Genomic DNA, 72,089 nt, shown 5'->3' with positions numbered 1-72,089 from the left:
TTATTATTTATATTGTATTTATATTATTAAAATAAAAATAATTTTATAATAATTATTAAATTATCATAATTAAATATTTTAAAAAATTTTATATGGTATATTGTTTAGTTAATTAGGTATCATAATAAAAAATTAAAAATTAAAATAATTTTTATCTATTTATATTAAATTAAAATAAATATAAAAATATGTTAAACGTATTTTTGTGTTATATCACGTATTAAACATATTTTCCTTTGACATATTTTTTTAAATGTATTTTTTGTGTTTAGATGTGTCTACACGTATAAAATAAAAATTGTATTGTATCAAAATTCATATCAACATGAATAAATATGAAACACTTTTTTTAATATATATATATATAATATATATGATTTTTTTCATATCATTTTTATATAATATCACTATGTCATATTTAAAATTATCGAGTTTAGTTGCAAGGATCCCTTTTCAACCTTTCTTAGGATTTATTGATCTCAACAAGTCAATGCAAATTTAGATCCAGCAATCCAGATCTCAAATGCTCTAGATCCATGGAAACAATGTGGAAAAACAAAGCTTGAAAGCATAGTTTGTGTTTTTTTTTTTTTTTTACATCATTGGGTCTTTTATTCCTTGACAATGAAGATAAATTCTTAGTACATGTAAGGATTTAACCAAACTGGATAGGAAACTTCTGATTTCTTCATGTTTAACGCTTTGTACGAGCATTCTTTGATACAATGACTAATGCGTATTCCATGCTAGAAGAGAAGGTTTGAATATTTTCTATAAAAAAAATAAAAAAACAATGGACAAATTCAAAAATACTACTAAAAATTTGCCCAAATTCATAAGTTCAGTTTAATTTCTCAGCCAACCCAATTTAACCCACAATTACTACTCAATAGCATGCTCCAAGAGGCAAACATATATGAATGATGGCACCATGTTCCATATTCCAAGCCTATGAATAAATCTAGACTTTAATTCAGGGCAAAAGTAAGACAGAGAGTTCAGAAACCTTTTGCTTTCTGTCTATCCAAAGCTGTAAGATTTTTTTCATTTTTGTTTGGTCTTCGTTCAAAAACTGCAAAGTTATCCAGCGTGGAAAGCCTGCAACACCAGTTACCCCCACCAATCTCGGGTCTGTTGGCATGTGTTTGACAGTTTTTTTTTCACATACTTTGCCTCAGTGACCATGACTGGCATTTTTTTGTGTTGTACCTCAGTAAATGAATAAATGCTGAGCCAGATTTAAGATATTTGATTGATTGGCTTTACACTAAAACACATAAGTAATCCACTCTTCAATTTTACTTCAAAGAAAGAACGAAAAGATATATATCTTAGATTAGTTAAATAAAACCTTCATTAACAAATAAAAACAAGTATTAGCCACTCTCATTTACAGGGGTGGGTACCTCCATGAAGTGAAAAAGTGGTACAAAATCCAGCACATTTCCAAAACACATAAATAGGGTAACAATATAAATATAGTTAGTTTAATTATGATTTAGGAACTTGGTTTTTATGTTGGAAATAGGGATATGTAAAGGAAGGAAAATGGGGAAAAGATTCTTCTAAGTTTAAGGGCACTTGGGTCCTCCTTCCTTGGTCTTCCAGTTGTTGTAGCAAGGGCACACAGCTTTGTTTCCGTAATAACCTGGGGGCACACACAGGCATTTTTTGCAGCATTTCTGACAGAAGAACATGCAGGGCTTATGGTATTGGGTCTTGCTGCACCTCCTCGTGCACTGTGATGGGCATTCTGATAATTTCATTCAACCAAAAATAAAAAGTTGAGAAAACAACATTATCATTATGCTTTTTTGGAGCATTTGTCAAGTTCGAGAAAGGGAAAAGATATATTTATGCAATTAGTTGAACAAAATATTGGTAGTTCTAAAGAGTTTAACCATTGTTCAACTGGTTATAGCAGGATTCAGATTTAGCAGTCATTGTCAAATTCTTAGAAGGAATAAACAATTACACCCATTTCCAAGCTAACTTTTCATTTCTCCAACATGGGTATTTTCTTATTTTTCAATGTTCAGATCTTAAAATGTGAGAGTTGAAGTTTGCTTACGGTAGCTCTTGAGGCTTCCCGGACCATAATGGTTCTGGAGATAGAAATTGACCAGAGAAAAGAAACCAGAATGTAAGAACTCATCTTTTTGTCGAAAGCTTAAAAAAAAAAAAAAAAAAAACTCATTTCAAATCTTTAACAAGAGATAAATGATGTATCATTTACTTGATCATAGTGTTGACCTCCATTTCCATTTGATGCCATGACCTAAAATGAAAATAAACCAAAGGAAAAATGTCAGTTCCTGGATATTGCAATTCTGTTTTTTGTTTTTTTGGGTCCTTCTTTTCCGTGCAATTTACTTTTTGAACATTTCATGTAAGAAAGTAAGGTACCCACCATAGTTTGAAGCATAGAGATGGCAATGAGAGCCAAGAAGAAGGCAGCCACAAGTTTAGCCATGGCCTTTTGCTACAAATTAAACCTTCTCCAAGAATGTTGAAAACAAGAAAAAGAAAATTGCAGAAGAAAGCAAAATAAGAGTACAATGTTAACGAAAGGAAAGGGGTTTGATTGAAGAAGCTGGTATGGGTGTTGTGGAGTATAAATAGAGAATTTCATGTGAAGAAGTTTGGGACCTTGGGAAGGGAAATTTCATCTGTACTTGCTCATGCAGATTAGAATATGGCTTTTTTCCATGATCTGAATGACACCTATCCATGAAGGTTAAATTTGTACTGATGATCAAACTGATTTGTTGTCTTTCACTGTATATTAATATTACTATGCAAATAAAATTTACCCACTTTCCTACAAGAAAAATGAACAAGAATAATGTTTCTTTTATTCTCAAATATGAAATCTCACCCTCTTCTGGTCCAATTGCAGACTTTCAGTTGAGAATAATGCAATTGCTGAATTCCATATAAAATAATGATAATTACTCAAACCTTATCTATTTTGAAAATGATCTCAATTCGATCCTACAAAATATGATCTGTTTAATTATGTCTAATTTTATTAGTATATTTTTAGATCTAAATAGCAAAATGATTTTTCTTTCATCAAAGATTATCTCCTCTCCTTCTATTTATAAATAAAATCATCTAAATATTATCTAATTATTTGGTTTTCTTTTATTTTATCTTTATTTTACTTTTTTTTATGACTTCATATTTATAATCAACTTTTAATTTAAATGTCGGAATGCAAATGCATAAAACATTCTTTACTTATATTTTTAATTAATTTCTTTCTCTTTTGTGATATCAAATTTTACATTTTAGTCCAAAATTTGACATAAACAAATTTTATGAAAAAAAAAAAAGCTATCCCCCTTTCTATTTTGAACTAATGTTAAATGTTAATCACTCTTGAAGTTATCGGGGAAAAAGAAAAGTCGGATGAAAAAGAATTTCTCATTTCATATATAGTAAAAAGAAAATTAAAACTAAAATATCAGGACTAATAACAAACAAGAATGGCATTCAATTCTTTTTTTTTTCTCATTTTACTTGGAAAATTTTCTTTGAAATTTTCACAAATTGATAAAAATTAGGAAACAAATTTTTTAGTACTTTATTAAGAGATTATTAATTATAATTATTTATGAAAAAAAATAAATAATTTAGTAGTTGCTATTTGTTTTTAAAGGCGGTGCCGGTGCACTGCATTGAAGAGTTAGTTCAGTCGTGGCAGGTAAAGGGGCCCAATTTTGACTGAGATGTCACGAATAATAATTTTTCTTATATAATGGGAAAAAGAACATATATTTTTGTCCCCTTGCAGATACATAGACTGAGCAAAGCACGTGACTCAAAGCTGCGCCGCGTTGTCAAAAGCGACCACCGTGCGCTGTAATTTGTTAGACAAACACTACAAAGAAAGTTGTGAACATGACGAAAGACCCCATTGTAAACTTGCAATGTTTCACCGACGTATCTAGTTTTCTTCTTACATGGTTTTGGTCATTTCAATCATAAATTGGGCCAAGCAAATCCCCCATCGAAACTTTGATAGCATTGGGACTAATCTTTTGTACAAAGAAAAGCCTTATACATCTTCCAATTTCATTTATTTGACAATAATCTTTATTGATAGTAAATTAATTTATTTATACTTCATTTAGATGATTAATGATAAATCATCTAATGAAATTTATGATAAAATGATATGATGTTACAATGCGAATTATTTTCATTGATCATCCTAATAAAACATTAATTTGATAAAGATTTTTTTGGTTGGCACTATTGCTCGAGCTCGACTTGGCAAAATCCATGTCTAATTGTAAGGTTGACGCAATTGAGGTCTACGGTATGTAATTTTTGTATTGGAACTTATGTATTGCTTTTCTTGAGGGTTTAATAAAAAACAAAATGTGCTAATTAAAGTGTAGTATAGGAAAGGTATTCTCGTTGCAGTGAATCATCTATTTAAATATAACCTCAAGCAGTCACGGATTTATTTATAATATCTATAAAATTATCGATAAATTTATTATTTTTTTAGATGAAAAGAATATGCAAACAATTTTTTTTTGAGGTATCTAAAAGAAATCTTAGTCTTTAAATATTTTTATTTTTAAAATTTTCCAAGGTATTCATAAATATCATAATTTTAAATATATAGATCCGCCCTTGATCTCAAGGTAAATATCCATTATAAATATAAATTTAGGAGAAGGATTAAGTTATATAAAAAAAAGTTTTATATTTTTTTACACATTTTTTAAAAAAAATTGATTTTAATAAATCTAAAAAATTAGAGAGACAAATTAAAAAAAAATATTTTTATCTTTTGAATTATTGAAATTAATGATTAAAAAAAATATAAAACTAAAAAGTTTTATACTCATATAAATTGATCCCTCCCCTTAAACTAATTACTTGGAAATTTGCATTAATGGATTTGAAAGGATCAAATTAGAGAAAAATGAAATTAGGGTGTGTATCATTAATTTCCATTCTAACTCTTGCACAAACATTAGTTGAAGGCTTCAAATTGAAAACACAAACAAATTCAGGATTTAACTTAATATATTCATACAATTACCTTGAAAAAGTAACAACCATAAATTCAAATTTTAACACTCATAATTTTTTTTTATTCCAAAACAGTGATTTGCTTTACATTACAAAAAATTAAATCACAAATGAAGAACATTAAACATATATATTTTTTTTTTGAGCAATTCAAGGTTTTTTTTTTATTATTTTTTAAGTTAGAGACGCTTTTTAATAATAGAATATACAAGGCTAAAGCCATGTGCAATTCAAGTTATTAACAGTAACAAGTTTTCAGATACGTAATTATGAATAATAGATTACTACTAAAGTTATAGATAAAATCGTACTCATTATATATGAATCTTTTAACAACTTTTGAAAGTATTAAAGCATAAGTAAGTTGCATGAAGAAAAATATATAGCACAAGTATTATAAAACAAGTGCATCAATATTGGTTTAGTGAGTGAGATGAGAGATTGATGGATATAATTGATAGCACTAATCAACATGGGAATATTTTCTTAAATGAAAACATATTATCATGCCATCTATGCCACGAATCGAAGCTAATATCATTTTGATCACTTGGTTTAGGCTAAATTTGGAACATTGAAAATTGCTTCTTAATCAAAATTCCCCATGGTGATTTGCTACCTCAATTTCCCTCCATTTTCACTTTCATTTATAAACTGAAAAAAATAGAATAAAAATAATAAAAAAAACTCTTTTAATTGCCTTTCTCACTTTATTTTCCATCCTTTTTCTTTCGGATAAATAGAAGATAGACCTTTTTTTAACCTAGTAGTAAAAAAAAAGTTACGGATTGGTGTGAAAATGCATGGTTAGATAACTTATTTCACATGTGCAAAGTCATAAACAAATTCACATGCCTGATAGTTACAGCAATCTTGGTCATTGTCTAATCTTGAATTTTCATCAACAAAATGAATATCTTTAAGTATAATAGTACGAACAAAATGTTTCTCAAATCTTAACCATGTAATATTATACGTATGATCACCGACACGATGCCAATATCTTACAGACATAAGCATTTTTATTCATAAAAGCTCTTAACCCATGATATTATATTCTCAAAACAACAACAATGATCCTTGATTCCAAGCTAATTATAAATGCTTCTATGAAAGGATCAAAACTTAACACGATGATGTGATCTCTAGCACTTGAATTACCCCAATAGTTAAAATTTGAGATTCTAATTGTAGAGATTATGAAACAAGTTGAGATTTAAAATACGAAAAAGTTACACGTTGCATACCTTAAAATCATTATAAGACAAAGGTAATATATATATATATATATATATATGTAAATAACATGGAAAATTAGTATTTTACATGTTTAAATTTTAAATTTTAATATATTTTTTTTATTTTCAATATGCGATTTATTTATCTAAAAAAATAATGCATGTTAAACATCGTGATTAACTAGAAAATTAGAATTTAAAATAAAATGGTTGGTTATTTTAAAAATGAAAGTCCATAAATGAGGCAAGGTATAGCACGGAAAAGACTATATATGGCTACTCTCTCAGTCGCATGTTCTAGCATGTGGGCACATGGGAGCAATTTTCTTTAATGTATATCCGGCATTTAGGATCTTGATTCATGCCCTGCTTCCTTACCGGATTTCCTGCTTCGTTTTTAATTTTTCTCCGTTTTTGGAAAGGAGCAATTGCTACTATATATTACAATATATACAGACCACATGAATGTTACTATATAATCATATATTTCTTCATAGTGGTAGGTCCATTATTTTTTTTTTTTGGAGATGTTCATTTATAATATATGAAAAATTATAAATAAAAATTTGAAATAATATATTGTTATATTATTACAATTGTCCACAATAAATTTTCATATCTTAAAACAAAAAAAACATAATTATATTATTGTTAATACTATCAAATACATAGTTCTCAATATACGTAATTAAACAATTATTCAACTAAGAACTATTGAAAGATTATTCTGTTGAGTGTTTAGGAAAATTTTTGAAGTGTCAAAAAATTTTTTTTCCTTCAAAATTTTTTTTTTAAATAAACACATAAGATTTATATATGTGAGACAATCATTGATTAGTAGCTTGATAAAGAAAATAACCTTCCAATCTCAAAATTATTTTTGCAATATTAAACTCCTAAATAGAGATGTGATTGGAGATGTGTTACCTATGGGTGACTGATCATGATTGTAAAACCATGTGCTTGGTGGGAAAAAATTCCAACTTGCTTATAAAACAAATATTATCATTGTACTAGTACTTAGAAGAGGAATTTTTAAGCTTTCTTTAGCAACATAGCATGCAAAACTTTTTTTTTTTTAATTTTTTGCCTATATATTTATTTGTTGACTATTTGTATGAAATAATGTGTGAACATGAGTTCTCTTAATTTTTTTTTTTTATAATTAAAAATCTTAGGGAAAAAATGAAAAATGTTCAACTTGGAACTCTCATGCTTTCATTTGTGAAGAGATAGCTTAATGAAACTTTAGGTTAAAGCTCACATTTTAAACTTTAGCTAAATGAAAATTTTTCTTTTCTTTGACAATTTATTCACAAAAGAAATTGTAAATTGAATCCAAAATTTAATTTAATTAATTTACGTAATTATTTTTAAAAAAATTATTATTCAATAAATTTAATATTCAAATCTCATCACTTTTGCATTTTTTTTCTCCCATTTCCATGTTACCATTTTTTTTATTAAAAAAAGTTTGAATTGCACTTAAATAGGATTTAATTTGTGCCAGCTCGGCCCAATTAAGCAGAATCTGTATTGGACAAAAGCAACCTTTGAAGTGGGTTCGTATAAATTTGTATTGGGCTGAACTGAAAGTTTTGCTTTTACTTGCAGGCTTTGGAGTCAAAAACTATAAAAAAAAGGGATGATTTTATGCACAAAAGCAAACCCATTCTTTTCTATATATTTTTATATATAGAGTCCATAGCCCTCACTCAAAAGGCTAAAGTTATCCTTCGGATATTTGGATTTGATGTCATGAAAATAATAATGGTTTTTAACCAAAATTTATTGTCACTTACTCTTTTTCTTTTTCTTTTCTTTTTAATTTTGTATACATTTGTAGTTCAACAGAGGAAAAGAGAATTCGAAAATTAGAACTCATCTTATTAAAAATAGATAATAATCATTAAAACAAAATTTTTGTCCTATTAGTTTTGTTTATGAAATTAATAAATTCTTATAATAATTAAAAGAATTCATAATATTATTTTAATATATTAATAAAATTTAAAAACTTCAACAGCAATATATAAAATAATAATATTTATAATAGTATGATTTTAATTATAACAAATGAGGTGCATTATGATTTATTGCAAAAAAAAAAAAAAAGCTTTTTAATGTTAGTGAATAAAGCTTGTTGTGCCAGAAACTCATTATTGTTTTTCATGAAATGGGAGTTGACATGATTGTTATGCAAGCTGAAAAAAGGAGTGATGGATGATGTTATTAGCACTTAGCACGTGGAAAAGCATCAGGAAATGGTGTTTTCAGGGTTTCCTTTCTGTTCAATTTTATGTCCTAAGATTGTAGGACAACTTACAATCATATATAATTCAAAAGACATAGCATTTTCTATTTATTACAACCTTAGACTCAAATCCATGGACTCCTCACCATTATTAAGCATTAAGGACAGCTGTAGCAAGAAAAATAATGGTGGAATTGATTATTTTGAAGCTTTGATTATTTGTTTTCCTCATCATTCTTTGTTGTTCTGATAACCTTTCATCAAAGTAAACCCAGATTAGCTACCCAGCATGTGGGCTCATTGCCCTACAACAGTCAATTATTTAGGTGGTTAAGCCACAACAAACAATCGGATCGATGGGTTCTTGCAAGCAACCCTGCACCCTCTGAGAAATCATTGGTACAAGTTTGCTAGCTGCTTCTTTGAACTTAAGCCCTCCTTTTCAATCATTTTTTTTTTTTGAAAAAGCTACAGTAATTAGTGCAATGGCCAGGGGGAAGCAAGTAGGGCCAAGTGCAGATGTTAAGTAGCTATTCCCCCCACAAATCCTCATAATTTGGTTTCTGTTCCGGAAATTTATTAACTGTAGAATATGTGGGGGAGTATTGGGTAGATTTGTCAGAATGCCATTATTAAGGCTTATGATTTTACTTATCTCTGTTCCCATTTGTTTTTCTTGCAATTTTCAAGGTTTCCTCATTCCATTATTATTTATTGCATCACCTCTCTCCTTTGCAATATTATTACACCAGTAGCTTATCTTGTTATTTCTCTGAATTCCGACTTTCCAACCTTTCTATTTAAATTTGTTGTGGGAAAGATGAAGTTATTTATATTCTGTTTGTGAGAATAAGTAAAATTCAAATATAAAATTTTTTAACTACCTATCAGAAATTATTGAATTTTAAAAAAGAAATTGTCAAATTTCAATTATTATGTAAGAGTTGTGGGAAAGATGTGACATTGGAAACAATTTTTAGCTATTTTTTAGTGGCAAATTATTCTTAAGTTTCATCCAATATATTTATTTTTTAATCAATTTAAATAAATTTATTTATATCAATTTAACGAATTTGTGAAAAATTATATTTTTTCTACAAATTCAAACTTGAAGCAGTCAAGAGAAAAACAAACTTTCTTATCATTTGAGTCAAATATTTTTTAGCTATTTTGGTTGTGAAGAAATTATATTTTCTAACCAAGAATTTTCTCTTTTAAAACAGGAAATGCCATGTTCCTTTGGCAGGGGTAGGAGCCATAGCTAGATAGTGAATAGTTCCTACAAGCTCCTTGGAGAAGCTGGAGCCATATTGCTACTTGCAAAGCACACAAACACTGCTGGTGACCCAAAGCAACAACCTTAGGCCAAAACTCCTTAAGTTGTGAATTCTCAGATCTCCAGGGGCCCAAAACCATAAAAGCTTACTATTGGCCCAGGCTGGCATAATTGGTGGCCCTACCCTTGATTTTCATTTGTTATATTTAAGACAAAAAATCCACAATAATTAACAATCATCTATACCCAAATTTAGAAATCAAGAAAATTTTATTACTACAATTTACTAAAAAAAATTTACCCAAGATTGCATAAGAAAAGTGTGGAGGTTTTTTAAAAGTAATATGATAACATAATTAAAACCCAATAGGAAGGCACTTGAGCATTTGCTTTGATGCCAGTGCATAATCATCTTGCTCAAAAGAGCAGAATTCTAATTTTTTTCATTATTAAATTAAAAAACCTCAAAATAAAGTTATAAAATGAAACAAAAAAATTATTAACAGTTGCATGATTTGTTAATAGAATATTAAAATTTTAATTTCGATAATTAAAATTCAAAAATTGATAATTTCGTATACATATATAACCAAAATATAATATTTTTAATTAAAAAGGGATCGATACAAAGAATGTATTTGAACTTCAATTCTCAGTCAACCTTTTCAAGCTAAGAACTAAGATTTCTTTGATGGTAAATGATGATGCTGTTTTCTTTTTTGATTCATGTAGAAGAATAGACATATCCAATAACCCTAAGTTGAAAAGGTAATCCCCCAGGAATGCTCAATGAAAAAATAAATAAAAAACAAAAACAATTGTGTGAGAAGGTTTTTAGAACTTTGTAGTCAATCTTGTCTGCATCAATCTCAAATATAATTGAAGGGTATGTGGCTTTGGTCCAATAATCCAACTCCTCTAATGAAGTAAACTGTTAACCCTACCATCTCCTTTTTTTTTTTTTTTTTTTTTGAGCTTTTAGGTGGGAAGAGAAGAATAGTTTGATGGAGAAAAGAAAAAGGAAAAAGAGAAAGAAAAAAATTCATTTTCAGGCTGGAAATTTGCTTCCAAAGGACAAAGGTATTAATCAAAAGAATTGCCACTAAACTTTTTGTCATTTTAGAGAAAATTATTAGTTTCCGAACAATTAATTCGCAAAAATGTTGCCATTAATGTTTTTCCAAATTACAGATGAGACGGACAGCAGCCACTAACTGTTATTTTCTTCCTTGATTTACAAGCAACTGCTTCTTCTTGTTGACTGCAATTCTTGCTTGAAAGAAATACAAATTAATTAATTAATCACCCTTCTAGGGCCTAGGCCTAGAAAATTCTTTCAGTTTTTACTTCTTATAATTATTGGAATTTTGTTCATACTTTTATTTTTGGTACACCCACATATTGTAATATGCCAATTTCATCATTCATATATATATATATATATATATATATATGTATTCTAGAATGTTAAGTGGAATTTCCAACTTTGATTGGTAATTTCTTTGGATTCTAATTGTATGCAAAACAATAATTTAATCTTGTTTAATAAATTTATTTTGATGGATTTCCTAAATCTTTTTTTTTAATTTAGAATTATTTAAATTACCCAAATTTCAATTTTCTCAAAATTTTAAAATTGAGTGATTTTTTTATTAAAATAATAGATTTAAAATTTTATTCGGTAGGCTAACAAATACCTTCAAATTGAGTCTTTTTCTTTTTCGAAAAGGGGGTTTCATTTTCTCTCAATGTGTAGTGAAATTGCAGGAGACAATTGACCGGAAAAAATAGCTTCCAGCTATGTGCCTTTATAAATCTTCAGATACACAAAGAAGCAAAATAAAAAAAGGAAAACAAAATCATTTGGTGGTAAAAATTTAGTTAAAGAAAATTTATGATGATGATGTATTAGGGAACCTTATCTTCTCTTTCTGATGACTGTCTTTCATTCTCACTGGACCACCCAAAGCCTGCCTGTTGTATGAGTTTAAAGCACCGTTTTCCACTAAAATGACATCCCCAAAACCATTAACCGGTTGGCCTATTTGGATCTCCAATTAGCCCCATGGTAGGCCAATCCACCTTGAAGAAAAAAAAAAAATAACATGCAACTATTGCACTAAAGCTGTGCAGGTGGTTGCCTTGACCATCTCTTTTTATTTCAATTTAGGGGGACAAAAATTTATGATAAATATCTTATCTCTCATGTCTTACAAAAATAAGCTAATAATATGATTAAAAAAGCACCTCCTTTCAATGATTTTTGTTTTTTCTTTAATTTTATGATCCCAAAATTTTTGGGCTGCTAAAGAAAATTAGTTCAACTAAAGGGTTTATGTTTTGATTTCAATAAAACAATATGATTGTTAGAACTTGAGATTTTACTTGAAATATGATTGAAAGGATCTAATCATAAAATATATGTTACCATGAAAATTTTTTATTAGATTCTCAAATAGATTTTTATCTCTAGAGATAGATTGTAAAGGTCAAAACTTTTAGGTAGGGTTGAGAAAAAAATTGAAAAAATTAAAAATCAATTTAAATTTGTAATATTCGATTCAGTTTGTATCGATTTTTTTATTTAATTCAAATCAAGTTCGGATATAAAATTTGTATATTAGATTCGAAGTAGATTTCGGATCAAGAAGTGAAAAATCAAAAAAACTAAATCAAACTTTATATATTTCTTAGTTTTTATATATTTTTTAAATTTTTATAAAATAAAAATAATAATTTTATATCAAAATTTATTTAAATATATGAAAATTTTATATTAAAATAATATATAAAATAAAAAAAATAAAATTTAAAAATCGATAAACCAAACTAAATCAAACCGATAAAATTCGATTCGATTCAATTTGAATCATATAAAAATTTGATTCAAATTTGGATTGAATTTTAAAATTTTATAATATTATACAATATTAAAAAAATTAAACCAAATTCGATATAATCTTAATTATTATTACTCGTATTTTTATGTAAAAAATAAAACAAAAAGAGTTATTTATTATTATTATTATTATGTGACTAGATGAAATAATTGAAATTCATAAATTAATCTCCCAAAGGAAGGAGTAAGGTAAAGGCTAAAGCTAGATAAGTGATAGGTAACTTTTAATTCCACGCACAACACTGCTATTCATGATCTATTATTACCAAAGGGAAGGGAAAAAAGTTTTCATCGTCTATACTTATGCGGATCATAATTGCAATTAATCATAGGTCAACTACTCAGCTATTTATTTATGTTTATCCCTTTCCAACAGATTATTTCATGGAATCAATTGAATTTTAAGTTGAAAGAAAGTACAATAAAACCAATTCATAATTAATAATTAATTAGTTTATGTTTATATTGATAGTTAAAAGCATTAAATCAGAAACCTTTTCCTTTTGCAAAAATTAAAAAAATTTACAATGAGAGAAAAGATATATTAATTAATATCTGAGTTTGATTGGGTTGAATTTCTTTTTATTATTCTTAAGTTGTCAAGGGATATAAATATATAATATCCTTTTTAGGAGAATCAAATCAAATTAAAAAAAACAAGGCAGAAAACTTTCATTCTCATTCAATAATTTTAATGAAGTAGATATTCTATTTAAGTTCCACCTCATTCATTTCTACCATAAAAAAAATTATATAATAAAGAAGATTATCTTTGGGATGGAAAAAAGAAGTGGAATATTATATTATTGCCCAAATGTTGATGTGCCAAAGGAATCTTAAATGGAGATTAAAAAAAAAAAAAGGACTAAATGTGCAGAAGAATCCATATTCTATGGTGACATCTTTGTACTAGCTAGATCTAATTCAAATTCCAACTTCAACATTTGAATCCCATATAAAATCCATTAGCATACATAACTTATTAATTATATATGGTTGACATATGTTTATTTAATAATTAAATAATTATTTTTATAAATAGATCTTAATTGAACTTGTATTAATTCATTTTAAATAATTGCAACATTTAACAATTTTCATGATGAATTAATTGAATATAATAATTTAAAAGTAAAATTTCTCTTTTTTGGAAAAAATAAAAAATAGGGTACTTTTCTTTTGTTGGTCATTAGGCAAATGATAAATTTGTACGGGAACATCACATCAATGACTTAATCTAATACATGCAGTTAATTTTAAAGATACTTTGCTTAATCAATGATTAGATTTGATTAATGTTTTTCACAATGGAAATGGCATTTCATTCCAAAAGGACGGAGATGACTGATCAAGGAATTGATGTGTAGTTTGGAGTCTAGTCATGTTTACTTTTCAAAAGGGTCACTGATAGCCTAGCTTTTCTTTTCTTCAATTGACATAATGACATTAGCTTTCCCTGTGTCATAGCATTCTTTTTTATATAGGTTTATCTTTTCGTTTTTTTTTTTTTTTTTTTTTTTTAACTATGAATATAAGAGAAATTATAATTATAATTAACTATTATATTTATACATAATAAATTATTGAATTATCAATCAATAAATTATAATATAATTAAACAAATTTAACACGAAATTAAATCAAATTCATAAATAACCAAACTTAAATCTAAAATTTTAATATTCTAAAACTTCCTTCTTATTACTAAATTAAGATTTTATTAATCATAATATGATCTTCCTTTATTTCATGAAAGTTTGTTAAAATAGTTATGATAATCTATTAATTCTCTTTTAAGAAAAAAAATTAGGCACTGATTCTATCTTTTAATGCAAATACCAAAGTGTTTGAATGATAAACTATGGCTTATTAATTCATCTACGTAGTATATACCAAAAGGTAAACAATTGTTCGTCTCGATTTAACTCAAGTGATAAAAACTAGATACATCTTAAAATTAAGGAAAATAGATTATTTGATTCATTATGTCTCTTTCTAAACACCAAAATAAATATAAACAATTATATTAAAATAATAATATTTTTTTATTTTATTTAATATTACTAATGGATGATATAGTAAAGATGTATATCAATTCAATTCAAGAGAAAAATTTTTATCTTAAGATATTTTTGAAGCATTGTCCTTTTGGGTTTCCTTCTCTCCTATCAATTCACCCCTAAGTTCCTAAAAAATTAATAAACAAACAAGGGCATTGTTAGTACAAAGTGGTTATCAGCAATAACCAACCTTATCTCACTATTTGAACAAGTTAGGGAATAAAATCATTGAAATTTGAGTATGTTGATATATAATTTGAGGAAAGGAGAGTGTGTACCCTTAATTGCATTGCATTTTCCAAAATCTCATCTCTCGTGGGGCCATGGTGGCCCTAAAGTGAAGAAAACTTCTATTAAGCTCAGCAAATGTTATTGGTAAAGATACGCGTATATGTTGATTGCTCAATATCCTTATTGTTTCCTTCATTGTAGGGTAATGCTATGACCATAAAAACCTCAATTCTCAAAGCACCACATTGAAGAATAAACAACTCAATCTTTGTCATAATGAAAGTAAATTAAAAAAAAAAGGGAGAAACTATTGGTTAACATAATTGTAGGCAGTCTTAATGGTTCAATTTTAATGATTTACACATATCACACACATACACACACATATATATATATATATATATTCGTCTCAATTATTTATCCTATTTGAAGTAGTAAAACATTTTTAATCTAACTTTAAAATCTTAATTATGCGTTTGAATTTTGAATACACACTCATGAATTTGCCGACTTAATTTTTTTATACACATAAAAACTCATTAAGCCATACTATTAATCTCTGCATCCCTTCTTTAGATTTCAAACCTTTAAATTAAATTTTCAAATTTTGAACAATGAAAATTAATAAATTAAATTAGACAAATAAATCAATTAATGATTTATTATATAATTAAATAAATTCAATGTAAAATTATATTAAATCCACGTATGATAATAGTTGAATCTGAAAGCAAACCCACATGATGGCTTCATTATTGAGTTTTAAATCACAGTGTTGTTGATCTTGAATTTTTGGGACAAAGAAGAATGGAATTAGAGAAGGCCACAATCTTGAGAGAAAATAAAGAAAAAGAGAGAGATTGTGGGCTTGGGTGTGAAGGTGGAAGATGGTAAAGATGTTAATTTTATTTAAATTCAATGAGAAATTTGATTTTTTATTTTAATAGGGATCAGAATGGATATTAAAATTTGGGATGGAGATCGGGATGAATATGATTTTAAATTTTTTTATCACATATGGATATAGAGATGGGTAATATAGCACTTGTCTTGTACACACTACAAGAAAATTGTTCTATATTGATGCTCAAAAAATCGTCAGTAAAATTTAAAAATCCATTGATATAGCATAATAAATCTTTTACTGACGGTTAAAACATTTATTTCGACGAATTTATAACCATCAATATATCCCTTATCGGTATAAATCTATACTGACGATTTTTAAGCTGTCGAAATATGTAACAAAGATATATTAACGGTTTTAGTCCATCATTATATGTATAGCTGTTGGTATAACAACTATTGTGTGTTTCGTATTATACCTTTTATCGACGATTATTTTCGTCAGTATAATCTCGTATGTTGTAATTTTTTCAACTTATATTGATGATGTCTCCATCAGTATATCTTTTACCAATGGTTAATGCCGATCAGTATAGCCTTACGCATTTTAACTTTTACTGACAGTCCGTGATGACTGTCAGTATAGCCAAAAATATTTTAATAGTAAAATATTTCGATATAAATTTTAAGATGTTGGTAAAAAAAAATTTTTGAATTATATTTTGAATTATTAATATTAATTTAATTATAATCATAATATGATATGGTTTCATATAAAGTAAAAATATACAAAAAAATAAAAAATTTAATAACATTTAAAATAAAACAATAACCAAATTGTTTTATAATCCATAAATTTAAAATAAATTAAGAACTAACATCATTGTACCAAATCTTGAAAAAAAAAAAAAAGAACATTAATATCTATGATTGAATATCTACTAACATGGTGCTTAAAATAAATAAATAATTTTTCAAAGTAAGATGATGCCATCCTAAATTGGGCTGAATACATGTTTAATTAGTAAAATCTAATAAAGAATTTCATGTCAAATTAAGTTTTTATCAGTCAATTAACATAGGAAATGTTTCCAACGTCAAGTCAAGCATACCAGAAACTATAAATAAATGAATTGCTAACAAGATTTTGACTACTGTTATAGGCTTCCCTTACTTCACCAACCTAAGCAACTACTGAAGTTGCTAAAATTTTCAGAATTATTTAAGGATCTCTAAAGAGTTGCTGCCCATCCTCTAGATAAGATAGATATAAGATTTTGTTCATAAGCTGATTGTCATTACCTACATACAAGAAAAATATGTAATTTAATAACTAAATTCTTAAAAATATTTTTTAAATAATGTAATTTACTATTTTGTTATACCTTCACCAAGATTGTAAATGTGTTGAGTCACTACTTGCAGAGATTTGGGTATTTTTTGTTTAAATTATGTGAACCAGTTTGCATCAAAGAATCATTTTGGTGCTATTACTAATGGCTAAATCTCAAATCCTCTATATATATTTTGAGCCTAGATTCATCCAATACAACAAAAAATACAAACAAAAAAAGGCATGCTCGATGACATAAAATTGAAATGCAGAAAATGAAAAATACTTTTGAGAAATGACAAGAGTCTTAATGCTTCAACTTTAATTCAGCTCTAAAACATAATGGGTGCTGATGGGTATAAAGTTTATAGAGTTGGTAAGAGGTGGAGAGAATTGGTGAGAGGTGGTGATTAGGTTATGGGTATCGATGGGTGGAGAAGTTGGTGAGAGGTGAAGATTAAGTATGTGAGTCGGTGGGAGGTAGAGGTAAAGAAAATGATTTGCTTTCATAAGCCTATCATAATTTTTGGATTATTCAATGTGTTTTTGGCCAGAAACGCTTTGAATAATCCCTTCATAAAAATTAAATGGGATTATTTAATGCATTCTTGACAAAAATACCTTGAATAATTTTTTGCTATTTTTTGATGGATTATTCAAAACGTTTTTGATCAAAAATGCCTAATCCCTTACAAAAATACTAGAGTAGCTTAGTTGGTTAGAGCATATGGCTATTAACCATAAGATCATAGGTTTAATTCCTTCCTCTAACATTTTGAGAATTTTTTAAGGGATTATTTAAGGCGTTTTTGACAAAAAATACTTTCAATAATCCATATAAAAATTTTTATTGAGGGGATTATTGAAACGTTTTTGGTTAAAAATGCTTTCATTAATCCCTTCCAACTTCAATAATCCCCTCAATAAATTTTTATGAATGATGATTGAAAGCGTTTTTAATCCCTTAATAAATTTTTATGAGGGATTATTGAAGGCATTTTTTTGACAAAAATGCCTTTAATAATCCCCTTCAAAAATTTTTATATTAATTATTAAAGGTATTTTTGACCAAAAACGTCTTCAATAATCTCTCTTCAAAATTTTTTAAATGAATTTTTTAAGGCATTTTGGCAAAAAACATATTCAATAATCTCATTCAATTTTTTGTTAGCCAATAGTTTTTTTTTTTTAAGCCTTTACTAACGTTTACATTAATAACCATTAATATATAGCATATTTATATTGACGGATAGTCATATACCGTAAAAAAAATTTATTTATACCAATGATAAAATAAAATATTAGTATAAGTATGGTATATTTTAACAGTATTAAAAATCTGTTAGTAAAAATCTCTTTTATTGATAAAATTTGACCATCAGTAAATAATCCATGTAAAAATTTTTTTGAATAGATTATTGAAGGTATTTTTTGTCGAAAATACCTCAATAATCTCTCCAAAATTTTTTAAATGGATTATTGAAAGTATTTTTTGTCGAAAATACCTTAATAATCTCTCCAAAATTTTTTGAATGGATTATTGAAAGTATTTTTGGTCAAAAACACTTTTAATAATTTCATTTAATTTTTTGTAAGCCGATAATTTTTTTTTGTTTTGAGCCTATACTAACATTTATGTTAATAACCGTCAGTATATAACATATTTATAATGACGGATAGTCATATATCGTCAAAAAAAATATTTATATCAATGGTTAAATAAAATATTGGTATAAATATAGTATATTCTGATTGTATTAAAAATTCGTCAATAAAAATCTTTTTTACTGATAAAATTTGAAAGTCAGTATAACAAAATGTCAGTATATAAAATTTTTTTTAGTGACATGTACTATATATATAATCAATTAATTTTTATTTAACAATATAAGTTTTTTTTAGATTTATTAGAATTAATAAATTTGTATTTAAAAAATACATATTTATAAAAATTACTTAAATATGTAAGATAAAAATAAAAAAAAAACTAAAAAAAATATTTTTTAAAAAAATTCATAATACAAAAATTATCTATACTCATTAAATATATATGATCATCAAAATATAAATAAACTTAAAATATCCATTAAATATAAATATAAAAATATAATATAATATAAAAAAATAAAGATAAAAATATTTTACCAGCAACGTACTTTATCCATTTGCATTTTCAGTAGGCAGCCGTGTATATGAATATTTATATCCGGCAGGCGGCTATGGTTAGACTTTCCCCAAAACAATCGAACCACACCCAACGAGAAACAAACATCAAAGAAGAACAGTAAGTGATTGTCAAAACCAACCCATTCATGTGACTTTTGTCCCTAAGAATGTGATATAGGTCTTTAGGTGTAGTGAGTTCTGTCCTTCTTTGACCGCCTGAATAGGCACCTGCACCTCGAACCTCGAACAACCTAAGGCGATCCAAAAGGAAAATTGATAATTTTATTGCATATATTTTCAATAAAATTTATAAATTTTATAAATGATTAAATTATCTAAAAGATTTATTATTTCGCCAACAAGATTTTATCTCAATATTGAGAAAAAAATTTTAAAATTTTTAGATTTTAAATTCAAATATCATCGTATGTAAAATTAAATTAATTTTAAAGAAATTATTATATTCATTACTAGTGAATTTTTTAAACTCCGACACTAATAAAATGAGACATACATTTTAGGGTATAAAAAAATAATTAAAAAAATATATGATATGTTTTTAATTTTGTTTGTGAAATTATAAATTTATACAGATAATGTTTCAAAACAAATTCTTAATCTTATATTAGATTTATTTAGTTATATTTAGTGATTTTTTTATCAAAATATTCTTTAAAAAATTGAATTAGGTATGAGTTCATCTACAGGGAAAAGCCTATTGTGTTTGGAATATGAGAAAGTGTGCTCTCCCTAAATTCAAGATTGTGACAACTATTCTCTTTCAAATGGGATTTTTTAAAAATTAAACATTTAATTAAACAGTATAATTTTTAAAAGTGTTTTGTCTTTGCCAATCAAATCATGCAATATCCCAACAAACAATCCGTGTATATATTTAGATATATCGGTACAAGATAGAGATGTTTGTGTGTTAGATCATGTAGGTTTGAACCCAACTCATATTTAGTATTAATAATTTATATATTTATTTAGATTTAATTTGATTTAAAATTTTAGGTCTTAAAATATTTTTAAATTCGATCTAAATAAAAAAATAAATTTTAAATCTATCCATTAATTTAATTTATATAATAAAAAATAAAAAATTAAATTAAATTAAGTTTAATGTGATTATATTCAATTCACATATATAAAAATTAAAATAAAAATTAAATTTAATAAAATATATTTATTTTATTTATTTATTTATATATATATGAATTAATTTATATATAATTCACATATAGATAAAAATAAAAAATTTATATATATGTGAATTCAGATTGAATTGGATTGGATCGAGCTCAAGTTTTAAATCTTTTGTCTAAGACACGGCCTAAAATTTAAATGGACTTAAAAGTTGTGCCCAAATCCATTTAATGAGTTTTAATTTTTTTGTTCAAATTCTCTCAAAACTTACATGAACCTTCATATTTGAGCGAGTAGCCTGACATTTTAACAAGTCTAGTACAAAGTTGGTGTCCAAAGAACTTTCTAAGACAATGTTTAAAAATGGGTGAAGAAAAGCCTATAAGCTTGTTAATTTCATCAATTAGACTTATTGAAATGCTTGACAATGTATTTTGAATAATGAAAGGATTATAAATGGCTCAAAAAATTATAATGTTGAAAGTAATTTGATTATCCTTATAATTTTAGATTCTATCTTTTTATATTATTTTCATCAAACAAATACAAAAGAAAATTTTGACTATTTAATTGGAATAAAGTTTATATTTATCCTTTTTTTTTTAATAAAAGAGACAATAATTTAAGGATAGAGCAAAGAATTACAAGTATTATGATTTAAGCCTTAGACTTAAAGTAACCAATTGAGTTAAGCTCATGTTTCATTTATTATTCATATTTAAATAGATGTAATTTATCACTGTACTTTCTATGTTGATAGGAAAATAAAAAAAATATTTTGTAAAATATTCTTTTATCTTAATTTTGACTGTTTTTAAAAGAAGAATGATAAAATTACATTTATTAAAAGATGAATGTTAAAGTAAATAGCTAATTTTCCTTTTGAGTCATTAATCAACCAACCATCGCTTGGGTCACTATTTATGCCTTCAACCATCATGAACAATTGTCGATCGAACTCATTTTCACTCCAAAATTTAGCTAGAACTTTGTTTAATTATAATATTTTCATTTTTCTAAATGGATTTCTCAAAAACATAATATTTTTACCTAGATTTACTTTTTTAGCTACGATTTCCTAACCTTAAAACCCATATTTCTATCACTTCCACCCTACTAAAATTATACTATGTTATTCTCCATTTCTTTTTCCTTTTTTTAATACTTTAGAAACCTTTAAACTTTTGGTGTTGTCGACTGCCACTTATTTCACCCCCGACGATGGATTGGCTTTGCTTTGTCATTCTTTCATCTTTCCTTCATGGTTCAAAACTAAGTTGGAATCCCATTTTCCATATTGTCCTAAAACATTATCAAAAAAAAAGAAAAACTTTACCTTTTTCCAAGCTATTATGCATTTACCAATCTATTATATTTTGCTGTTAAGAGTTAGGTACAATAGGGCTAATTTTGTTCTGATTACTAAACTTTTTAAAAATATGTGTCAAGGGGTTGTTTTTGAGTTAACATAGGTTAATCTAGGATGCTATTTAGGGGCAAGCATGGATAGGTTTTGGGTAGCATTCTACAAGCTAGAGAGATCAGCAACATCAACAATGCAATGCAAACTTTTAGGGTGAAGCTACTTAAATTTTTTTTATTTTACTAATTTCCCTGATTCATGGTATACTGTTCATTTTTTAGAACTATTCAAGTGTTATAATGATTTTTCAATATGTGTATTCCTACTAAACGATATTTTTAAGGTTAAAGATATAAGGTTATTAGTTTTAATAATGCTAATGATATTGATCATTTACTTGTAGCTTTGAATGGTATCTGGATTGGTGGATATAAACTTAGATTTTTCAAAGCTAAAGGAATATCTGGTGCTATAAACCAAGTTCAACATGTAAGGTTTCATATGTTTAGGGAATCTAGTAGTAAGTCTGAAGTCTCTTTTAACAATTGCAAATCTTATGCAGAAGTGGTTAAGAGTATGTAGCAAGAAAATAAAAATGCCTCTATCAACCATAAAAAGAGCTTGTCGAAACCTAGAATAGAGAAAAATGATGATTCTTACATGGTTGGTGAGAAAAAGTTTAATAAGAGCTCGACTTCTTATTCTTATGGTGTCGAGTATAATCATATTCAAGTCTCTTTAGATAAAAGATTTTTAGTTATCAAAATCAATCTAGATGAGATATTAAAAGCTTATGTCTCAAAGAATTCAAAGGGTAATACATAAAATAGTGAGAAGAAGTTATCTTATGAATCATTCAGTAAAGGTGGCTAACCATGTTCAAACCAAAGAGTTAGGGGAAGAACTAGTATAAGCTTACTTTTCGATCGATGATAAGTAATCTTTTAATAGTGTGAGGTTTTTTAATATTCTTAATATAGATTAAGTGTAAGGAAAAAATTAGGGCCTTGATCTTATTGTAAATAGAAAAAGGAATTATAGATTGTAAATCTATTAAAAAAAGTTTTGATGATTGTGATGTGGTTCACAATTCTTATGAAGTAGCAAGGGAGCTTAATAACATTGGTGGTCGTCTAGAAATGGTTGAATATGGGAATGTGAGGGGGTAATTAAGGACAAAGAGTCATTAGAAGATCGATTGAGCTCTAATTCTATAAATTTAGGTGAAAAAATTGAGAAGGAAAAAGATGATAAATTTGTCTAAAATGATGACAAAGACTTAGAAAAGGAAAATGATGAGTGTGGTGTTAATTGTGAAGTTATTGAAGACTGTTTTTATTACTTAGGTAGGAAAAATACGAAATGTCATAAAATTTAAAAAAAATGAAAAAACTACAAATGGAGTAGGAAGAAGGTTTCAAAGATTTCAGTGTGTATTCATAATCCCTTAAAAAAGATAACAGCATTTCGATAATGATATTTGATGGGTAAATTCTTTGCATAGAAAAGAGGTTGTCAAAATTTAAGATCTTGGAAAATGTCTTGAGTTATCGATTGAAGATGATGAAGTATTTATTATTGACAAGTTGATGAAAATAGAATGAATGGACTTAGTTGATAATGCTAATAGTTAGTGTTCAATAGTTGTTATATGGTGGTTTGTGCCTTATAATGGTGTGGTTGATTCTATCATCAACTGGTCGTTGCTTGCTATTTATCTTTGCATCCATGAGCATATCTTTTTTCTTACTTTTTATGATTAATTGTTTATATTATCCTTCAAAAATCAGGTATGTGTTATAATATATTGGTTTAAAGACTCGATTGCCAAACGTAAATGTCACAGAGTCGCCACCAATATTTTTTGTTGAGGTGCAATTGGCCATGAATCTTATTCTTTGGTCTATGAAAAAAAAGTTAGGTTCATGAGTACAGTTACGCGTGAAAAAAGTTATAGTACCCTTACAGTGCTCATCCGAAGATAATGCTAATTAATTTTATAAGATTATAAAACATTATTGTTCAAATAGTCTTTTACCTATTATTTTATCATTTTTTATTATTATTGAAAATTTTTTAAGTTATTTCTAACACTTTCAATATAACTTAATAAATTTTCTCATTTCAAGAATATTTTAAAAAATCAATTATTTTCTTGAAAGAGCTCTGTCATTTTATCTATTTTCATATTTTAGAAGGAAAATAAATTATGATTCTCTTACTTAAGCATTTTTTAAAATTATAGCAACACTTTTGGTACGATTTTAAAAATTTCTTAAAAATTTTGAAGAAATTACCACTTGTGACTTCTTTTTAATTTTATTATCGATGAGAATTTTAATCCACTTTAAAACATTTATTGTTTATATTATTATGGAGGTAAGTAAAAATTCTATTGGTCTAATTCTCAAAATATTTTCAACATGCTTGAAAAAATTTTAAAGAAATTTCTCACTTAACAATTTCAATAAAATCACCATTTGTGACTTTATTTTTGTCCCATCATAAGAAAATTTTACTTACTTTAACAATTTATTATTAAGTGTTTTTATATTTTTTTATCATTTTATAATTTTTATTATTCATTTTTAATATTTTATTGAAAAGATTCTAAAAAATCCTACAAACACTTTTAGCAAAATTTTGAAAATTGCCTCTTTCAGAGATTAAAATTAGCATTTGTAATTTTATTTTAGTTTTTATAATTAGAAAGGATTTCATTTTACTAAAAAAACATTTTACAAAAATTTTATTCGAAAAATTCTAAAAAATATTCCCAACATTTTTGATAAATTTTCAAGAAAATTCTTTGATTTGATATTTTCAATTAAATCGTCACTTGTGACTTTATGTTTATTTTATTTATTATTGTTTGTTCACAATTTTTCTTTTATTATTTCATTTTCATCAATTTTATTTTTTATTTTTGTTTTAAAAGTATTTAAGAGAAAATAATAGTTCAACTTTTCTTAAGTTTTTTTTACAATTATTTTAAATAAATGTTTACTAAAAAATATTTTATTTTTTGTAAATATTCTCCACTATTGTTTAATTTTCCTATTAAAGTTCACACAAAAATAAAATAAAAATCACAAAAAATAGATATAAAAATAATAAATATATATAAAAAATTTAGAAAAAAAAATTATGGAGGAAATACAAAAAAATGTTCTAGGTTAATGCTGGTAAAAGGTCCAAGGGTAGATCGATTCTAAGTAATTCAAAATGGTTTTAAGCGATTTAACATAGTCTAGATTGATTTGGGGCAGTTCAAGCTGGTTTAGCCTGGTTTGGCTCAAATGGGATGGATTTTCAAGGCGATTATATAGATCTTGGGTGGAGCCTCGGGTTGGCACAGGGATCTTTTAACTGAAAAAGTTATCTTTTTTTTTTGTATAAAAGGAAAAAAATTTTTACTTTATTTTTTCTCATATCTCTCTATATCACAAAACTTTTTTCTTTATAAACCTTTTTCTTTATAAACCTAGTTGCTAGCAGCTCCTTATCATCGTTGTTGCAATCACTGCTACCACTTTCATTGTAGGCAACCATTGTCGGTAGTCAAAAAAATTTGCAAAAATTCACCCCTTACTCTTTTTAACCCTTTGAACACCGATATGGCCTTTGTTTCACGAAAAATGGTTTTAAATGGCCTAGATTGAGGCTTGAAGTTTAGGATTTTTTTTGTACATTTTTTTACACTACTTCTCATTTCCCGAGGGATGTGTGTTTATGTTTTTTTTTTTTTTTTGGTAGTGGTAGCTAAAAACTAAGGGATTTGAAAAGCAAGTTTTGGCATCATTTTGATTTTCAAGCAAAATATTTTTTTTGCTTTTTTTTTGTTTGGCAAGGTTTCCTTTTTTTTTTTTTTTTGCCTTATCTTATTTGCAATTGTGTGGCTTTATTTAAAGAGCCACTAGAGGATTACATCTCAGATTTTTTGAGATTTGAAAAAGAAAAAAATGGTTGTCATTGGTGGTTCCATGAAAATTGTGGACTTGGGATGGTTGTTGTCAAGCGACGTAGATGGGCAGTGCATTTAATACACAAAACTTTTGGTAAAAATGAAGCTAAAGAAGATAAAGCAAGAAAAGATAAAAAAAATACAAAATAAAAATAAAGTAAAATAATAAATAAATGAAAATGAAAATGAAAATGAAAATGAAAATAAAAGGAAACAAAAATTATATTTGGGCTAAAATCTAATAGGGTTTAATGAGTAATCTGAGATTGAATTAGAATAAAATCAAGAATCAATTTAGATTTTTTTAAAATAACAATCAATTTTTTATGAACAAAATAGATATTTACAATTACCTTTTTTTACATATTGTTGGGAATTAAGAATAAAATAAAGACAAAAAAGATGACAATTTTGTTAAGGTAAACTTATACAAAAAACTAAACATTGAACACGAGGATTTTTTTTTTGTATGTGTGTTTTTTACCTTTCTTAAACAGAAGCTTGATAATTTTTAAAAATTTTAAATGTCCATCTAAACTAAGGTTTGACAACTTTTAAAATTTTAAAAGGCTCTTCTAAGTAAAACTTGACAATGTTTGAAAATTAGAAAAGCTTCTCTAAAATAGAGACTCGATAACGTTTAAAAATTTGAAATGCTCCTCAAAGTAGAGGGTCGACAACTTTTAAAAAATTTAAAAGGTTCTTCTAAATAAAGGCTCGATAACTTTTAGAAAATTTGAAAAGCTCTTCTAAATAGAGGTTCGATGATTTTAAAAATTTGGAAGGCTTATTTAAATAGAGGTTCAACAACTTTTTAAAATTTTAGAAGGCTTCTCTAAAGATAAACTTGACAACTTTTTAAAAATTTAAATCATTTTACTGGAAAAACTCACGAATCTTGATAATGAAAAGATTTTCAAAAATTCTATCAACACTTTTGGCAAAATTTTGAAAAATACCTCTCCCAGAGATTAAAATCACCACTGATGATTTTATTTTAGTTTTTATAGTTAGAAAAGATTTCCTTTTACTAAAAAACATTTTATAAAAATTTTATTTAAAAATTTCTCAACATATTCCCAGCACTTTTGGTAAATTTTCAAAAAGAATTCCTTGATTTGAGATCGTCAATAAAATCACCACTTGTTACTTTATTTTTATTGTATTTAATATTTTTATTTATTTATTCTTGTTTATTTACAACTTTGTTTTTATTATTTCATTTTCACTTATTTCATTTTTTTGTTTTAAAAGTATTGATGAGAAAATAATAGTTCAACTTTTCCTAATTCTTTTTACAATTTTTTAAATAAATATCCACTAAAAAATATTTTACTTTTCCTAAATATTTTCCATTATTTATTTTATTTTCCTATCAAAATTCACACAAATATAAAATAAAAAATCACAAAAAAGATATAAAGATAATAAAAATATATAAAAACTTAAAAAATAAAAAATTTACAACGTAATATCGAAAATGCCCCTATTCAACATTGGTTCATTGGTTTGACATGGTTTAGTCGATTTGAAAAGATTAGGGGTGATTCAAGTCAGTTTAGCTTGATTTAACTCAAATAAGATGAGTTTTCTTATTGGCTACATGGATCCTGGGTCGGATCTCAGGTCGATGCACGAATCCCCTAACCTAAAACATTGTCATTTCTTTTTTTATATAAAAGGCAAAAATTTTTTACTTCATTTTTTCTCCTTTTTCATTCTCTAATTCTTTCTCTCTCTCATAGCACTCCCTTTATTTCTCTAGAAACCTAGGCGTTGAAAGCCTTTTACCGTCATAACTACTGTCACAGGTAGTTAAAAATATTTCCAAAAATTCTCCCCTTGCTCTCTTTGACCTCATGAATATTGATCTGGCTTTTGCTTTCCGAAAAATGGCTTCAAACAACTTAGATTGGGCTTTGACGTTTAGGTCAAATTTTGTTTGTTTATTTGTTTGTTTTTTTTGCATTACTTTTCCCCTCATAAGATATGTGTGTTTGTGTCATTTTTTCTTTGGTGGTGGGAAGCTAAATATCACAAAGGATTTGAAAAGCAAGTTTTGGTAGTGTTTAGGTTTGCAAGCAAAATATTGTTTTTGCTTTTTTTTTTGTACTTGGCAAGGTTTAGATTTTTTTCGACCTCATCCTATTAGCAACTGTATGGCTCTATTTATAAAGGCACTAAAAGATCAGATCCCATTTTTTCTAGGATTTGAAGAAGAAAAAAAATGGTGGCCGCTGGTGGCTTCACCAAAATTGTGGACTTGGGATGGCTACCTTTAGTGGTGTAGGCGGGCGATGCATTTAATGCACAATGACTTTCAGTAAAAATGAAACTAGATAAGATGAAGCAGAAAAAGACAAGAAAATAATAAAAACCAAAATCAAAATAAATACAAATAAAAATAAAAGGAAAGAAAAATTATACATGGGCTGAAATCTAATTTGGCTTAATAAGTAATCCGAGATTGGATTAGAATAAAATTAGGGATCAATTAGAATTTTTTTGAAATAAAACTATATATTTTTTTGAATAAAATAAGTGTCTATAATGTGATGAGTCTTTCATATGTACGGTTGGATTTTGAATTCTTGTTTGTAATTTTAGTCACTTTTTATAGGTTTTACTAATTGAGAGGATACTTTGATTTACATTTAAGTAATTTAATTCTTAAGTGAGTTTCTATTGGTACTTTGAATCTTATATTTGCTGGTCTTAACTAGCTTTGTAACTTGGTGATTGCTTTAATAAATTTTGGCTTAAAAAAATATATTGAAAGGTCAAAATTCTTTCACTTTCTTCAAAAATTCAATATAATGAAAAATATTGGATTACATATCCCATATTTATTACTTCCTAGTCTTAATTTCTTTGTCAATTTTTGTTGAGATGTCCTAAAACGATGTCATATTTTATTTTTTGAACATCTAAAATTTTTTTTATATTTTAAAATTTTTTTATTTTTTAACATTAAAAATTATGAAACTTTAATTTTATAAAAAAATTTAAATTTTAATATTAAATGCATTAAAATTAAAATTTTTTAAAACTTTATAAAAATTAATATATAATAAATATTTTGAGATGAAAATAGTATTTACTTTTGGTTTCATAATATGCACTCAAATATCAAATGGTACATATGATTTTAATTGGCCACAGTAAAGTACTCAAATGTTCAGTCAAATAACATAATAAGGCTGTTTTGTTTGTACTTTCACCTTTAAAACAAAAAAAAACATTTACTGTCATTTTAGGAATATAAGAAAAAAAAAAAAAACTAAAAGCAGTGGTAAAAAAAATTGTATTGTAATAAATAATAAATTCTGAGGATTCAAGCTTCAATGCAACGGTTGGTTTCACACGCTTGGGTGATTAAACCTCAGCATCTAAATGATTGGTTTGCTTACGTCACATTAATCCTCTTTGTACAAATCTCATTGGCTATCTACCTTTATTTACTAAATTACTGCTGTCAAAATCATTTAGTTTCTCCAAAGTCAGTGCCTCTTAAGTCTTAAACCCTTTTTTAATGAGGGAAAAGAAAGAAAGAAACCTATGCATTTTTTTTTTTTTTTAGGTTTCGTTTGTTTTATAAAAATAATTTTTATATATTTTTAATTTTTAATTGGTTGTTTAATAAAAAATAATTTAGTGATCAATAAAAAATGAAATTATTCAAAAGAAAAAGATGATTTAAAAAAAATATATTTATGAATAAGACTATTTATTAGCTCGCTAGTATAATTTTACTTAAATTAGACTTTAAGCATATTTTTTTAAATTCAAATTTTATTTGATCCAATTTAAAGTATTATTATATTAATAGAAAATTTTTTATTTAATTTTATAAAAAATTAAAAAATTAAAATTTTTTTTAATATTTTAATTAAAAATTCTTTTAATAGTTTAACTCAAGTAAAACTTTAAATATGATATTTTAAGTTTAAGTTTGTTTAATTCGATATGAAATATTGTTATATTAAAAAAGTAATTTTATTTTAAAAATTAAAATATAAACATTAAAAGAATTTAATTTTAAATATTTATATTTTGTATATTATTAGACATAAATATTTTTAATATTTCCATAATAAATAGTATTGTATTGTTATTTTAATAATAAATAGTGATATATTAATTAATATTTTTATTATTTTAATAATTAATATTAAATAATATAATTATATTACTATTTTCATAAAATGAATATCATTAATTATTATTATTTTAAAATTAGATTATATTATTTTTATATTTTATTTATTAATGTATTTACATTATTATTTTAATAATAAATATAAATACTAATTTTTTTACAATTTAATAATAAATATTTTCAACATAAAATATAACTATTTAATAATATAATATTTTTAATGTTTTCATAATAAATATTAATATTAATATTCTTATTATTATATTAATAAAATAATATTTTAAAAATAGTAATATTAAATTAAATATTTTTAAAATATTAATATAAATAAAAAAAATATATTTTTAAGTATTTTATTTAACATAATATTTTAATATTAAATATTATTATTAAAATATAAATTATTAATATGAATAATTTTAATAATAAATAATTTGAATACATTTTATTGATAAATAATTTTTAATATTTTAATAGTTATGTTAATATTATTCAAAAAAAAAATTTTTTTAAAAATAATCAAATAACAAAAATAATTTTCATTAACCCTTTTAAATAACAAAAATTTTTTATTTTTTTCAAAAAATGTAAGTATTTTTAAAAAAATATTTTTTGAAAATTAAATTTTACAAAAGAAACGGAACCTTAATCTCAAAGATGCACTTCTCATAATTTTTTATGTATTTACAATTTTACTTTCGATAGTTTTTCACAATAATCCATATCATAATAATGACAAAAAAAATTCTACTTTTTACCGTTCGGATTAACTTGTGTTGATTGTTAAAGAAAAACGTTAACTGTATTTATTGATATTGGTTAAGTTAATATTTAAAAAAATTTGTAATTTTTTTGGTATGCATATGTTATTGACAAAGAAATTTGTAAAATTTAGAAAAAAAAATTAAAAAAAATCATCACTCTTTTATTTTATAAATCTCAAGATTAAAAATGAGATCTTCGAGATAAAATTTTGCCATTGATATATATTGAATTTGGTGTAAAATAGTCCATTAAATGAAAAATATTTTATTAAACATTTTCACAAGTTTAAAATTAGTTTTGAATTAACTTTAATTAGTATATATAATGAAATACTTTGTCCTTTTTTTCTTTTTTTATGATAGTCATAGATGTTTTGGACTTTTTTTTAGGGAATCAATTTTTTCCCTGAGCTATCTTAAGGGCATAATATTTTCATATAATCTCGTGCATATAACAATTTTCCTTTCGAAGTGCTTAATTTGATTGACGAGAGAAAATTATAAACTAATTTTATCTTGACTTGATAATTTTAAAAATTTGTAGTTGCAATTTTATGAATTTTTTAATCTTAATCAAGATTTTAAAAAAATATATAATCCATGTATACCTTACACACCCGATAATAATAGATTCTTCCATAACTTATTATTGGAATTAAAAAAAAAAGGTTTATCCAATTGATAAAAAATTCCAATTTGGCAAACTTTATTTTTAAATTACTTTTGAGGGTAAGACGTGATTCGGCAAGTACCTAAATTGAAAGAAAATGCATGAAATAATTTATTTCCCTTCTCTTTCATTGTTATTTAATTTAATGCCGATAGTACATTTAATTATTAGTAAATTTATGTGCTATAAAATATTAAAATTTATATATTTATATTTATATAAAAATATAAAATAATTTGTTAATTTATTAAGTTCATAAATATTTATTATTAAAATTTCAACCCATTTCATTTTTATATTATATTATTTTATCATAATTTAAATTATCAATTCTAAAACACAATCCCAATTATTAAAAATTTGGCTTGAAAGGAGTACCTATTATTTCACTTACCACGTGGCACCCGGGGATGTAAAGCAATTGCCCACCTGTCAGATTAATTAACCCGTGTCTCCCAATCAAGGAGTTTCTTTACGTGTTGAATGTGATTACGTGTTAATTATGGGAGTTTTTCATGCACTAAACTCCAAGGATTGGGTTTGTTAATTTTTGACCTTTTTAAAGGTGTTTTGGCTGAAATAAAAGTATGCCCTTACATTAGTATTGGTAATTCATGTATATTTATGTAATAACTGTTTTGTGTTAGAGTTTGTAAATTATTTTTATTATTTTATAGTCCAGAAATACAATTTTAATATTTTATTTTATTATATCATATTTAAAATTATTTTTATCTTTTTTTAAATACTGTTTCAAGACATGGGGGTGTCAATCAATGTTTAATAAACGATGTCGTTTAAAAATTTTTAGCAGAAGAATTGAGATAGTTTTCAGACAAACACCGTTCAAAACGCTCGTAGATTCTGCCAAGCCGACACTGTAGTTACCTAAAAGAAAACCCTGGATTTTGGTAGATTGACACCTTACCTGCGAAAAGACAATTTTGACACTACCAAGCGAAATTACCCATTTACCCATTGAAATGAATGGAGGATAGTTATGCCATTCTAAAAAATTAAACTTAAAATGAAAAAGGTTAGGGGTTGCCAAAAAGCATAAAAATTGAAAATTGAAAGGGTGGGTTACGGTTAAAGCCCATACTGCCACTTGACAAATTTAAGATAGGTTACAGTCAGTGTCTCAGCGATCAGAATTGCAGCTGCCTGCTCCTTCTCAGTCATAATTTTAGCCAAAGTTAACAGCTTGCTTCATTTGGAGTTAATCTCCTCAAACTTTTACATTATTGCACAATTAAGGTTTTTTTTTTTTTTTAACTTTATAGCGAACGAAAAGTTAATACTAATTTCTCTTGGTAATATGTTAATAAAATGTTTGAATTCGATTTCATTGATGATATTTGATTCAATGCAACTAATAAAACTTTTCAAAATGCACATCTTACTTAGCTTAAAATAATTTATTTATCTCAAATTTTCAGTACCAAAAAATCTGAATAATATCATACCAAATTTTACTTTAATTTAATTTCTCCTCCAAAATATGATTAAGAATATATCAAGTTCTATTTGACTAAATAGTAATATATAATTTATTAATAATATATAAAATTTACACATCAATAATATATTAAATATAAATTGTACAACTATATTAACCCTCAAGTGGGGTCAACAACTTAACCATGGATTAGAACTAGGGTTAAAAACAAGTGGTTAAGATGGACAACCACAAAAACATGGATTTTTTATTATTATTATTATCAACGGTCATCACTGCTCATCCTACCTTCATCTTCCGGGATCAAAAACACCAAACTCCCCCAAACAACATAGAAAAGAGAACCCATCTTTTTGCTTTTTTTGTCTTCCTTTATCCATTTCCAAGCTTATTAATTTCTTCCATGGTATCAAATTTCTAATAAAACCCATCTTCAAAACCCTATTTTAAATTTCTTTCTTTTATTTTTTTTCTTTAATCTATAGATTTTTTGTTAACTCTAGATGTTAGCCATGGAGATAGCCCTCACCAGCACCACCCCACTAAGTACCACACCGAAATCACCAGAGCCGGAGAGTGAAACACCAACCCAGATCCAACCGACCAAGCCCATATCTTTCACCAACGGTGTTCTGAAGCGTCACCAGCCTCACCACCACCACCATCATCACCCCCACGCTTCACCCATCGTCATAACCTACAAAGAATGTCTCAAGAACCATGCAGCCACTTTGGGAGGGCTTGCTCTGGATGGGTGTGGTGAATTCATGCCTTCCCCAACAGCCACCCCAACCGACCCAACTTCCCTCAAATGTGCTGCTTGTGGCTGTCACCGCAACTTCCACCGCCGGGAACCTGATGACCCACTCCCCACAACAGCCTCGGCTACGATAGAATACCAGTCTCACCACCGCCACCATCCACCACCTCCTGCAAGTCAGCCACATCGTAGTCCAAACTCAGCTTCCCCACCACCAATCTCATCGTCTTACTACCCTTCAGCTCCTCACATGCTTTTAGCCCTTTCAGGAGCTCTCACTGGTGCATTAGACAATACTCACAATAACTCTTATTTACCAGCTGTTGCTGGAGCCCTTACCCCAAACACCACAAATCTTGGTTCGAACTCGAAGAAAAGATTCAGAACGAAGTTCACTCAGTTGCAGAAAGATAAGATGCTGGAGTTTTCGGAGAGAGTTGGGTGGAAGATGCAGAAAAGAGATGAAGAACTCATTCAAGAGTTATGTAATGAAGTTGGGGTTGATAGAGGGGTGTTAAAAGTTTGGATGCATAACAATAAGAACACTTTTGGGAAGAAAGATCAAGCCAATGGAGGAGGAGGAGGAGGAAGTGGAGGGACAGGAAGTAGGAATAATGGGAGTGGGAATAGCAACAACAATCTTGATAGTGGACTCACCCATGAAGACAAAAACAATGAAACTCATGGGGACCTCAAAAACCATGGTCAGAATCAGAACAATCAGTTTGAAACAGATAGTGTTGCTCATGTTCATATTAATGGCTCTTCTTCTTCCTCCTGATGTTGATGATCAGCTCCATCTTTTCTTTCTCTTGGGGAGATAATAAGCTGTTAGATATTGAGTAAGGACTTGCTTATTAGCGTTTTTTTCCCTTTATTTTTCTTTTTCATTCTGATCATTTTGTTCCTAATTAGTTCAATTAATGATAATCACTTTGTTGAGGATACAGCATGGGAAGATCTGCTTTAATCCAAAAGGGAATTTATCTTCTTTTATAGTGGTAATATTTTCTCTTTCCTTCACCATTCTTTCAAATCAATTATGGTTTTTTGGGATCATAAACTTCCATGGTTTCTGTTTCCAGGGAGTGAAAACAAAAAATTTTAAACCTTTGAATCTGTAATGTTTCCTTAGATAGAGTTAAAGAGTGAGATAAACAGAGGGAAGGAGAGAGAAATAGCTTCCATATTATCTTCTGTCCAAGAGGAAGAAGTAGAAAGTGTTATAAAACTTGTATCAGATTATTTTAACATATCCCATTAGCTTTATACTAATACTTTTTATGCATATAATAAGCTGATATGAGAAGATTTTTATAGTTTATTAGCTTATGGAGAGCATATTATTTTTAGTATCTTCTCAATCATCAGCTGCACTTTTCTTCCTCATCCCAAAAAAGGGGCTTTACTTTATTTTTTAACATTATTTTGCCGAATAATTAACTCATCTTGGATGTTTGTATCTGCGTAATTGCAGTATTTTAGTGGTTGAGATAAACTGATAAGACTATTTTTTTATATAAAAAAACTTATTTAAAGCTTTAATTTATTCTTTTTGAAGTATAAAAAGAACCTTTTTCTATTTGGGAATAAAAAAATAATTAAAATAATTAATATTAAAAATTTAAATTTGTCAAATAATTTTTAATAATAATTATAATTATAATTTTTAATATTAATTACATATATAGATTGGATTAAGAGTTTTGATAGAAAAAAAATGCTTCTTAACTCTTATAGCTTCTTACTTTAGCTTTTTAGTATGATTTTAAGATAATGCAGGATTCTAAGCTTTGATGGGTATAAATTAGTAGTTACTCTCTTGGAATTATGTAAACTTAGGATAATCTAATATTTACTTAATGCAATTTTTTATTTCACTTTCCTTTTAAGGGAAAGGAGAAGAATAGAAGAATCCCATTAATGCTACTAATATTAGTCTAAGTTAGTATTAAAATGGGAGATTATGACTAAAGTAGATTAGAACGTAAAATGTTCTGGTGTCTTGTCTAGAACAACTTTTCTGGGTTGGTTTGGTCTTTGGCCATACGATGAAGTCGAGCAATCTTGGTTTTGTGGGGGCACGTTTCCCGCTATGAGTCTTAGAACTCAGGTGCAAAAGCATGGGTCGGTTCCCTTAAAGTCCACCATAAGACCAGGGTGATGCTAATAGTTTTACTACAATTCTGTGTTTTGGTCTGTTTCCAAGACCGTACTTTAATGCTACTACCATTCTTTTTTTTTTTTTCAACAGTAATGGGCTGATGGCTGCTCATTTAGCTGCTTTGATTAGGAATTTGATGATTTTGAGGGTTAGGGATTTCGGGGATGGTCTTCTCCCCTTATCCTCACGCCTCCAATCTCATAGTTCAAACCCCAACACTTAGCTGAATAAGATGTTATGTCATTATTATTCAAGTTGGGAAAAGAAAGAAAAATATGAAAGTGAGATGGAATAGGTTTCTCTGTTAATTTTTTTAATTATTATTAGATTTAGTATGTTTATAAGCTTATGCTAGATTTTACGATTTGTGTATTCATATTTATTTATTTTTTGTTTAATATCAAAATTTTTATATCATAATTTATGTTGACACGTTAAATATAAAATATAATTTTTTAATCAAATTATATATGATTTTTTAACATTTTAAATTATGTTGCTTTTATATTTTTTTATCCTATTATCAAGTCATATTTGAAATTGTTTAGATTGTATTAACTTTAATTATAATCAAATATACTAATTAAAAGGTTAAACTACCTTTCTCAGTGCCCATTTCTGCTTCTGAAAGAAATTGTTAGGTGTTGTAAACTGACATTACATCAAAAATATGATAATTTTTAGGTCAATAACATTACATCACCGATACTTTATTTCGCCATTTTCTTCCTTAGCTTAAGCTTAACACCTTTTTTTTTTTTTTTAATTTTTTATGGTGCATTTGAGTTTCTGTCCCCATATAACTGCAAACCATAGGAACCATTGACTGAATGTGACACTGCAAAATTTGGTGATTAGAATTTTGAAGTTCGAAAATTGGTGGGTGATTTATGGTTCACCTCACCTTTGCCCATAACTAAAGGTTGTTCATTGCCCATCACCGCTGTTTGAGCTTTTTCGAGTGTTTTTTATTCTTATTATTACTACTAGTTCAATTGAAAATGATTCGAACTCTAATCATTTTTTTCTTATACTATAATATATATATTGAATAAAAAGTATTTATGGGTTAATATATGTGTAAGGGTATTCATTCTTCCATTTATAATAAAAAAACCCAATTTTAAATGTAAGAAATCACATTATATAAAGATTAACAAAATAATTAATGTGATTCAAAATTTTATTTTAATTTTTTTATGTAATTATATTTAAAAAATAGTATTTAATATCTTTAAAATTTAAATTTCAATACATGTAATTATTTTTTTCTCTAAGTTGTAGCATTTTTTGAATATATAATTTCTTTTCTTCCTCTCTTAAAATTTGTTGAATTCAATAGATTTAAAATTGTTTGATATTTATATTTATATATTTATAAATAAAAAATTAAATCAAATACATAAAATGCACTGCATATTTATATATTTGATTTAACAATGTCACCTATATTTTTATACCTTTAGTGATAAATGCATTCGATTTAAATAATAAAATATATACCTTTTTTTCATAATAATAAAATAAGAGAACTTTGCGTGGTATTTACGCAAGACGACGGGCATAAGCTGCTCAGACTGAACTGTTTTTATTTTTATTTTTTTGACTTTTTCTTCAAAATATTTTACTATCAAAATAGGTATGGGGTGTGGGCCAATATCTAAAAGCCCAAGCAAAGTAGCATGTGTTTGCAATAGCAAGTATTGTCCTCAACGTACCCTACCCCAAAAATATACCAAGTGACTGAGATCATAATGCAAAAAACATTCATGCCAAAGGTTCATCATTTTTCCTTGAATTTTAAATAAAAAAAATGGAAGATGTACTTGCATAGACAATAATAGATGCCCAATTATTTCTCTTGATTGATTTATATATTTTTTGGCCGCCATTTTCACTCGATGATCTCATAAGAGAATGGGTTTTCCTAATTGGTAATAATGGGTTTTCTTTTAGAATACAATAGAATTTGATGAACCTAATTAAGAAGAGAAATAAAATAGCATAATTTCTTCCTTGGATACAAATTGTAAATTGATGTTTGAGTTGCATCTACTCAATAATATTAACAAACAATAGTGTTATGATCTATTGATAAAATATTTAATTTTTAATTTTAATGATTAAGATTTATATTTTGATAATTTTAAGTAAAAAAAACTACTCACCAATATTAAAACTTTTAACCCATCTTTGAAAACAAGGGTAGAAAAATAAAATTCAAGCACTTTCGAGGCTATAGAAATGAAGTCTCCAAGCAAATAATTATATATGGGATTTTTTATTGAAATTGTCGGATTCCAAACCTGGTTTTTTTATAGGAAAAAAATCGTACATTAATCATTTAATTAAATGTTCGGATGCATAATCATAATTATATAGTATGGCATTTCTAGATGGTATAATATGGCAGAAGAGGAAATTAGGGTCTATTGGCATTGAAACTTTGGATTTGAATCATCATCCTATGTTGTACAGGTCCGAGGCAGAATTAAGTCACCCCTAGAAAACTATATATAGCTAGCATATTATATTAAATTGTGAAAGTACCATCCCTAGTTTCCAAATCATGTGGAAATTGCCGACAATGCAAGCTTCATATCTAGCCTATTATACATTAATGGAGATGCCTAAGGAGTCTAAAGATAGTAGCTTGTGATATAACTCCTTAGTTTTGTGTTAATGTCCGAAAATACAAATACAATACCAATTTCATGTATAAAATTAACATAGTATCACAAAGAAAATTAAGTTTTAAGAAATTGTAAATGGTTTGATTATGGAAATTTGGCTCCCAACATGTAAAGTATAACAATTAATTAGAGTGAGAGTATGCAGTTTGTGTACCGTTCAGCTAATCAAACAGCAGACTTTCATATAATGAGATCAGCTACTAATAAAATTATAGAGTTTTACAATCTAGCTTGTGATTTTCTCTCACCTTTACTATATTTTAATGAATGTAATAATGGTAATTATCGACTTGTTGAATCTGGTATATTTTGAAATTACACTTTTAATGAATAAAAAAATCTTGTCGCCTTAGTTCAAAAAAAAAAAAAAAACAAGTCTTGATTTGAGAATTTGAATAATCTATTTATCATAGGGTCTTTTGTTGAAAAATAAGAGGAGACAATATCCTTAATTTATATTTAGCTAGAAATGAAGATATGTATGTATAGCTCATGAGTTTCATGTGTGACTAACTCATGGTTTTGTCTTGCAACCCTTTTTTTTTTTTTTTTGGCTTTCTTTATGCCTTTTGGTTTTTTTAGAAATCTTTGTGCTTTTTTGAATATAGACATGTTTAAATTGTGCTCTAATAGACAGTTTAATTTTCATTTTGCATTCTAACACATGGATATGAATATGATGATATTAAAAGCTAAACAAATTAGGGCATGCATTTGAACGTGATTGTACTGAGTGCGGTTGGAGTTTGCAGAAAACTAAATACTTGTCAATCACTCTTATTTCAAAGGCTGGTTTTCTTGGCAACATCTAACACTTTCAACCCCACAACTCTCCATCTGCCATAAAAATGGATGTGATAACCATACTATATATTTGTGGTCAAATACAAAATACTTACATTATTCTTTTTAGAAATTCTGCCTGCTTAATTGGTAATATTTTTTAAAACGTATGTTATTTGGTCTCAAAAGGTAATAACAGTTGGAAAGTGATTCGACAATCATATTGTTAATATGTGTAAAAGTACTACTTGAATTTAAAGAATTTATTTATTTTTAAGGACAAAGAGAATTATTTTATTAATAAAAGTTGTTTTAAATGGATTCGGAGAAGAGAAATATTAAACGAAATTTAAGAACTCTTTACAGATTCCATTGAAGGAAAACTGGATACAAGACCAAGGAAACTAAACAACAAGAGAAGAACTGTGAATCCCATGTGAAGAAAACAACAATTAATGCCCCTAAAATGGTATCAACACAAAGTAAAGAGAAAAAACCATTACAAACAAGTCACAACAATGACAATCAATTCCACTAAGAAAAAATTAATTTTATAAGGAAAATTAAAAAAAAAAAGCCTATGAAAGAAAAATAAGTAATAATTAGAAAATCAACAGAATTCTTCATGGGAAGTGCAAATTTTAAATTTAGTAAGAAAAAAGTATGATATGTCCATTGTTCACCTTATGTTCTCATGGTCTTCGTATCTTTTAAAATGAAATAGGATACTGTCTTCAATCTTTTATTTATTTTTCCCATTTTCTCAAGAGCTAAACAGCTGAAGAAGCACTATCAAATATAGTGGATTTAGCCTAATCATAAAAGCACCAATCTGACAAGGCTTTCAATGACTTTTTTTTTTTCTCTCTTTTTAATTTTTTTTTTTTAATTTTAAAAAAATTTTTTGATACAAAAGAAGCTGTGTAATTCAAGAATAGAATGAATCATAGATATTGAAATTTAAAGCCAGATTTATTAGTTTTCATTTCTTAAATATAATTGTATAAACTAATTGAGTTAAGTGATAAATTCATGGATTAAATTTTTTTTTTCCAAAAAATTAATGGGAGAAAGAAAAGAACGCATGGAGGTGGAAGATGCTCATTTATTTGGTTAGAAAAGCATTGAAAGACAAAACCCAAAGGTTTACACTTTATATCCTTCCCCATATGCTTGCTCAAGGAAAAGAAAGGAAAGGCACGTAAGACATGGATGTTCGATAAGAACACTTTATTTCAAGTCAATGAGAGGACCACTACAATTATTTGCACTTTATTTTGTGGTCCAACTATTCCCAAGTCATATGCCCTAAATAATCTCCATGTTTGATTGTGCCACTTGCTTTATGTAACAATGACTTGTTAAAGTTTGTTGAATTAGATTTAGCTTAACCATTAGAGTTTTTTTTTGAAAAATAAATGAATTATATAGAATTTTAAAAAGTTCATTTGAAATCAATAATTCTTTCTTTTTAATTAAGAATTTAAAATGTCGACGATTTTGTAAAGTATTCAAATTTATTTTCAAATGAATTGAATTGAATTTTCATTAGGTTCCAAAATAGATTGAGCTTAAGACAAGTTCAAAATCTAATATTTAGCCAAATGGGTGTCTCAATCTAAACCTCGTTTTCTTGATGGCTCACAAAATCTAAAGGAATAACATCTTTGAATTTTGAAAGATCGAAAGCTTGAAAGCAAGTTGGAATATTCTTTAGGTCATATCCCATCAAGTTTTGGACCTTCAAACCATGTGATGTGAAAATTGAAAGAACCCAATTTTTCTGACCCAAAATAGGAGACAAAATGGCCCTTTTCCATTCCCGTTCATATTGATTTGGTGGCCAATTTCAAGTCTGATTGTTAACAAACTCGACTCAATCTTCGACCCATCCCTGCGACTTGATTTGATTAGGCTGTCTTGCCCAACAAAAAGCAACTCATGAGTGATCAAGACCCATTTGGTTTTATGGGCCAAACTTTGGGTCATATTCTTAATTTCCAAGCTCAATATCCAACGTCTCACCCTTCAAAGGCAAGTATTCTTTATAGCTTTTATTTTCGTTGGCATTTTTTCTGAACCAAACACGATTATTTTTCCTTCTAAAAAAAAAAGCATTGTAATTAAGTAGTGTTGGTGTCTTATTACGACCAAAGGGTTTCGTTTATTTTAAAAATGATTTGTGTAAGATAATTTTTATAATTTTTATTTTTGTTTAATAGAAAATTGATTGGTCAATAAATAATATCATCTTGACCAAATAAAAATGAGATTTTTTTAAAAAAAATTTTCTTATTCTTTTAAAAAAGAAAAGATAATTTTTGAAAAAGAGTTATTTATGGGTAAAACCACTTATTAAGCTCATGAGCATAGTCTCAAGCCGGATTTTGAACATGATTTTTTAAACTGGGCCATAATTTTGTCCAATCCAAAATATTTTTATAGTTTTATTTATGTCTGCCATTGGACATGATTGTTTAAATTCGAATTAAATTGGTTTGACTTGAAATATTATTATCTTAAAAAATATTTTATGCAAATTTAATTAACAATTTTGAAAATTTGAAAATATTAATATTAAAATTTTTCTAATATTTTAATTTTAACTATTTATATTTGAATTTTGTATATTATTAAACATAAAATTTTTCAATATTCGATAATAATTCATATTATATTATAATTTTAAATAATAAATAGAACATGTTAATATAGTACATAATATTTTATTATTTTAATTGATAATATTATTTAATATAATAATTTTATTTTGAAAATATGAATATTTTAATAATAATATTTAATACTATTATTTTAATAATATGAATATTTTAATAACAAAAATGATTTAATAAAAAAATATTTTAATAATATTTTTAGTATTATGAAATTTTTAATAATAAGAATATTTTCATAATATGAATATTGTAATAATATAATAATTATTAAAATAATATATTATTTCATTTTAGTAATTAATATCATTTAATATAATAATACTATTTTCTATTATTATATTAATTGAAATAAAATTTTAAGAACAACAATGCTATTTTAAATATTTTAAAGTATTAAAATAAATAATAACGAATAGTTTTCTTTAAGTGTTTAATATTAATATAATATTTTAATATTACATATTACTATTAAAATATTACTATTTCTAATATTAATAATTTTAATAATAAATCATTTTAAATAAAAAATGATTTTTAATATTTTAATAGTTATGTGAATATTATTTAAATAGAAAACGAATTTCCAAAAAATAACCAAATAATAAAAAATATTTTTTATTGACTCATCAAAATAATAAAAAATCTATATTTTTCAAAAATATAAACATTTTTCAAAAAAATATTTTTTTGGAAGTGAATTTCCGTGAAACGACTTAAATTTTTGTTCTTTTCTTGAACTTTATATGCATAAAAAAGAATCACAATCCACATTGAATATTCTGATTAACTTAGAATATTACACTCTAAATTTCAATAATTAAAATTCAAATCGTGACAATCTCAATTATAAAAAAAATTTGATTAGATTTACAAAGGCCAATGAATTTGTTTATTTTAGACTTTTCAAACCAAAACATGCAACTATCAAAAGAATTGATCAAGTTATCTCCGCATTTCATTCTCCCTTACAGGAAACTTTTCCAAGTTTATATGATAGCTCTTGTGAAGTACTAATTGAAACTCTTAACTCTTCTTTTTTATTTTTCATCTCTCTCTTTTTCCCTTATCAAGGAGGACTTGCAAATCCTAAATCCTTCTCCTTAGTTTCTTTTCCCATCCTTTAGAGCTATCTTCTTCCTTGTACTTAATTTACCCACATGATTGGTGACCACAGCCATCTGTTAATTATCGTCTTTTAGAAAGAAAAATCATTTGTGAGTAGAAGAAAAATAATTATCACCTTTTACAAATTAACCAAGACATCCATTAATTATTATTGGGCAAATGATCTTAGCCAAAATTGTATAACATTTTTTTTATAAGAGTACATTTATAAGTAAAGATTATATACAAAATATTAGTTTATATAGTTATTTTTAAAAGATAACATTTAATAAATTGAGAATTTTAATTTTAGTACCTTCAATATTTTCTCTTTTTTTTTTTTTTGTTTTTTAGAAAAGATTGCGACTTCTTTATAAAAAAATATAATTATGAGTAAACATCTTTTAATACGACTATCATAACATATAGATTCGTAAATCTATAGCTAAACATCTTTTAATACGACTATAATAACATATAGATTCGTAAATTTATAGCTAGATTTAATAAATGAATAGAGTCGTCATCAATTTTTTTTTTATCTAGGTGTGATTGGTCACCTAAAGAATCTATCATCTTAAGGAGCTTCTGAGCTTGACTAAAGGTCCCTAAAAGAATAGGTTCGGATTTATTAACCAGAACAGAGTTCGAGAGTTCGATTCCATGTGGAGAAGATTATAGCAGCCCCACATGCCCATCCAAAGGATGGTACCATATTATTTTAAATTCATCATAGGGTCTTGGTTCTAATGGTTTCAAATTTTTATGTTAAATATTGAAAATAATTTTTAAGATTCTTCATCAATCTAGTAAAACTCTTAAAAATATTTTTTTACCTCAAGAGTATTCAAGGATCCCGTTTGTTTCCTTGAAGAGGCTTCATCGTTGAAAAAATTTTTGTTAGTTTTATTTTTTTGTTGAAAATATATCTAATTATTCCACCATTTGAGCCAAATTAGAAATATTTTTTTGTTTTGAATTTTTAAATTTTTTCACCATTTGGGCCTATTTAGAAATTCTTTATAATTTTTTTTCTTGGAAAGAAAATAATATGACAATTATTTTTATTGAAATTTCATTTAAATTATTCTTCAATTTGGGCTAAATTTAGAAAAAATTTCTCGCTTAGAGATTTCTTAGGAATTTACCATTTTAAATTTCTAAGAATCTCATCCTTGGATAATTATCACATATTTTCAACCAAAATTTATTATTTTGAAAAAAAATTATAATTACTTGTATTAAAATTTCATCTAAATCTTTTAATCATTTGGACCAAATTTAGAGAAAAATTTTCACCTAGAGATTTTTTAGGAAATTTATCATTTGAAATTTCTAAGAATCTCATCTTTAGATAATTGTATTTAATTCAAATTTTTTTTATATTTTTGTGTTTTTTTAAAATATTTTTTAATCTTTTTTGGTTTGAAAATAACTATTAATTATTGCTATTGAAACTTTATCTAAATTATTCTACAATTTGAGATAAATTTAGACAATTTTTCACCTAAAAATTTTATAAAAATTTATCATTTGAAATTTTTATAAATTCCATCATTGGATAATTAATATTTATTCTCAAATTTTTTTATTTTTTATTTTATTTTTATTAAATTAAATCATGCAAAAATACTAAAAAAATAAAAAAAACCAAAAAAAATAAAAAAATAAAAGAAATAAAAAATGAAACGGCTCGGTTCTACTGGAATTCGGCTCGACTTGAGGCACAAAAAATGTCTTGAAGGTGTGGCTTAGGGAATATGGCTCGGCTGGAATGGTTGACTGGAACATGAGTCAATCGAGCGGGTTGCGATCGGGTTGAGTTGGCCTAGATAGAAATGCGTGGATCTTGGGTATCTACTAACGCCCAAAATGACGACATTTTACGTTGGTATATAAGGCTAAAATTCGATATTTTTTCTTCAGATTTTCCTTCCCTTTTCTCTCTCATTCTCTTTTTCTCTCCCTCTCTCTCTAACATAACCTATAATTCGGTTGAATTTTCACCAGATTTTGGACAAACACGTCGAAATCTAGAAAAATAAGCTAAAAAATTCAAGTCTTGCCGAAAAATTAAAAAAAATCTTAAAATTTATAAAATTTGTCTATGCTTTTCTAAACACTTTTTGCTTTTGTTTTCTCTCTGTTTCATGTCTTCATGCCTCTGATCAGTAGGGGTATTAATAGACTGAATTAGAAGAGTTCCTAATTAACTCTAAATCCCACATTTGATTAAATTTCTGCATTATCCCTAAACCTAAGAAAATTAAGACCAATTGTAACTCTGCCATCACCCTCAAACACGCCAAAATTTTTATTTTTTTATTTTTTTATTATCCTATAATTAACTAAAATGAAAAAAAAAAGAAAAAGAAAAAGAAAAAAAATAAAATAAAGCCCATAAAAATAATAAACAATTGGGCCTGACAATTGTATCTTATTGAGCCAAGTTCAATAGGCTGAGGCTCAAACTCTGTTGGACCAAGCCCAATGGACTTAGGCTCGAACTAATTAGGGTGTCTACAACTGTCTCTTTTTGCACATTTCCTGTGTAACAGGAATTGTGCAAAGATGTAGACACCCTGCATATGATCGCCCTGACACATTCATATCTTTTTTTTTTTGTTTTTGTAAGTAAAGCTCCTCTAAACAGAGATACAACAACTTTGTAAAATAAATTGCTCCTCTAAACAGAGGTAGCCATAACTTTGAAAAATAAAATGCTCCTCTAAATAGAGACAACCATAACTTTGAAAAATAAATTATTCCTCTAAATAGAGGCAACTATAACTTTAAAAAATAAAATGCTCCTTTAAATAGAGGCAACCATAACTTTGGAAAAATAAATGTTCTTCTAAATAAAGGCAACTATAACTTTGAAAAATAAAATGCTTTTTTAAATAGAGGCAAACACAACTTTGAAAAATAAAATGCTCCTATAAATAGAGGCAACAGAACTTTGAAAAAATAAATGTTCCTTTAAATAGAGGCAATAGAACTTTGAAAAAAATAAATTGTTCATCTAAATAGAGGTAAAACTTCAGAAAAATAAATTGCTTATCTAAATAAAGGCAACAAAACTTTGAAAAAATAAATGCTTATATAAATAGAGGCAACAGGACTTTGAAAAAATAAATTGCTCCTCTAAATAGATGCAACAGAACTTTGAAAAATAAAATGCTTCTTTAAATAGAGGCAACCATAACTTTAGGAAAAATAAATCACTCATTGACAATCGTGTCTAGAGGAGTTATAGATCAGATCTAATGAAATTTGTAATGAAAACTCAAAGATTCATAATTTGAGCTAAAAAATCAAAGGTTCAGATTCGTAAGAACCTTTCAGCATCACAAGAATTCACTGAAATTTAATTTTTAAAGTTTCAGTTTAAATCTGCAAGATCTCAGAATTTGCATTTGCAAATTGCTAGGCTAGTATGCATCATTTAAAGACTCTCATTTGAATCTTGGAGATTCACATCTAAAAAGTTTAAGTTATTTTGTTTGAACTTTGAAGATTCATATCAAAAAGTTTAAAGCTTCTTATTTAGGTTCAAAGGTTCTCATTCAATAAATTTCAAAGTTTCATATCTCAAAGATTCTCATTTGAAACTTAAAACTCAAAGACTTTTCTTTGAAATTCAAAGATTCTCATTAGAAATTCAAAGACTCTCATAAAAAAGGTTTACAATTTCTTTTCAAATGACTCAAAATTTTGTATGAATGAATGTCATGATCAATGATGCAAATGCATTGTTAATGATGCAAATGCAACAACTTAGATTCTCATAATGCCACATTCTAAGTCATAATTCAAATGCTTACTGGCTGATGCAAATACATATCCAAACCAAAGTTTCAAACGATCTCTCAAACAACAATGCAAACGTAATGCATGTAATGTGGATGTCAATGTCATGAAATTCTAATCAAAACGTGATAATATGGTTCTCAAGACCTCGTCATCTCATGTTTTCCCCTTGTTTAGCTTCTTAACACTTTGGAACAAGTTTCATCAACTGATCATCATTATTTTCATCACTTGATCATCATTCAAAGGTTTTTTAGCACTAACAGATTTCATAACAAGTTTTTTCCACCATCATTGAGTCACTACTCATAGGTGTCTTAGCATTAGCCGTTCCAAAATAAATTTTATCGTCCATCACTAGGTCACCACTCATAGATTTTTCAGCTCTAACAATTTCAAAACAAATTTCATCCTCTGATCCATATTGTTTTCATCATTCGATCATCATTGATAGGTTATGTCGATTAATTTATCCCCATATTCATCACTTGGTCATACTAATTTTCTCAAATCACCCATTTTTTTAGGTTCCTACCATCTTTTTATTTTTTTCTTATCATCTTGGATTTTTTTTCAAAGAAATGTAAAATTTTTTTATGCACATTGTCATTCATTCATCATCATTCCAAATCATGATAAATATAATGCATTCACACTTTTTCTCGATTCATTCTAAGGATATGAGAATACAAGGTGAATTAAGAAAAATGTAATAAATGAGAAATGAGTTTGGTACAAAACAAATGGAAAAAGAAACAAGTTGGATGCATGTCATTGGGATGAATGATATATCCAAAAAATGAATATTCAGACAATTCTGAATATTAATCAGGATTCTTTTTCAAAAACTCATTCCACTGACTTTGAGCTTATTGAACTTTACTCCAGCTTTAAGAGATCTTCATATATTTTTGATCTTTCATCCATGTGAATTGTTTGTCAAACTTTCTGCTAAAAAATTTTTCTACCCAAATCACCTTTTTGGATTTTCAATTTGAGTCTTTTTTTTTCCATTTTTTTTCACTTCTTTTTTTTTCTTCATTCACTCACCCATCTTTCATATCAATCTTTAGAGTAACCAAGCATGATTCTGTCATCCCATCATGAGCATGCCTTAGTCCAACATATAACAATTCAATTGAGCATTCACATTTGATCCAAATAAACTTTTAAAGGTTGTAATGGAGGCCATGGTGAAGGGTCATGAAAGAAATGGATATAATAGGCTCAAAACATGTATTAAAAGGGTTCAAAACCAAAAGATCATCATTTGATGCAACTTGGTATTTTACCCCATTATTTCACTACTTTTTTCTTTTTCACATTCACCTCACTCCTCATAAAAGGATTCACATTACTTTACCATAAATCAGGTGTGGCATTTTTCTTTGCTCTCTTTCTTTTCTTTTTATTTTTTTAGACCTTTTATGATCTTTAGGCTATTTTTTTTCTAAAAAATTACCCCCAGTGTGGAGGGTGATCCTTGGTCGGGGTTCATTTAAAAAAAATCATAACAGGCTCAAAGGGGTAGTAATGAATGATTTTTCAAATGATAAAAGAAAAATAACCATTTTTGATTTCAAATGTGAATACTTTCCTTGAATATCATCTATTGAGCAAAAATAAGCTCATGGATTTGTATAAAAGACTACATATCTTCAAGATATATTAATTTCACATTTGCTAGTAGCTAACTTCTTTTACTTAAATAGTCTTCTCAGATTAATGTGAATGAGTTTTTAAAATTAAATCCCAGAATTATTACCACCATTGTCTAAACATTCATCAGTTAAAATTTAAAAATAGGAATGAAAACTTATGAAAGGTAACAAAGCATGGAACAATGGTTGAATGAAAGAGAAAATGTAATGAAATGCATTAACTTGCCTTTATGAAATCCTATTGCCTAAAAAAAATCCTCACATTATTTAAAAAAAAATCTTAAAATGACAAGCAACTCTTAACCAGCCTTAACATCCTTCTCAAAATTATGCCTTTGTGCAATCAGGTAATGGATCTTTATCGACATCTTGCTTCCTGATTCATTAGAGCTCTCCAAGCCTTTTCGAATCAATGTGTTCTTGATTCTCACTTAGAGCATTGACATTATGATTAGGTAGTAGATTGCTACTAACATTAGGTGTTGTTGCTCCTATTTGATTAAAACTTATCATTCCATCATTGATCAATCGTTGCACTTTATGCTTTAGAGTAGTGTAATTTTTAGTGAAATGGCCAACAATTTCATAGTGATAGTCACAGTGAGCTGTAAGATCATACCACTGGGTATAAGGTGGCTTGAGTGACTCCACACGATTGAGAGTAATCAAATGGTTGTTATAGAGCTTTCGGTATAACTTTGTATAAGTCGTGGAGATTGGATTAAATATGGGTCTTTCTCGGGTAACTCGTATCTCTCGTAAACCACTTACTAGGTTAATAAGATGAATTTAAGGTATTACAAGAAGTTGAATGTTAAGGCTGTATGTGAGAGCTTGAGGGCTGAAAATAGGCTGGTATGTTAATCGATAAGATGGTTATGGTACGGACTGATATGAGTAGGATGAAATATTGTTCACAGCAAGATAGTATGAAATGTATCCTTATGGTGGATAAGGTTGATAACCCCTGTATTGTCTATCAAAGCTCACAACTTGAGTTTCGATCTTTTTTTTTTTGACTCATTCTTGGTTTTTCCTCTTTTTAACTTATCATTTTTAATGGTATTCTCAATGATTTCACCTGAATCACCATATTAGTGAAGTTTTTTGTTGTATTTTCTATCATTTTTTTATAATAGGAAGACTTTAAAGTACTGATGACCAACACTGTGATTTTTTTCTCAGTCAGAGGATGTTGCACTTGAGAAGTAATATCTTTTCACCGTTAGGCATATTTCTTGAAGGATTCGGTTACTTTCTTGTTCATGTTCTACAAGGATAGGTGATCAGGGGCTAAATCTATGATATGACGATACTAACTGATAAAGTTGTAGGCCATATCATCCAAAAATGAATGCGAGTCCTATCTAGTTGGACATACCATATTACAGCAGAGCTTGTGAAATTGTCTTGGAATACATGCATCAATAATTTTTTATTATTAGCATGAGTAACCATATTTCGATAGTACATAGTAATGTGAGTCTTTGGACACTTTATATCATCATACTTTTCAAACTCTGACACCTTGAACTTTAGAGGAATAACCATATCTGAGACTAAACAGAGCCAGTAGCATCCACAGAATCCTAAAAACTAGCTCTTTTCACTGCTCGCAGCCTCTCTTCTAGCATACTAATCTTCTTGTCAGCTTTCAAGTCCCCCAATGACTTACTTTTTTTTTATTTTAACTTTTTGTTCTCTTTTGGATCGTCTAAATCATTGATTTGAATTAGTTTTACTGTCTTTTTTGTAAAGACAGGATTTACATAACTTTAATATTGGTCAGGGTTTGGAGCTGATGGTATTTTAGGGTATGTGTACCCTACAAGATATGTGAACTGCTGGGGCGGTGGACCTTGTGTGGGTTGGGCCTGATTTGGCTCAAAACCAAAAAGGTATAATGGGTCATCCACCTCTTATGATGGATGGTCCTGCTGGCTAGTATTTTCTTTTATTTTTTTTTCTTTGTTCAACTTGTTCAAAGCTTTCAAAATCTTATTCAACTCTCTTTCTAGCTTTTCTTGGGCTTTCTCTATCCTCTCGAAATGATTGAAATTTTCTTATTTCATCTATCTAGCTCGAGCCCTTGTGTTGTATTGGTGAGTTGGATTCTTATTTCTTGGACCTTGATACCATAATTATGATAAAAAATAAGATGCTATACTTTATGTTTGGTATGTTCATGCATGAATGAAATGTGAATCTTCATGGATGAAATGAGAATGATGCAAATGATAATGTTAAAACATGATCTTGAAAATGATGCATAGAATGAAATGGTGCAGATGCACAAAATCAAACAAACAACATGTTTAGTTTCATGGATGAAATGAAAGTGATGTAGATGCTCATCGTTACATATGATAATGAAAATGATGTACAAAGTCAGACAATCAAAATGGTTAGCAAGTCACAAATTATTCCTTTTTGTGTCCTAACTTCGGGTTACATCTATCAATAAGTAAGAATGGCTTTATCCTGAGTCTAGCCTTTTAAATGTACACTATATGCAGGGTTAGAAAACTTTGACCACTAAGGTTTTCAAATTATTTCTTACATCATCGTCCATCACAGACTAGTAAGGCATTCCAATCCTCACTCATCACAGGTTACTAATGAAAATGATTCAATTTGAGTGGGAGTATTTCGCTAGCCATTATGAAGATTATCATCTCATGAGAGCGTAGATACTTTACTCCCTTCTAAGAGGGATGGAGCCTGGGTATAGAGCTCATGTAATGCAAATGCATGTGATAGTGTATGTAAAAGAACATATAGGTTATCATGCCCTAAAAATAAAATACAAAAAAATGTTTGTAAACAAATAACACAAATCATTACAATTTAAAACCATTAGACCAAAGAATATGATAAATTCAAAAATTATGGCTTGACTTTCTATGGCAGTCTCCAATGGAGTCATCAAACTGTCATAACATATAGATCCATAAATCTATGTCTAGACTTAACAAATGAATGGAGTCACCATCAATCTTTTTTATTTAGATGTGATTGGCCACCTAAGGAATCTATCCTCTTAAGGAGCTCCTAAGCTTGACTAAGAGTCCCTAAAAAAATAAGTTCGAGTCTACTAACTATAACAGGGTTCAAGAGTTCGATTACTGTGGGGAAGGTTATAGCAACCCTATATGCCCATCTGAAGGATTGTACCATATTATTTTAAATTCATCCTAGGATCTTGGTTCTAATGGTTTCAAATTTTTATGTTAAATATTGAAAATAATTTTTAAAATTTTCCATCAATCTGGTAGAACTCTTAAAAATATTTTATCACCTCAAGAGTATTCAAGGATCTTGTTTGTTTCCTTGAAGATGCTTCATCGTCAAAAAAATTTTTGTTAGTTTTATTTTTTTATTGAAAATATATCTAATTATTCCACCATTTGGGCCACAATAGAAATATTTTTTTATTTTGAATTTTTAAATATTTTCACCATTTGGGCCTATTTAGAAATTCTTTTTAATTTTTTTTCTTGGAAAGAAAATAACATGACAATTATTTTTATTGAAATTTCATCTAAATTATTCCTCAATTTGGGCTAAATTTAGAAAAAATTTCTCACCTAGAGATTTCTTAAGAATTTACCATTTGAAATTCCTAAGAATCTCATCCTTGGATAATTGTCACATATTTTTAACCAAATTTTATTATTTTGAAAAAAAAAATACAATTACTTGTATTGAAATTTATTCTAAATCATTCCATCATTTGGGCAAAATTTAGAGGAAAATTTTCACCTAGAGATTTCTTAAGAAATTTTTCATTTGAAATTTTAAGAATCTCATCCTTGGATAATTTATATTTAATTCCAAAAATTTTTATATTTTTGTGTTTTTTTTTTATATTTTTTTAATTTTTTGTGGTTTGAAAATAAATATTAATTATTGCTATTGAAACTTTATCTAAATTATTCCACTATTTGAGATAAATTTAGACAAAATTTCTCACCTAAGAATTTTATAGAAATTTACTATTTGAAATTTTTATAAATTCCATCATTGGATAATTAATATTTATTCTCAAAATTTTTTTTTTATTTTTATTAAATTAAATCATACAAAAATACTAAAAAAATAAAAAATAAAAAATTAATAAAAAACAAAAAAAAAGAAAAAAAATAAAAAATGAAATGGCTCGGTTCGGTTGAAATTCGGCTCGGCTTGAGGCATAAAAAATGGCTCGAAGGCATGGTTCAGGGAATACGGCTTGGCTCGACTTGGCTAGAATGGTTGATTGGAACATGCATCAGTCAAGCGGATTACGATCGGATCGGATTGGCGAAAATAGAAATGCGCGAATCTTAGGTATCTACTAACGCCTAAAACGATGTCATTTTATGCTGGTATATAAAACTAAAATCTGATCATTTTCCTTTAGATTTCCCTTTCTTTTTCCCTCTCCTCATCATTTTCTCTCATTTTTTCTCTAACAGAACCCAGAATCTGATTGAATTTTCATTGAATTCTGGACAAATACGTTGGAATATGGAAAAATACGTCGAAAAATTCAAGTTTCGTCGAAAAATTTCGTCGAAATCTGGAAATTCCAGAAATTTTCCAGAAAAAATTTGCCAAAAAATTCCAAAAAAAATCCTAAAATTTCTAAAATTTGTCTATGCTTTTCTAAACACTTTTTGCTTCTATTTTCTCTTTGTTTTGTGTCTTCCTACCACTGATCAGTAAGGGTATTTATAGATTGAATTAGGAGAGTTCCTAATTAACTCTAAATCCCACATTTGATTGAATTTTTGCATTATCCCTGAACCTAAGGAAATTAAGATCAATTGTAACTCTGTCATCACCTCCAAACATGCCAGAATTTTTATTTATTTATTTATTTCTTTTTATTATCCTATCATTAACTAAAATGAAAAAAAAAAATAAAGCCCATAAAAAAATAATAAACAATTGGGCCTGACACCTATATCTCATTAAGCCAAGTCTGATAGGCTGAGACCCAAATCCTATTGGATTATGCCCAATGAATTTGGGCCTGGACCAATTAAGGTGTTTACAATAACAAAAAAATTCAATAGAAAAATTAATAATTAAATAATCCAACCAAAATGAACAAGTAAAAAAATCAACAAAAAATTTGACTAAACTTACTCAGACTAGTTCGAAATTAATGAAAATATATATGTTCCAAATAAAAGAATAGTAAATCCAAGACCACTATAAGCATCTTCATAAAAGAAAAGAAAATTAAAATTAATACGTCATCCAAATGTTTCATCCACTTGTAAAATTTTCTTTTCCTCTTTACAAAGAAGTTTGTATATACATATATCTCATAATTCCAAATCAAAATGAAATTACTAAAAGAATATTTTACATAACATGCACATCATGTAAAAAATTTATGGGAACAAAAAGTTTTGGTTCTTTTTGCTGTGGAATTGCCTTAGAATTCAATCAAAGGAAACATAGAGCAGATCTTGTTTCAATTATGAAAACATAAAAGATGTGGTTGGAATCAAATAATTGCGTAAATAAGTAGCAATCACTCACAAAAATGAACTAAAATACAAGCTCAGTCTTAAAGGAAAAGCTTTCCATGACTAGAAAAAAAGATGACTTATTATTTGATAACCTTATTAGTGCATTCCTTATCTAGTGCCCCACAAACTCTTTCTTTGTCTTCTTCGGTTGTGTTTGGTTCATGGAAAATTTGAGAGAAAGGAAAATATTAAGGAAAATGGAGGGAAAAAGGAAAATGACAGAAAAGAAACCAATTTTCTCATTTTGTTTGGATGACAAAGAAAAAATCAAGGAAAATATTAAAAAAAAAAGAATGACTATACATAAATAGACACACTAGAAGTCTTAAAATCTTTGGCTTGTTAATTAATTTTCCATAGTTTTGTTTAATGAAAAATTATTAAATATCTTTTTTAATAACTTGAACTTTCATAAATCAAAATTTAAATTAATTTTTTCCTAAAAAGGAAAATAAATTTTTGTATAAGAATGTGATAGTTTTATATTTTATGTTACATCATTAATAAAAAATAGTGGATTTAAAATGTCGAAGTCCCTCAAAGCAAATGTCTTGTTTGAAAATTGAAATCATAAAACTTTTAAAGCTTGCAATAGCATGGCTTTAGATCTTTTAACACAGAAAACGAAACAAACGAGAGAAGATACCGCGAGTTCCACTATCTCGAAAAATTTTCCCTGCGGTTTCATTTTTTTTCCTCATATTTTTGTAAGGAAAGTGAAAAAAATAGTTATTATAGATTTTCTTTTAGATTTTTCATAAAATTTTTTCTCTAATTTTTTTTTTCACTTCAATCAAACTCAAAAAAGTTGTTTTTAGAATTTCATTTTCTTTTCACTCAAATTTCCATCCTACCAAACAGGGCCAAAGTGATCAAAGCTCAAATTATTCATGGAGCTTGGGATATTTTTTTTCTAATCGACATCTACCTAATTCAATTCTACGTATACCCGAAGGATTGTTCCCTCTATACTCAATACCTAACTTGAAGAGAAAAAAATATGCATACTCACCTCACATGGCAAATATCTAACCATTTGATAATGACGAGTCTGGTTGCATTTCCTTTTATGAAGAGAAAGAGTTTGGAAATATTTACCCGTTCTTGAATTGCTTATAGTATATATCTAGCTAGTAGGATATTTTGAAGATATATGTGGAAAATCAAAGCTGTTTGATGTGTTTATTACGATCTCTACATATGCATGCATGTTCAACATAAAGTGAACTAAAATCAAATCATAATATACCGACCAAAAGCAGTTACATAAAGCCTACAAAGATAAAAAAATTGTTTAAAATTCTATCATCTTGAACAAACTTTTCTTTTGACGTTGAATCAATGATCAATACTATTGAACAACAGTAATGAAATAATAATTTTAATTACACATTTTTTTATTTGTGGTATACAAGAAAACAGGTTTATATGGTTCGAACTTAGGATTTTTACTCAAATCCCAACCTTTTTTTTCAAACCCAAGTGGTTTGTTTAAGCTTTAATATTGCCTTCTAAGTACATCACTAAAAAAATTTCCCATCATAACAACCAGCAGATTAGACCACATTAGGAAATATGCTATTAGTAATTAGATATGTGGGCCTGTGAACTTAAATACAAACTGATCATCTTACCATACAGATTATACTTCCACGTTTAGGAAATATTCCATGGACTTTTGCCCTGAGCATCAGAAGATAATGTTGCTAATTGTTTGGTGAAAAAAACTTACTTGCATCAATAAATATCATCCAGGAGATGATGCCTCCTTATGCAGCAGGTTTCAATCATGATAAGCAATTCAAACAGGTGAGAGTGCTATGAAATTTGGAATTTAATCACTTTGCATAATTGTTGCAAAGGATTTGAAGCAAATTTACAGCTCATGAACAAACAGGCTATAATTTCAGTCATAAAAATTAAGAGCTGTATAATTTACTTTTATCAATTTGTTAGTTAATTATGGTACAGTTCATAAGTCATGCTTAAGTGAAAGAAGATTAATGTTTCCTTAATTGCTTTCTAACTAGCATATACTAATTTGAAAACAATTGCAAATTTCATCATGCAAAAGGCATATTACACAATATACATGATACAACTACAATAATTTTAAGTTAAAAGTGCCAATTTCATTAGCAGTAAAGTTAATTGCTATAAAGCCAAAAGCCATGCGATATATTAGTGAGTGTTAGAGTCGTAGTTCTGTAATCAGGATTCAAACCTTAGCAAGCTCGACTATAAAAAAACAGTTAATTGCTAAATCATCATCTTATTCCCATTTTTTAGCAGATTGTTCTTCCTACCAAGTAATTAAGCTAGAATTCATATATAGTTTATGCACTTCAATAATCCAGTAAAATATAATCTAAAAATGCCAAGCTAGGTCAACCATGGACCATCAATCAACTATATATGGTGTAATCAACAGAAAAAAAATCATTCCTTCATCAAGAACGCAGCAGAAATTCTTTTAAGCTTCTTCATTACATAGAAAAACAAGGTGAGAAAAACCATTCCTTCAAGAAACATAACACAAATTATTGGTGGAAGAGATTTTGCCATGTCCGATGATCATGTCTCCATAAAAACTCAAAACACAGTTACCAACTTACCATATCAATGAATACATCACATAATTAAAAACTTCCACTTAAATAAACTGTAGTAATTATATTTATGCTCGATTGGAAGAAGGAGGTGAAGAGCACTCGCAAACTACCTCAGTTTCAACTTCCCTTCTATGGAAATTCCTGTGGCAGCCACACGCAGCACAAGTAAGGGCTGCACTTGTTCCTTCCTCTCCGCTGGCCATGAATTCCCTGCAACCATCAACAGCATAACCTCCGACGGCCGCTGCATGGTTCTTCTGGCACTCCCCATATCTCACACTCCTAACTGTCACTGAAGAATTGGTGGTGGTTCTTGGTGGCTCCTCCCTTCTCAGAACTACTTGTCGCTTCCTCATTTCGCGATCCCCAAACTCTTCCTCGTAACCTCCTACTAAACCCTTCTGAAACTGAACCACAATTATCAAATTTGATCAATGACCAACAATCATAATGAAATGGCATAAAAAAAAAAAGAAAGATTGAGACAAATTTAGCAGTACTGATACATAGAAAGAGAAGCAGAGCTTTTAGTCTGAGGTACCATGACCAAGCCCTAACCCTAGAGTATATATTTATAGCATGAAAACATTTCTTTTTGGACCTAATAATTAATGCCAGTAAGGTTAGCTTATTACTTTAATTTACTGTATAATATATTTTATTTATTTTATTTTCATAAAAAAAAAGTTTCATATGAAGATAAAGAAAGATGTTGCAAGTTTTGAAATTTGAATATCGGACTTATCAAATGTCACTTTATTTATGATGAATTGAGTTTTTTTTTTATTTTTTTTCTCACTGCTAGTAAACCCTAGAATGGTTGTTGTGCAATGATTGTCCAATAGCCTTAACAACTCAGTATAGCTTAGTGCTATATATTATTATAAAATAAAAACTATTACCATTAAGTTAAGGCAAACCCTAAAATGATGATAAAACCTTTTCTTTAATTCAAACCAGTGATTGGTTTAAAATGGAAAGAACAGCTAAGCTTTAGCTTTTTTTAAACCTAATTTATACAGTGTGGCCCCTAAACTGATGTTTAAAGGCATTGCCTCAGTGCTTTGATACAATGCCAATTGCCAACAACAATTGTCTCTACCTTGACCTAAAAACGTGAGTGATCTCATCTTACTTGTAAGCCTGCCAAACCTGTACAGAAAAAACTTGTTTATTTACTTTGCATGTAACATATCATTTTCAAGATATCATGCCACACAAAAACATTGCATGAGTACCCTTTCTTTTGCCGAACTCAAATTCCTGGAAAATTGTCGGTAAACTTAGTTTCATTATAAACAGTCTCTTACATTTTTATGTTTGCTTGTATGAAAAAAAACTTGTATGAAAAAACACTAAAATTGTTGCATTCAATTTGTCTAGCTACTTCGAATTAATGTGAGGAGGCTGTCGACTAAACACTGAATTCTTCGATTTTCACATTCAATTAGAGTTATAAATGTTGAGTTTTTTAGTTCATTTTTTTGAAGTGTATATATGATATTATTGTTTGATTAATTTAAACCTTTAATTTAGTTTATTTTCATATATATAGTACAAAGGCCGTAAATAGATTTGATATATATTAGGTTCCTGCTGCCATCATTTGGCTGAAATTGGTAACATCCAAAGGTTCTTTCTGTGGACTAATTTTTGAAGGTGGAAACACATGGATTTGATGCTAACATTCCATGTGCTGTAATGTTATTTACCAAACTTAATTAGTTCTATGTATTTTGATGAGGCTGCTTCAACAAATTTTCTTTCTTCTACTAGGAAATGGAAATGCGTTGATGGGAGAGTGTGCAATGTTGCACCCTGCCAAAATTTGCCATTTTTGATCTTAAGGTGGGAGGGTTTTTTTTTTTTCTAAGAGCTGCCTTAAAGGAAATTATGTGCATAGATGAACTTATTGGAACAGTGCAGCATATTCAATTGTCATTTTGAGAACACATAATGAATTGGATAGCTAACATTTGGGAAAAAAGTATTTTGTTTTATTGGTTGTGAGGGGGTGTTAGGTGCATGTTAATCTTAGTTGGTGCCAGTAATACGTTAAAAGCATTTTGGTTCACTGAATGTAAAGAGCATTGGATAAGATAAAACAAAAATAAAAATAATATGAAAAAAATCTGCAATGATAACTCTATCAGTGTGCTTCAAAAGAGATTAACATGTGATTAACCCAATTAATGAGTTGATTAATGATATGTTCACATTGAATGATTTTATTATAAAATCAAAATAAAAATGATCTAATTGAGCATATAAATTGCGTATTGGGTGGAGAAAATGTTTGACAATTCCTCAAATTGAAGTTGGATGGCGGTCCTTCAATGTGTATATTAATTAGTAGTTTAAGACCATTTTATTTAAGTGGGCACGGATTTATCAAATTAACTAACTCAATTATTGATAGGGACTTAAGTATTTGATTGCGTTTTTAGCTTAAAAAAAAGTATATGTTTATTTTTTAAGAAGATGTTGAAAAGATGAGACCTCTTTGCCACTCACAAACCCAACCTAAGTAGTGATGGCCACAAAATAATTTTGCCTTTTCGAAAAATTGTGATATCCTAAAGTGACATTAGAACTCATTGAAAATAAATCAACTTTGATCAAGAGAACCAATAATGGAGATTAGAACGGAAATCTTGATACAAAAATAGAAAGTTGGTGTTGATTGATGCAACTTGACAAAAAGGACTCTTATCCTCTCTGAAACTCTATTACTCTAATTACATTGCCTGCCACTCCTTCATGTAAAAAGCATCTGCCTTCAAAACTGTGTAAATAAAACACTTTTGGACCACAAAATAACCAAGATTTTATATATTATTATTATTATTATTATTACTACTACCCAAGTCCAAATTCATTGTATAATTAAGAGAATTAAAATTTTTTCCCAAGTTGAGCAAACTCACTTTCGGCATATCCTCTTATTTGATAGGTTCATTCGGATTTAAGACAGACATTACGAATTCATTATCAAAGCTTGGAAGGTGGAATCTTTGGATAGCTGCTAATCACATTCAATTTGATGCCTTTTACCATTCTGGTTAAAAGTGTTGCCAACACCAAGATTGTGGGGACGTATGTGGTTCCCCGGCTTGTAACCATGCTTGCCTGCCTGCCTGCCTGTAGATCACTTCATTTGCTATTTTAATCAATTGATGGATACTAATTATTGACTGTCTTGGAAACGCTTGTTAAGTTAATATTTTCAAACTTCAAAATTTATTTATTTAAATTATAAAAAATTATCTAATATGTCATAGGTGATTTTTTTTTAAAGTTTCAATTAAAATCAAAGATTAATATTACATTTATATAATCAACTAAATAATTAAATTATTACTTCATAATTAAATTAAAATTATTGAATAATCAACTAATAAATTAGGACATAACTAAGACCCCCCTAGTGAGATTTGAACTAGAGATATTCATGAGCCAAGTAGGACTAGGTTTGGATCAAGCTCATGTTTAGTATTTATAGCTTATATATTTGTTCAGACCTGGTCTAGCATGAAATTTTGGATCTCAAAATTTTTTTAATTCTAACCTAAATTAAAAAATAAATTTCAAACCCACCCATTAAATTTAATTTATATAATAAAAAATTAAAAAAGTGTGATTAAATTAAGTTAGATGAGATTATATTTAATTTACATATATATAAAAATTATATAAAAAATTAAGTTTAATAAAATATATATAATTTTTAATTTAAAATTTATATTTATGTAAATTAATTTATATATAACTTACATAAATATAAAAATAAAAAGTTTTATATATATATAAATTTGAGTCGGGCAGGTTAGGTTCAACCTTTAAATACTTTATCTAAGACTTAGTTTGAAATTTAAACAGACATAAAAATTATACCCAAATCTGTTTAACGGGCTTTAATTTTTTATTTAAATTTTCTTAAAACTTGGACGGACTCTCAATTTTGGATGGATAACTCGATCTTTGAATAGGTATAATTTGAACTTAAAACTTCAAAAAATTCTTATAGATGAAGTTTTTAAATTTTATTAACGAGATTAAAGGATTATCATATACCTTATTAAATTATATTTTAAAAAATTAAAAATTAATATAATAAAAAATGCATCTCAATATTTTAATTTTATTTGTCAAGCTTAAAATTTCAACCGATCGAATATTAAATAATAATGTTTAAAATCTAGTTATTTTGTGGAAATAATAATTTTTTACATAAAAAACGACGTTCAAAATAAAAGTTATTATCATTTAAAATTACATAACTTGAATCTCATGGAATAACTACTATATGAAGTAGATACATGTTATTTTCTTCTTATAAATGTGTACTTGCATAGACTTTTAATGATTGTATGCATGACAATACATTGAAAATGATTATCATTTCAAGCTAGAAATATATAAAACGTGAATGATATTTTTAACCAGATAAAATGTGAATCAGGTTTAAGAAATAATGGTAAAACAGTTTAGTAGGACACTCAACCTGGCACGTCTTAATTGGACCCATTGTTTTTTCTATTAGTAATATTTCATTATTCAAAAAGCAGTAAAATTGCTAAAAACACAATGCAAAGGACCCATTGTTTATATATGTTAGCTTTCTAAAATTTCATATTTATCAATAATTGCGTGATTTGTTGGAATCTTAGTTTTTGTTATCAAAATTTAAATTTAAATATTTACAATTGTAAATTTTTTTTCTAAATTTAGATCTCAGATTTGAAAAATATTTTAATTATCCTACTCAATATTGTAAATTTTCCAATCTAGTGAAAGAATTGAACATAATTAAAAAATTAAAAAAGGTATCAATTATTTTTGTTCTCATGTAAATATTCATGAATCTTAATCCCATACCTATTAGAGTATATATTACAATATAATTAGCTAGTAACGTCATTTAAAGAAGTAACATGATTGTACAATAACAAGGGAAAATGCTAACGAGTGCTCACCAAAAATAATTGTAATATATTTCACTATACTAATTATATTTCTTGAAAATATTTATATATCAATTCTACCCTATGTAAAAAGGATACCTTAAGGGATTTTACCTTGACACCTATCTTTTTTTTTCTTTACTGGTCATTTAATTTTAAAGGTTCCTTTGCTTAACACCTGGATATCAGTCATATTTTAAACTTAACCCGTGTAATTGAAATTGACCATCTCTTAGACTCTTTCCCCTCAAAACGGCTTCCTTTTTACTTCTCTTAAATATCCTCGGTTCTTTCTCTTCCCTCGTTAATTTCTTTCCCTCTTGTTTCCCTCGACCTTTCCTTTGATCGCCTTCTTGACTTTTCCCTTTCTAACACTGATCAGTCTTTTTTTGTTGATCGTGCTTACAAGATCATTTCCTTCCATCTTCGTGCTGCCAATTGCTCTACTTGAAAACATGCTTCGCATCACAACTCCATTGCCTGGGCCTTTTTGCTTGATCTCACCACCAAGGTAAAACCTCAATTTTTTGACCGACGGTTTTAATTTTGTTATTTCATTCTTTCCTTTCAATCTTTTTGGTGTTTATGTGGGTTTTTTTTTTTATTGCAAGTGTTTTCAATGCTAGATTCATAGAGTCTTTACTACATCGCGACAACGTGTTTGATGTTTAACAAGTGTGCCATGGATCCTTTGTGCTATGCGAATACTGACTTCACCACTGTTGTGGCCAAGGTTAATAATTTCATTGTCTCCACCGTGATGCATGTTTGTGTTTTTTTATAGATTGATTTGTGTTTTTCGTTTAATTATTGTTGTATGTTTGGTTTTTGTGTAAGGAACGAAACTATTAAAGAAAATGCTACATATTTGCTACTAGAATTATAATATAATTATCAATTTGATACTTGAAAAAAATCATAATTAAGTACTAAAAATAATGTTCATCAATTTGTACATTTCATTAATTTTGTTGGTCAAACGTGTGATGTGTACAATGATAGCCTATAAGTATATGACAATATATAACAAAAGCTACCTTATTTTTCTTTTTCAAATTAATTTTCTATTTATTTTTGGAAATGAAAATAAAATCTGAAAATTAAAAAAAATAAAAAAATAAAAACATATAATGGAAAAATTGAGAAAGATATAGTAAAATTTGAGAGAGAGGGACATGAAGGAAAGTGGGGGAAAGGAGGTAGTGACTAGCACCAATCTGGCTAATTCCTTTTCTTTTTTTTTTTTTTGAATTTTTAATTAAAAATTATGGAAAATTTAAAGTAATAAAAAATTATGTGCGTTTTTAGACACATAGCACATTATTTGAGTATTTTTCAACACCTCTATAGTTTGACTGAATGAATGAAAATTGGAGTACTTAATTACAAATTTTTTCTTTTAAGTATCAAATTAATAATTTCATTATAGTTCAAGTGTCAAAAATGTAATTAACTCCATTTTTAATATTCTTATGCTCCAAGCAATTACTTAAATTAATTTTTTTAGTTTATTTGATAGAGAAACTTGGTATTAGAGGATGTTTTGTTACAAAAAATTAATTCTTTTGAATTCTTTTGGCACACATTTAAGACTTGCACATGTTGTCAAGGAAAACACACTTGATAATTGTCATAACGTCTAGATCCGGGGATCTATCGTTAGACATTGAATTAAGGGAGTCGCCACCAATCTTTTTTATTTAGGTGCGATTGGTCACCTAAGAAATTTATCCTTTCAGGGAACACCTAAGTTTAAGGGTCCCTAAAAGAATAGGTTCAGGTCTACTAAATAGAACAGGGTTCGGGAGTTCGGTTACGTGTGAGGAAGGATATAGCACCCTCACAATGCCCATCAAAAGATAGTACCAGCATAATTTTGTGTTATCCAATAAGCCTTAAAATTTTATCAAGTAATTAATTATTGAAAATTATTCTCAATTGACTCTAATACTTTTAACAGAAAATTGAGAAAGTTCCCTCACCTCAAGAGTATGCAAGAAAAACTATTGTTTCACTTGCAGAGGCTCCGTCGTCGGATTATTTGACATTAAGAAAAATTCAAAAAGAAAAAAAGAAAAAAAATGATCGCCTTTTGTGCAGGGAAAATTGATACTTTCAACTTTTCCCCAAAAACCTTTTTTTTTAAAATTTATTTTTAAGGAAAATTGATACTTTCAACTTTTCCTCAAAAACCTTTTTTTAAAAATTTATTTTTAAGGAAAATTGATACTTTCAATTTTTCTCCAAAAATATTTTTTTTGGAAAATTTTAATTTTCAAGGAAAATTGATACTTTCAACTTTTCCCCAAAAATATTTTTTGGAAACTTTGATTTTCAAGGAAAATGGATACTTTCAACTTTTCCTCAAAAACTTTTTTTTGAAAATTTATTTTTAAGGAAAATTGATACTTTCAACTTTTCCCCAAAAATATTCTTTGAAAACTTTGATTTTCAAAGAAAATTAATACTTTCAACTTTTCCTCAAAAATATTTTTTTTATTTTTATTTAAAGAAAATAGAATAATGAAACAAAATAAAAATGAAAATAAAAAAAAATAAAAAAAATAAAAATAAAAATAAAAATAAAATAAAGATAAAAAAAATATTAAATAAACCTAATCTAATAAAAAAATAAATAGAAAAAACAAATAAGAAAATAAATAAATAAATTTTTAAAAAAAAACCTGGAGTGGCTCGGAGTACGGCTCGGCTCAGCTTAAGGAAGAGAAAACGGCTCGAAAAAATGACTTGGGACCTCGGCTCGGCTCAGCTATCGGCTCGGAGGGAGGGAGACATGCGCGGGTCAAGAAGTGGGTCGACGCTCGGGTCGGGTCGGATCTCGATAAAAGGCGCGGATCTTCTGGGTTACTTAAGGCAAAAACGACGTCGTTTTGGGAGGGTATATAAGGCTCTTCCCTCTATTTTTTGACAGAGACCTTCTCCCTTTTCTCTCTTTTCTTCCTTTTTCCTCTCGCTTCTCTCTAAAAGGTCGAAGAACTTCGGTTGAATATTCATCGAATTTTGAATTTTTTCATCGGAATCTGGGCTTTTCGTCAGAAGTTCACCGGAAAGTTGGTCGGTTTCTGGGATCTTTCATCGAAAACTGGGTAGCTCACCGAAAACTTCAAAGTTGGCCGAAATCTTCACCGAAAAATTTAACCTTTGCCGAATAAATCACCGAAATCTGAAAATTTTCCAGAAATTTCCAAAAAAATTTTCGCTAAAAATCTCTAAAAAATTATTTCGATACCCACAGCTATTCTAACACTTCTCAACCTTTTTTTAGCCTTCAAAAACTCTTCTATACGCCTCTTTTTCTCAAATTATTAGCTTTTTCCTCACTGTTTTTCTGTGTTGCTTCTGTTCCAAAGAGTCCCTTTTATAGGGATTGATCAGAAGAGTTTCTAATCAATTCCTATTCCTTTTTGGACGGGGATTCAATCTTTGAATCCAATCTGAACTCTTCTGATTGAATCCCAATCCAATTTTCAGCCAGATAAATAAAAAAAAATAAAAGAAAAAAATCAAACAAAAATAAATCAGATAAATAAAAAAAATTAACAAATAAATTAAAATTAAATAACAGATAATTACATAAATATTAACAGAAAAAAATAATAATAAAGATATATACATATTAATAAATACATAAATACCTAAGATAAAAAAATAATAATAAAAAAAAAGAAAAAAATATATATACATATATAAAATAATAATAATAATAAAAATAAAAATAAAATAAAAATGTAAAATACAAAAAATAAAAATAAAAATAAAATGAAGAAGAAAAAAAAATATAGACTTACCCATTTGGACTAGGCTCAATTGATCCGAGCCTGGACCAAATTAGGTGTCTACAGCTGCCCCTCTTTGCACATTTTCTGTGAAACAGAAATTGCGTAAAGACGTAGACACCCAATCAAGACTCAACTCGACCTTTTCACTTTTTGTTTTTTTTTGTTTTTGTTTTTGATCAAAGCTCCTCTAGGCAGAGGCTCAATGACTTTGGCAACATAAATGGCTCCTCTAATCAGAGGCTTAACAACTTTGAAAAAAAATAAATTGCTCTTCTAAACAGAGGCACCACGACTTTGAAAAGTAAATTGCTCCTCTGAACAGAGGCACCATGACTTTGGGAAAGTAAATTGCTCCTCTAAACAGAGGTACCACGACTTTTGAAAAGTAAATTGCTCCTCTAAACAGAGGCACCGTGACTTTGAAAAGTAAATTGCTTCTCTAAACAGAGGCACCACGACTTTTGAAAAGTAAATTGCTCCTCTAAACAGAGGCACCGCGACTTTGAAAAGTAAATTGCTTCTCTAAACAGAGGCACCACGACTTTGAAAAGTAAATTGCTCCTTTAAAAAGAGGCACCACGACTTTTGGAAAGTAAATTGCTCCTCTAAACAGAGGCACCATGACTTTGGAAAATAAATTTCACCATGACTTTGGAAAATAAATTGCTCCTCTAAACAGAGGCACCACGACTTTGAAAAGTAAATTGCTCCTCTAAACAAAGGTACCACGACTTTGAAAAGTAAATTGCTCCTCTAAGCAGAGGCACCACGACTTTGGAAAATAAATTGCTCCTCTAAATAGAGGCACCACGACTTTGAAAAATAAATTGCTCATCTAAATAGAGGCACCATGACTTTGGAAAGTAAATTGTTCCTCTAAACAGAGGCACCACGACTTTGGAAAATAAATTACTCCTTGACAATCATGTCCAAAGGAGTTGAAAGTTGTGTTTGAAGGAATTTCAGGAGATTATGCCCAAAGGTCTTATAAATCAACCCTGATAGCAAAAGACATCCTATTTCAAGGATTAAGAACTTACCTGACAAGTTTCTTCTCAAATTTGTAAAATATCTTCATATCTGTCTTCTCTATGTGGGATCTTGAAACACCCCTGCTTCTTGAATTTATACACTATATTTTCCTGAAAGTAGTGTATACAATGCAATGCATATGAATTTCAATGAATGCTATGCAAATGTTGGCCAATTAATTCCTATTCAATGTATGGTACTCAAGTTTCTCAAGCTTTTTTCTTGGGCATCAAGCCTTTTGATTCTTCAAAGATCCAATTACATTGCTCTTCTAAGATCGAACCAGTGTAGCTTTCAATTATCTTTTCCACTCACATTCTTTCTTGTTCAGTTTCTCAATACTTTGGAATAAGCTTCATCAATCGATCATCACTTGACCATTATTCAATGAATTTCTTAGCACTAACAAATTTCAAAACAAGTTTCATCCACCATCACTGGGTCATTACTCATAGGTGTCTCAGCATTAACCATTTCAAACAAACTTTGTCCACTGATTGTTCTCATCATTCAATCATAACTTGCAAGTTATATCGACCAATTCATCCTTGTACTCATCACTTAGTTATACCACTTTTCAAGATTTACCCTATTATATTCTTCATTTGATCACATCTCTTTTAGGTTTCTACCATTTTTTCATTTTGTTACCACCATCATCTTAGATTTCTTTTCAAATGAATGCAAGATTCTTTTAAACACATATTCATTCATTCATTATCATTTCAAATCTTGACAAATACAATGCAATCAAACATTTTCTCAATTCATTGTAGGGGTGAAACAATAAGAGAACACAAGGTGAATTATGGTAAAGATAATCAATGAAGATCTGTTTTGGTACAAAGCAAATGGGAAACGAAATAAATTGGATACATGTCATTGGGATGGATGGTATGTCCAAATGATGAATATTCAAACAATTCTCAACATTAATCTAGGATTCTTTTTCAAAAACTCATTCCATTTACTGTTGAAGTCATCTTGAGCTTGGCGAACTTTGTCCCAGTCTTTGAGGGATCTTCAAATGTCTTTGATCTTTCATTCATGTGAGCCATTTGACCTGGATCTTTCTTTACCAAAATCATTCTTTCAGGTTTTCAAGTTGAATCTCTTTTTTTCATTTTCTCATTTTTTCATTCATTCATTCATTCATTTTTTTTCCTCATCTTTTTTTTTTCTCATTTTTCATCCATTGTTGATATCTTTCATACATCAAACTTTAGAGCAATGTAGCATGATTTCATTGCTTCATCATGAGTATACCTTCGCTTAACATATGATCCTTCAAGTTGAGTATTCACACTTGATCCAAATGGACTTTTCAAGGTTATAATGTAGGTCAAGGTGAGGGGTCATAAAAAAATGGATATAATAGGCTCAAAACATATATTAAAATGGTTCAAGACCAAAAGATCATTTGATGTAACTTGGCATTAGCATGATTCCATTGCTTTATCATGAGTATACCTTCGCTTAACATATGATCCTTCAAGTTGAGTATTCACACTTGATCCAAATGGACTTTTCAAGGTTATAATGTAGGTCAAGGTGAGGGGTCATAAAAAAATGGATATAATAGGCTCAAAACATATATTAAAAAAGTTCAAGACCAAAAGATCATTTGATGTAACTTGGCATTTTGCCCCACATCATTTCACTGCTTTTTTCTTTCCTCACACAAAGGATTCTCATTACTTTGCCCCAAGTCATGTGTGGCATTTATTTTTTTTTCTTTTTTTTATTTTTGAGACCTTTTGTGATTTTTTCAAAAATTGCCCCCCAGTGTAGAAGGTGATCTTGGTTGGGGTTCTTCTGAAAAAGAAATCATAATAGGCTCAAAGGGGTAACAATAAATGGTTTTTCGAATGGTAAAAAAAAGATGACCATTTTTCATCTCAATTGTGAATACTTTTCTTGAACATCATCTATTGAACAAAGTTCATGATCTTGTATAAAAGATTACATATCTTCAAGACATATCTCTTTCACCTCTGGTAATGGCTTACCCTTTTTTTTTTGCTCAAATCATCTCCTTATATTAATGTGGATGAGTTCTCAAAATTAAATCCTAAAATTATTGTTATCATTGTCTAAATATTCATCATCTGAAATTTAAGAATGGGAGTATAAAGTTATGAAAGGTAACAGGGCATAGAATAATGGTCAAGTGAAAGAGAAAAATGTAATGAAATGCATTAACTTGCCTTTATTAAGATGATAATAAGTGAAATCATATTGCAAAAAAAAATCTAACAATCACTCGAAAAAAATCCTAAAATGACAAAAGAAACTTTCAACCAGCCTTGTCTCTATTTTTTAAAATTGTCCCCCTATGCGATCAGGTGAAGAATCTCTATTGACATCTTGCCCCTCAATTCATTGTGACTCTCCGGACCCTTTCTGTTCTTGACTTTCACTAAGAACGCTAACATTAGGTGTTGTTGCTTTCCCTTGATCAAAACTTACCATTCCATCATTGATCAACCGTTACATCTTATGCTTTAAAGGAGTGCAATTTTTAGTAGAATGGCCAGTAATTCCATAGTGGTAGTCGCAGTGGACTGTAAGATCATACCACTTTGGATAGGGTGGTTTAAGCGGCTCCACATGGCTGGAGGCAATCAAATGGCTATTATAGAGTTCTCGATATAACTCTGTATAAGTCATAGGGATTGGATCAAATATAGGTTTTTCTCGAGTAGTCCATTGTTCTCGTGAACCACTTACTGGGTTAATAGGGCGAATTTGAGTTCTTGCAGGAGCTTGAATGTTAAGGCTATATGTAAGATCTTGAGGGCTAAAAATTGATCGATATGTGAATGAATAAGATGGTTGTAGAGCTAGCTGGTATGGGTAGGATGAGGCATTATTCACAACAGGATAGTATGGAGAGTAACCTTAGGATGGATAGGATTGATAACCCCTGAATTATTGTTTATCAAAGCTCACAGCTTGAGCTTGAGCTTCTTTCTTTTCTGATGCCTTCTTGGTTTCTCTTTCTTTCAACTTACTATTTTTTATGACACTTTCAATAATTTCTCCAGAGATTACCATGTCAACGAAATTCTTTGTTGTATTCTCTATCATCTTTTCATAATAGGGAGACGTTAAAGTGCTGACAAATAACACTGTAATTTTTTTCTCAGTCAAATGAGGTTGTACTTGAGAAGCAACATCCCTCCACCTCTGGGCATACTCTTTAAAAGACTCGTTTACCTTTTTCTCCAGATTCTGTAAAAACAAACGATTAGGGGCCAAATCGATAATATGTCGATACTGACTGATGAAATCATGTGCCATATCGCTCCAAGAGTGAATGTGGGTTCTGTCTAGCTGAACATACCACCTGGCCGCTGAGCCTGTAAGGCTATCATGAAAGACATGCATCAAGAGTTTTTCATCATGAGCATGAGCTGCCATCTTTCGGTAATACATTATGATGTGAGTTTTGGGGCACTTTATACCATCATATTTTTCAAATTTTGGTACTTTGAACTTATGAGGAATAATCACACCAGGGACTAGACAGAGCCCAGCAGCATCAACTGACCCATAAAAGCTAAATTCTTTCACAGCCCTTAACCTTTGCTCGAGCATACTAATCTTTTCTTTCTCCTTCTCTTTGAAATCATCTAGATTAGGAATTGGTTCTGCTACCTTTTCAGTGAAGACAGGATTTACATAGCTATTATATTATCTTGGGTTGAAAGCTGATGGCATTCCAAGATATGTTGGATATGCGAAGTGTTGTGACGGGACCTCTTGAGCAGACTGAGCTTGAGGTGAGCTAAAGCTTGGAGGATATAAAGGGTCAGCCACTTCTTGCAACGGAGGACCTTGTTGGCTTGTATCTTCTTCAACTCTTTTTCCCTTATTCAGTCTATTAAGAGCATCCAGAATCTTACTTAACTCACTTTCAATCTTTTCCTATGCTTTTTCTATCTTTTCAAATCTGTGAGAATTTTTTTGCTCCATTCGTCTGGCTCTGGATCTTGTGTTGTATCGATGGCAGGGTTCTTACTAGATGAAGCTATCTTTGAACCTTTAGCATCACAATTATGATTAGAAATGTTATGCTATGCTTTATGTATGATGCTTTGATGCACGAATGAAATGTACATTTTTTTGAATAAAATCTAAATGGATACAAATAGTTGTGTTAAAACATGATCATGAAAGTAATGCAGATACATACAATCAGACAAATAACATAGTTAGTTCCATGGATGAAATAAAAGTGATGCTGATGCATAATGTTACATATGATAATGAAAATGATGCACAAAGTTAAACAATCAAAATGATTAGATAAATACCCTTTTTATGTCCTAGTTTCAGGGTATATCTATCATTGGGTAGAAAGGGCTCTATCTTAGGGTTAGACACTTCTAAGGTTCATTATATGCGATTTTAAGGTCAAAGTCTAAAGGTCCTCAAATTACTCCTTACATCCTTGTCCATCACAGACTAGTAAGGCACCCTAATCCTCACCCATTATAGGCTACAAGTGGAAAATGTTCAATTTGAGTGAAAATATTTTGCTAGCCACTACGGAAGCATTAGACTTCACGAAAGCAATATGTACTTTACTCCCTTCTAGAGGGACGGAGCTCGGGTGTAGAGCTCATGTTATGCACATGCAAATGAATGACATAATTAACAAAGCAAATAAACATGAATGAATAATAACACATATATACAAAAAGGTTCAATTTTATTAGGCTTTTGGATAACACAGATTATTTGTTGGCCTGACTCTCAAAGTCCCCAGTAGAGTCACCAAGCTGTCGTAACGTCTAGATCCAGGGATCTATCGCTAGACATTGACTTAAGGGAGTCACCACCAATCTTTTTTATCTAGGGGCGATTGGCCACCTAAGGAATCTGTCATTTCAAGGAATACCTAAGTTTAAGGGTCCCTAAAAGAATAGGTTCAGGTCTACTAACCAGAACAGGGTTCGAAAGTTCGGTTACGAGTGAGGAAGGTTATAACACCCTCATAATGCCCATCAAAAGATGGTACCGACATAATTTTGTGTTATCCAATAAGCCTTAAAATTTTACCAAGTAATTAATTATTGAAAATTATTCTCAATTGACTCTAATACTTTTAGCAAAAAATTGAAAAAGTTCCCTCACCTCAAGAGTATGCAAGAAAAATTACTGTTTCACTTGCAGAGGCTCCGTCGTCGGATTATTTGACATTAAGAAAAATTCAAAAAGAAAAAAAGAAAAAAAATGATCGCCTTTTGTGCAGGAAAAATTGATACTTTCAACTTTTCCCCAAAATATTCTTTTGAAACTTTAATCTCAAGGAAAATTGATACTTTCAACTTTTTCTCAAAAATTTATTTTTTTTGAAAACTTTAATTTCGAGGAAAATTGATACTTTCAACTTTTCCCCAAAAATATTTTTTTGAAAAAATTTGATTTTCAAGGAAAATTGATACTTTCAACTTTTCTCCAAAAATATTTTTTGGAAACTTTGATTTTCAATGAAAATTGATACTTTCAACTTTTCCTAAAAAACCTTTTTTTGAAAATTTATTTTTAAGAAAAATTGATACTTTCAACTTTTCCTCAAAAATATTTTTTTTGATTTTTATTTAAAGAA

At 28.0% G+C, this 72,089-nt stretch overlaps 2 protein-coding genes, 1 long non-coding RNA gene and 1 pseudogene across 5 annotated transcripts; 2 read left to right on the top strand and 2 right to left on the bottom strand.

Annotated features, from left to right (window-relative positions):
• Positions 1-1,329: 1,329 nt before the first annotated feature.
• Positions 1,330-2,597, bottom strand: LOC111300560 (gibberellin-regulated protein 4-like). The gene is made up of 4 exons (XM_022896193.2): positions 2,411-2,597; positions 2,237-2,278; positions 2,072-2,105; positions 1,330-1,753 (listed from the first exon to the last, which is right to left on the bottom strand). Exons 1-4 carry the CDS (start codon positions 2,471-2,473, stop codon positions 1,572-1,574), a joined length of 321 nt encoding a protein of 106 aa, XP_022751928.1. The 5' UTR covers positions 2,474-2,597; the 3' UTR covers positions 1,330-1,571.
• Positions 2,598-33,140: 30,543 nt separating this feature from the next.
• Positions 33,141-34,639, top strand: LOC111300559 (zinc-finger homeodomain protein 8 pseudogene; annotated as a pseudogene). The gene has a single exon (XR_016329887.1). The product of XR_016329887.1 is annotated as a zinc-finger homeodomain protein 8 pseudogene (transcript).
• A 21,871-nt stretch (positions 34,640-56,510) lies between these two features.
• On the bottom strand, positions 56,511-57,321 carry LOC111300558 (mini zinc finger protein 2-like). 2 transcript variants are annotated; one of them, XM_022896188.2, is made up of 2 exons: positions 57,183-57,321; positions 56,511-57,083 (listed from the first exon to the last, which is right to left on the bottom strand). In XM_022896188.2, the coding sequence occupies exon 2, from the start codon at positions 57,030-57,032 to the stop codon at positions 56,742-56,744; it is 291 nt and encodes a 96-aa protein (XP_022751923.1). In that variant the 5' UTR covers positions 57,033-57,083; positions 57,183-57,321; the 3' UTR covers positions 56,511-56,741. The 2 variants fall into 2 exon arrangements, with proteins under 2 accessions (XP_022751923.1, XP_022751924.1); XM_022896189.2 differs by having other exon boundaries at positions 57,177-57,296.
• Positions 57,322-61,640: 4,319 nt separating this feature from the next.
• LOC149513739 (uncharacterized) lies at positions 61,641-62,589 on the top strand. Its single transcript, XR_016329519.1, has 2 exons — positions 61,641-62,151; positions 62,252-62,589. It is a non-coding gene; the product is annotated as an uncharacterized LOC149513739 (long non-coding RNA).
• The last annotated feature ends 9,500 nt before the right edge of the window (positions 62,590-72,089 follow it).

Source organism: Durio zibethinus, chromosome 18 (genome assembly GCF_047325235.1).
Source record: "Durio zibethinus cultivar Kanyao isolate XHJ-2024 chromosome 18, ASM4732523v1, whole genome shotgun sequence".
Lineage (NCBI taxonomy): Eukaryota > Viridiplantae > Streptophyta > Magnoliopsida > Malvales > Malvaceae > Durio > Durio zibethinus.
Note: the sequence above shows the minus strand (reverse complement) of the source record. Positions and strands in the feature narration are given on the sequence as shown.

Bases quoted from the DNA above. Each gene is read 5' to 3' on its own strand.
- LOC111300560 (XM_022896193.2), bottom strand. From the start codon at position 2,473: ATGGCTAAACTTGTGGCTGCCTTCTTCTTGGCTCTCATTGCCATCTCT. The intron at 2,279-2,410 runs GTGGGTACCTTA...TTTTCATTTTAG, and splicing joins TCTCTATGCTTCAAACTATG to GTCATGGCATCAAATGGAAA. The intron at 1,754-2,071 runs GTAAGCAAACTT...TGAAATTATCAG, and splicing joins GGGAAGCCTCAAGAGCTACC to AATGCCCATCACAGTGCACG.
- LOC111300558 (XM_022896188.2), bottom strand. From the start codon at position 57,032: ATGAGGAAGCGACAAGTAGTTCTGAGAAGGGAGGAGCCACCAAGAACC.